This window comes from Myotis daubentonii, chromosome 16 (genome assembly GCF_963259705.1).
Source record: "Myotis daubentonii chromosome 16, mMyoDau2.1, whole genome shotgun sequence".
In the NCBI taxonomy this organism is placed as follows: Eukaryota; Metazoa; Chordata; class Mammalia; order Chiroptera; family Vespertilionidae; genus Myotis; species Myotis daubentonii.
Window position 1 is genome coordinate 19,500,617 of NC_081855.1, and position 70,138 is coordinate 19,570,754.

A 70,138-nucleotide genomic window follows, 5' to 3' on the forward strand; every position below is an offset into this window, starting at 1 on the left:
CACACAAAATTTGTTCCTTTGTGTCTGACTTACTTCACCTAGTGTGTTTTCAAGATCCATCCATGTTGTAGCATGTACTTGTCTATCCTCACACAAGTTCAATAACTAACTTAATTGCTCTAACATTAAAATAAGTCTTGGTATTTGGTTGGACAAGTCAGTTTTCTTTATCTGAAGGGCCCTGGCTATTCTAGGCTCTTTGCTCCTACATACAAATTTAGAGTCATTTTGGAAAGTGTCATTGATATTTTAGCACTTTGGGATTTTGATTTGAGTTTTACTGTATCTGGGCATCTTTATGATATTAAGACTTCTTATCCATGAATGTTGTATATTTCTAACCATATCTTTGGACTTAAAAGATTATTAAAATTTATCCAAGGAAATAGTGAAGGTGGATCAGGAGAACAAACCAACAGAGCAAACGACATGTGCAAAGGCCCTGGGGCCTGAGAGGGTGGGACATGTTGGAGACACAGAAGATGGTCAACATCATTGGGGCACTGGGTGAGAAATGGGGGAGAGGTGAGTTTGTAGATAAAGACAGGGCTGTAGGGAGCTGAAGGAGCCTAACAAGGGGATTGGTATGACCAGACTTTCCCTAAATAAGGACTGTTCTGACTCACAGAATGGACATGGGGATGAGTAAGAGTAGAGAAGCAAGAAAGCAAGTAGGGAAGATATTACTATTGCCTAGGAGAGAGAAGGCATAGACCAATGTGTCAGCAGCAGCAATGGAGAGAAGGGGACAGGATTGAAATTTATTGAGAAAGTAATATTGAATCAATAGGACTTGATGACTATTTGTATGCGGGTAGTAAAAAACTGGCAGGACAAAAGAACAATGCTGTAGTTTCCGGTTTAGGTGACTGAGTGAACAGAGTTGCTATTTGTTAGAAGGGACCTCCCTCCCCCCCTTTTCTTCTCTCCTGATTTCCAGGAGGAAGACCTTTCCCTGAGCACAGGTGGTCTTTCTCTACCTTCTCACTCACTGACCCTTCTGACTGGTGAACTTGGGAAGCATATCTCTGCGATATGTTAGGCTTTGTCCTTCCTTTTGGGGTCAAATCTAACTTCAAAGAGCAAACGTTCTTCACTGATTAGAATGGCCAAAATATGACGCCATTAGAACACATATGACGCCAAATACCGGCGAGGATGTGGAGTAACAGGAACTCTCATTCATTGTGGGTGGGAGTTCAAAATGGGCAACCAGTTTGGAAGACAGTGTAGTGATTTCTTATACCACTAAACATGTTCCTGACATACAGTCCAGCAATCATGTTTCTTGGTATTTACCCAAAGGAGTTGAAAACTTATGTACACAAAAATACCTGTACCCGGATGTTTATAGCAGCTTTATTTGTAATTGCCAAAACCTGAAAGTAGCCAAAATGTCCTTCAGTGGGTGAACGGATAAATGAATTGTGGTGCATCCAGACAATTGAATATTATTCAGTGCTAAAAATAATTGCACTATCACGCCATGAGAAGACACAGAACCACCTTAAATGCATTTCACTAAGTGAAAGAAGCCAATCTGAAAAGGCTGCATACTGTATGACTTCACGTTTATGACATTCCAGAAAAGGCAAAACTACAGAGATAATAAAAAGACCAGTGGCTCCTCGCACTTGGGGGTGGTGGGATGACTAGGTAGAGCACAGGATTGTTAGGACAGTGAGACTCTTCTGTATGATAATGCAATGGTGGGTACATGTCATTGTACATTGTCCAAACCCATAGAACGTGAAACACCAAGAGTGAACCCTAATATAAACAATAGACATGGCAATATAGGTTCATTGGCTGTGACAAATGTTCCACTCGGATAGGGGATGTTGACAGTGGCTCTCAGACTATGAATACAGATGGGTGCTGGGAGTATATATGGGTACCCTATACCTTTTGCTTAATTTTGCTGTGACCCTAAAACTGCTCTTGAAAAATAAAGTCTATTGTTGTTGTTAATCTTTACCCCAGGATATTTTTCCATTGATTTTTTTTTAGGAGAGTGGAAGGGAGGGGGTGAGACTGAGCGAGAGAAAAACATCAATGCATCGATGTAAGAGAGACACATCGATTGGCTGCCTCCTGCATGTGTCCTGACTAGGGCCAGAGCCGCAACTGAGGGATCTGCCCTTGACTGGAATCGAACCTGAGACCCTTCAGTCCTCAGGCCAACGCTCTATCCACTGAGCCAAACTGGCTAGGGCAAGTCTATTTTTTAAAAAGTCCTCTGCTCCTCCAAGACATAGTACTAGCAAGCCACTTGCCTCATAGGCCCAAAGCCGCACTTCCCACCTGATCTCCAGCAGTAAAAAACCTGATATTTTGGCCTGTAGCTTTACTTTTTATTTTATTTCACAACTTTATTCAAAACCCAGGGAGAGTACTATTAGGGGTTTCCTCAAAAATCCTTGATATTTGGTGCATTGGGGAATAAAAAAACAAAAAGACTGGGATTCAGGAAGCCAAATATACAGCCAGCCAGAGGCTGTGGCTGTGCCCCGGCTCCTGTGTTTTGATCCTGGTGGTTTCTAGAAGTGGGTGAGGCTGCATGGTGTTTTCTGTTTGTTGACCGTTGTGTGGTTGTCTGTTAACAGTCCTGGTGTGGCAGGAAGGTTGTGCCCTAGGCCAAATGGGGTATTGGCTTTAGTGGGCACATTTTAAAAAATATTTGTATTGATTTTTAGAGCGAGAGGAAGGAAGAGGGAGACAGAGAGAAACATTCAGATGAGAGCAAAACATCTATCAGCTGCCTCCCACACGCCTCCTACCAGAGATGGAGCCCGAAACCTGGGCATGTGCCCTGACCAGGAATCAAACAGGCAATCCTTCCCATGCATGGGAGGATGTGCTGCCCAATCAGGTAAGTCACACTGGCCAGGGCTGCTGGGTGACTTCGGATGCATGTAGCTAAATCTGAGTGCCCTCCAGTAAGAAGCCCACCTGGGTTTTGAACAAGTTGAGCAAACCAAAAGTAAGGACGGGGCCCACAGGTCTTTCACCAATGCATCCAGCCAGGCTGACGGGCACGACTCTAGGTCTGCTGGCTGGACCAAGGCGGGTCACCTCCCTGCAGGGATAGAGCAGCACAGTCCAGCTCCCTGTGGCCAGCTCACCCCCAGGAGGATGAAGAGACAAAGACAGACGGAAGGGAGTTTTGGAAAAGACTTCCTCCTGGAAGCCAGGCGAGGGGAGAAGTCACCCCCTCTGACACCATTCAAGATGGGGACTTAGGAAGCAGAGTGTTGAGCTGGCTTCGTTGAGGGAGCCCGCTGATAGCGAGTTTGTGACTTCCAGTCGGTATGTGGGGTCTGCTCAGCCAGGGGAACCCTGACCAGCCATACCCTTTCTTCCCTGCACATCTCACCTGCAGGGTCAGCGGGGGCCAGTTCTGCAAACACAGACTGAGACCCCCTGGCCACCCCCAGCCCTGAGCTCCCAGGGTCACCGGCCAAGGAGCAGATTCTCTGTTATTTGCTTTGATAGTAGGACCCAAGTCAATTATTCAGCAGCATTCCCACCCCTGCAGCATGTTCGACTGCGGCAATTAGCTCCGCTTCTGCTGAGATTGCCTCGATCCCAGTGTTCCCTCACCTCTGACCCCAGCGAATTTAATTCAGCTCCTTTAATAATTTCTGGGAGTGGAGATTATGTCGGGTGAGCAGGTTCGCTCCTGCAGAAATCAACTTAAATCCTGAAGCTGCACACTGCATATTCAGGAAGGCTGAGCGCTGAGTTGCTTTGGGTGCAAGCAGGATGGGTAAGCAGGAGTGGCTCCACAGGGAGGCTGGGGGAGCAGGCCACGCCCTGCTGGGTGCATGGGGATCTGGGGCGGGCTGTCCAGCACCCCTCAGGTGAGTGACTTCCTGGGAGGGCTATGGTGCTAGAAACAGCTCCTTCACTGGGTCCCGCAGGGAGCAGCATAGCTGTAAGATTTCATGATGCTCCAAGTTAGACATGCAAGCCCCTCCTTCATCGTTCATGCCTCCCTTTACTCAACAACAATGCATGTTCTAGGCATGGACTGGAAACTGGACGAGGCAAAGGTGGGAAACGTGTGGTCCTTGAGGGGCCCTTTATGGACCTTTAGGGGAAGAGAGACATGCATGGTAGACAGGTACAAAGGATGAAGCCACTCTGGAGCGTAAGGTCATCCCATAATTTGGGGTCTGGTGCACCTGACCCTGGAGAGCCAATCAGGCCTCTGTCTGCAGAACTTGGAACATGAATCAGAAACTGCTCAACATTCCAGTGGCTAGAGCCATCGGGAGAAGTTACTGAGAGGCCATGCGTTTAACCTTGTGCCTGAGTTGAGGAGATGCTGGTCTGCAGAGAGGGTGGAGGGGGTGGGAGACAGAGGGACGGAGGGACAGAGAGGGACAGACAGAAAGATGGAGAAGCAGAAAGGGAGAGGAGAGATAGGGGCACAAGGCCAATACTCAGACAAAAGCAGAAGTAGAAGGGGAAACGTGGCTATTCCCTGTGTTCCCAGAGGTTTTCCAGGTTTCTGTTCCAGGCCTTGCTGAGGCTCAGCGACTATCTTGGCCTTGGGGTTCTGTGGGACCGATACCTTCATATTCTTATAAACAGCCCCTCTGTTGACCTAACCTGGCTTGAGTGAGTTCCTGACACTTGCCAACGAAAGCATTCATAAGTGTGACAGACAGCTGCAACGCACTGGCCTAGCCGGCACACGGGCAAGAGAGGAGGCTGCGGAGCGCGGGCGAGGGCCGTCTCACTCCAGGTGCAAGAGTCAGGCCAGCTGGGGAAGGCTTCCTAAATCACAATCACAAAGAAACCATAGCAGGGAAGAGGGTCATTAAACAGTCACTTGTCCCAGACACTTATCTATGTACTCCACGCTTATCTCTAACTTACTCTTTGCAGCAAACTAGGAAGCAGGGATGAGGGTGACCCTGTTGTTCATATGGGAAAACTAAGGTTTGGAGAGGCTAAGTCTCTTGCCCCAGAACATGTAACTCGGAGCTGAGATTTGCCCCCTGTCCCCCGCTCTGTTCCGCCATTGGGCCGCACTGCTCCCCTCCCCAGGGCTGCTCACATGGACAAGAGCAAGCAGGGCCGAAGGCTGATGCCTTGTGTAGAGGAAACAGTGCGCACAATGAAAAGTAGAGAGTTATAGGAGGGCGTGGTGATCAGCTCCATAATTTGCAGGGCCCGGAGCAAAATGAGAATGTGTGCAGCGCTATGTACAGAGCTAAGATCTGAAAACAGCCTGAGTGCCCATCAGTAGGTGAGTGGATACAAAGGCTGTGGTACATAAACACAACAGAATACTATGCAGCTTACCCTTTGAGACAGCAGAGAGGGACCTGGAGGGTATTATGCTAAGCGAAATAAGTCAGTCAGAGAAAGACAAGTACCGTATGATCTCATCTATATGTGGAATCTAATGAACAAAATAAACTGATGGACAAAATAGGCCCAGAGACATGGAAGCATGGAACAGATTATGGAATCTCAGAAGGAAGAGGGGAGGGGGCGGGCAGAGATTACCAAAGAACTTATATGCATAACCAGTGGCCACAGGCATTAATGCAGTGAAGGCCTGGGGGGGTGGGAACTGGGTGGAGGGGAGCAATGGGGGACATCTGTGATGCCCTCAACAATAAAGATAAATAAATTTAAAAGAAAAAAAAGAAGAAAGAAAGAAAGAAAGAAAGAAAGAAAGAAAGAAAGAAAGAAAGAAAGGAAGGAAGGAAGGAAGGAAGGAAGGAAGGAAGGAAGGAAGAAAGAAAGAAAGAAAGAAAGAAAGAAAGAAAGAAAGAAAGAAAGAAAGAAAGAAAGAAAGAAAATTGGAGCAGCGATGGCAGAGCATTAACCCAGGCCCTTCTGGATGCCGAGCCCTGTGGGCCTGTGCAGGTCACTCACACACGAAACCGGCCAGGAGTTTGGGCACCACCGCCACCATTTCCTGCCTGGGTCTCAAGAGGGAGTGGAGTGGGCATTGTGGTCCCAGATGAGGGCAGGCAGGCCTCTTGTGCAAGACTAGAGGTTTGGATTTGACCCTGTAAGGGCTGGGGAGCCAGTGAGGGATTTTGAGAGACCAGCGGTTCCACCCAAGTTTGTGCTTACACACAGCAGGCCGCTGTGGGAGGCAGGGAGGCCACCCTTCCTGTAGGTGACCCCAGCAGGGCCTTTCTTAACTCGGCCCGCGCCGGGTCTCTTGAATTCCTGAGAGAATCCGGCCGAGAAAGGTCAGAGGCCGAGGTGGGAAATGCTCATTTGGGGGACGCTGACTCCACGCACACAGTATTTCCCTTAAAAGTCTCAGCTGGAGGAAAATATTTAAATAGAAGTCATTAGTGAGCATATTTCTGAAGCCAACGGCGCCTAATAAGTCAAAATTGCTTTCCCTAAAAATGAGACCTATTGAAGGTTTCCAACCCCCCTTTCTGAAGTGCTCAATTAGGATGAAAAAAAAAAATCCATAACTCCCCTTGGATTGAACTTGCTGAAAGGCAGGTGAGCTTTCTGGCTAGGTACTGTCCAACCACCGCGGTACAAAGCAGCCCTTTAAGGTAATTTATATCTCAGACAGGAGTTCAGAAATGGGTCCTCTTGGAACTAAAAGCATTGTAAGTAAGCTGGGTAGGGCGGCCAGGCCGGCTGCAGCTGCGAGTCATAGGCTAGCCTCCTCATGTCCCTACCCGGGTATGGGACCGGCTCCAGCCTGGTCCACGTAGGCCCCACATAGGCCCCACTCATCGGCCTTGAGGGAGATTGAGCCCCAGGGAAGGGCAGGGACCGCTCCAGGTCCCACAGAAGGACAGTGGCTGAGCCAGTTCCAGAGCCCAGCCTCCTAACTGCTCAGTGCTATTAATCTCTCACTGGGTGCTGGGACTGCCCTCTGCCTGAGGGCCAGCAGAGGGCAGTGTGGAGGAGGGACAGACCAGTGCAAGACTCATAAATGCTCTAAGAAGAACCAGAGCTATGATGAAAACAAACACATATAAAAAGTATTTGTGTGTGTGCATTCACACATGTATGTCCATCTGTATATGTATGTATGTACAAATGCATGAATTTGTGTGTACATGGGCGTGGTGTGTTGTGGTGCACGTGTATTCAGGTGTATGCACATATTGTACATGTATGTATACATGTTCACAGGTGTGCATATATATGTGCATACATAACACATGTTAGTGCACACACTCAAGTGTGCATGTATGTGTGTCTGTGTTGAGGTTGGGGTGCCTAACCCAGCCTGGGGGAGTCAGATACTGTAATTCAGGAGCTGAGGTCAAGTCTTGGGCAAGGCTGGAAAAACGTGGATGATGAGTTTGGCTGCATCAGACCTTTATTGATGGAGTTTGTACCTAATCTGGGAGGACCTTGAAGGATCACAAGGAGGTGCGACTTGGCCATATCTGCATTTTATTTTTTTAAATATGTTTTTATTGATTTTAGAGAGAGAGAGGGGAGAGGGAGAGGGAAACATCAGTTGGCTGCCTCTTGCACGCCCCCTACTGAGGATCAAACCCACAACCTGGGCATGTGTCCTGACCTGTGACCTCTCGGTGCCCCGGACAACGCTCAACCAACTGAGGCTCAGCAGCCAGGGCAGACCTGCATTTTAGAAACTGCAAATGCCCACATATAGGATGAGATTATTTTTCTCCAATTTTCCCCCCAGAAAAGATTTCTTCCAAAATCTCTCATGTAACCAACAGGACACTGTCTAGATTGTTTTTGAAGAGCAGGGCTGTTTGGGGAGAGACATGGTAGCCTGAACCCCCTTGATCAGTCAGTAGAGATAAAAGGAGATAAAGAAATTGAACATAGGCGAATTAATTAATTATTCCTGGGACTGACCCCAGAACTGTTTGGTGTTACTGTAAGCAAATCTTTGCAAGGTTATCTTTAAAAAGCACTGAAGAAGGTGATTTCTTTTCAGGAGACAGTCATAATGATGGGTAAAGAGGTGCTTGCGGCTGGGTGTGGACGAGCCAGATCTGTCTTTATAAAGGGTGGTTCTGCGAGGCAGGGACCAGGCTGGCAATGCAGGGTTCCAGGAGGCTGACTTGGGAGGAGGGAGGCAGGCTGAAGGAGGCAGAGGTGGCACAGGCTCACGGAGGGGGAACTGCAACTTGGGGCAAGGCCTCAGCGTGTCTCAGTGGCTCCTTCAGGGGCAAGGGTGCCTCTGAAGTGCCACATTCACCGGCAGCCACCTCCATCTGCCTGGAAATGCAGGTGACAGACACCGGATGACTGCTGGCACTGGCTGTCCCTTCCCATTTCCCTGTTCCTGGGAGCTTGGTCCAAACTGGGTGGAGTCTGGTCAGAGAGCCTGACACATACCTGACTTCTGTCATCTCTCAGGTGGGGAGGGGTCGGAGGGGCACTGGGCCCACAAACCAGGCCTTGGCTTTGCTGAGATGGTGCTGAAACTGCCTACTCACCTGGGGACTGACTTCAGGGGAAGAGGTGGCCTCAGCTATTTGTCTTAAACTCAGGCCAACATTCTGAGGGTCAAACTCATACATATAGAAACAAAAAGATCCTGCTCCACTCTCCCTGGTTCTGGTTGCCATGGCAACTGCAGGCCTAGAAAGGGTGGTCAGGATGGTCAGGACCCACCACCCCTCTCCCTTCCCCACATCACTGTTTCCACCTGTCGGTGCAAAACTTCCAGCCGCTCTCCAGCGCCCAGCTCCAGGATGAAGGCCAAATCCCCTAGGTTTCCTAATGCACTTCTAGCCTTGTGCCTCCACCTGCTTGCCAACCATAGAGAATGGCTCACCTTCCCTGGGCATTCAAGTATGTTTGCTGCCTTAGTCTTGACGGACTTGCATCGCCTCCTCTTGGTTCTGGAATATTTTTCTCCTCCACCCACCCACTCGATCAACCCATATCTTTTTTTTGAAGTGTTCTCCTCAACCTCTATTTCTATTCCTCCAAAATGGATTCCTTGCTCTTCTGAGCTGCCCAGACTGGTGAAATCAAGGTCTGGAGGGCCTACCTGAATTATACAGATACCTCCATGCCCCCAGATCCCTTACGCACACCAGCCCTCAGTTTTCCACCCTCCCAGACACCAGGCGCACATCTCTGCCTCACACACAATCTCAGGTGGAGGTGGAGGAAGCATGAGGGAGCTCGAGCACCACCCATTGCACACATCCTTACAGAATCCTGCCCAAGGCAGGCCCTGTCCTCTGTTCTGGGGAAGCAGCGTTCATGAACTTGAGCCTGGCCCTGCCTCATGCACATCCATAGTCACATGATGCCTCTAGCTTCCAAACTTCTCTAGTCTGAGACATCTAGTTGTTTGAAATGAGCCCAGTGGACATTCTGTAGCAGCGGTGGGCAAACTACGGCCCACAGGCCGGATCTGGCCTGTTTGAAATGAATAAAACTAAAAAAAAAAAAAGACCGTACCCTTTTATGTAATGATGTTTACTTTGAATTTATATTAGTTCACACAAACACTCCATCCATGCTTTTGTTCCTGCCCTCCGGTCCAGTTTAAGAACCCATTGTGGCCCTCGAGTCAAAAAGTTTGCCCACCCCTGTTCTATAGGATACCTGACCAGCACCTCTCAGAACTGTCCAAGTCACGAAGGACAAGGAAACGTTGAGAAAGTGCCACAGAGCAAAAGGGACTGGAGAGAAGCGACAACTAAAGGCAGTGTGGTAGCCTGGATTGGATCCTGGAGCAGAAAGGAGACAGTAAAGAAAAGTTGGTGAGATCCAAACAAAAAGTCTGGAGTTTGGTTAATCGCTATGTGCCAATGCGAGTTTCTCAGTTTTGACAAAGGTGCCCTATGATATGAGATGTTCACAATGGGGGAAACTGAGGGAGAGGCCCAGGAGAACTGTGCTGTCTTTGCAACTTTACAGTAAATCCAAAATTATTACAAAGTCCGTGTACAAAAGTGAACCCATCTCCTCTTTTTTTAAAAAAATATATTTTATTGACTTTTTACAGCGAGGAAGGAAGAGGGATAGAGAGCTAGAAACATCGATGAGAGAGAAGCATCGATCAGCTGCCTCCTGCACAGCCCCCACTGGGGATGTGCCCACAACCAAGGTACATGCCCCTGACCGGAATCGAACCTGGAACCCTTCAGTCCCAGGCCGATGCTCTATCCAGTGAGCCAACCCAGCCAGGGCCACCTCCTCTCTTATCAATGTGATGGGCTTGAGTTGCTCTGCAGCTTAACTCAGAAGACAACTTGCAAGTTCAAGGCCTTTGATAAGTGACTTAGAGGGAAGTTCATAAAAATGGGACAAAGATGAGGTGCTTCCTCTGCTACACACATCCTGTGCCCGCTAGTGACCAGGCAGCGGGAGGAACAGAGCAGGGCATCTACTCTGCCCCTCTCTAGCACCAGGCCCACTTGCCACCCCAGCACCCTCACACCTTCTAGCTGACAACTGGTCCCATAAGCTCTGCATCAAACCCAACCAACTGACTTCTGCACTCGGCCCCACCCCATCGCTGTCTTTGCACAGGTAGGATGGGTGATGGGTCAGTCAGTCACAAACCCAATCCATCAGACCTTATTCCAGCACCTGCCAATCAGACCCCAGGCAGGTCTGGTGAAAATTATCATCATAACTCCCACCAGCTGGAAGAATCCTCATATTAAATATACACCTCTGCCAGGAACTATGCCCTAGAAAGAAAACACTTTCCCCATTTTGCAGATTGACAAACTACCGGGAGAAGCCCTAGCCAGTGTTGGTCAGCAGTTAGAGCATCAGCCTGCACACTAAAGGGTCTCAGGTTTGATTCTTGGTCAAGGGCACATACCTGGGTTGGGAATTCACACCCATGCCCTAGTCAGGGTGCATGCAGTACATGCAGGAGGCAACTAATCCATGTGTGTCTCTTTCTCCTCCCTCCCTCCCTTCCACTGTCTCTAAAAATCAATGGAAAAATTATCCTAGAGTGAGGATTGAAACAAACAAATAAATAAAAATTAAAAGCTACTGGGAGAAATTATTTTATTTGCCCAACTAGAGAAGCAGAAGGGATTGATCCCAAAGCACTCTCATTTCATTCCTTGCCTCACTTAAAGAAAGCCCTTCAACATCAGCAAGACAACATGCCCATTTCCCAGAAAGGCAGACTGAGGCCCAGAAAGGCAGACCAGGGCCCAGAAAGGCAGACTGAGGCCCAGAAAGGCAGACCAGGACTCAGAAAGGCAGACCAGGGCCCAGAAAGGCAGACTGAGGCCCAGAAAGGCAGACCAGGGCCCAGAAAGGCAGACTGAGGCCCAGAAAGGCAGACCAGGGCCCAGAAAGGCAGACCAGGGCCCAGAAAGGAAGACTGAGGCCCAGAAAGGCAGACCAGGGCCCAGAAAGGCAGACTGAGGCCCAGAAAGGCAGACTGAGGCCCAGAAAGGCAGACCAGGGCCCAGAAAGGCAGACTGAGGCCCAGAAGGGGAAGTTTTGCTTGAGGCTGCACAGCCTGTCCAGGTGGAACCATAAAGGAGCTCAGGCTTCCTCCTGTTTTCAGCCCAGTGCCCTCTCCACAGCCTCAGAATTCCTGAAACTTCCAGGCACCTCTGGCCCAGGCCTAGGAAACCTGGCTGCACCCAGACCAGACCAGTGCTCAGAGGGACTCCTTTCTTCCCAGGCAGATTCCCGCCCTTGCCGCCCCTCTGGGTGTTGGCAGGCACAGCTCAGCAGGGGGTGCAATTACTATCTGTCGCTGGCTCAGAGGCATATTTAAGTCGCTAGTACTCAAGGAGAGACAAGTAAACAGCAGCCCAGCATGTCATTGAACCCAGCCTTGGGTCTGCCTGCATAGAGAGGGCGGCTCACCTTCCCTGGGCATTCCAAGCATGTCTGCTGCCTTAGTCTTGATGGACTAGCATCATCCCCTCTTGGTCCTGGAATATTGTTCTCCTCCACCCACCCACTCCATCAGCCCATATCTGTTTTGGAAGTGTCTCCTCAACCTCTACTTCTATTCCTCCAAAGTGGGTTCCTTGCTCTTCTGAGCTGCCCAAACGGGTGAAGCAGGTTCGGAGGGCCTACCTGAATGGTACAGACACCTCCACGGGCCCTGATCCCCTCCCCATTCGATCCCAGCCCTCGGTTTTCCACCCTCCCAGACACCAGGCGTACATCTCATCCCCTCCCCCATTGTGAGATGTTGCCTAAGGCTCTCGGTCTCTGAACACTGGGTGCCCCGGTGATGGGGTCCTCCGCGGGAGTGAAGACACGCTGGGAAGGCTACCCCCGAAGGGCCCAGCTCGGCCACCCTGCAGGCCAGGGTGTCCAGGAGCAGCAGCTAAGAGCTATACATGTCCAAGGAGGAGGGTGGTTGGATCCAGGTGCTCCCAGGTGTGGATGGGCACTTCTTCCTTGCCGGGGTCCAACCCCAGCAGGTCCAGGGGTTCCCAAAGGCGTAGACGGAGTCGGCGAAGAAGGAATGTCACGGAGACAGCGTTCAGTTGATCAGCAGCCTAGCCAGGATCTCCAGCCCGGATCTCCAGAGAGGTTCTGCTTCGGATCTCCAGCGAGGTTCTGTAGCCATGTTCCCTCGCTAGGTTCTCCAGCCAGGTTCTGTCCAGGCTCTCCAGTCAGGTTCAGTGTCCAGGTTCCAGTCAGGTTCTCCTGCCAATCTCTGTAGTCAGGTTCAGTCCAGGATCCCTTGCCATGTTCTCCCGCTAGGCTCTGTCTCTAGGCTCCGAGGCCAGTCCCTCTCCAGGATCCTCTGGCATGCTCTGGCCAGCGAAGTTCTTCTGTCTCTAGGCTCCGTGTAGGTTCTGTCTTCTGAATTCTGTCTCCTGAGTTCTGTGTTCTGAGTTCTGAGTGTTTCTGTCTTGTTACAACTGTTTTTATACCAGTTGATTCAATCCTTTCAATCTCTATTACAAAGGTTAGGGCGTTTCTTATCTCCATTCCAGGGAGAAAAGATTATGTAGTTTAAGGATGATTGTTCGTAGTTAAAGGGATTAATTACCCGCCTGGCACTTAGTTGAGGGGTTTTATTCCCTCCCTAACTTCAGGGGAAAATCCCTACCTGGGGATTCAACCTTTCTCGGAGAGGTGACCTTGGTTAAAACACAGAGCCAAGAAGGTGAGCAAACATATCAAGAGCCGTATGCCATACATGCCAGGTCCCTTGAAACAACAAGGATGGACCGGCTCCCGGCAAATTCCCCCTTTTTTATTTTTTAAAAGCAAGCATTAAAAAGAAAAACCTCAAATGCTCTCTTATATCCATTTTAAGAGTAGGATTGGCGCTTTCCGCTATTACCTGAGTCCTGATCTATCATCCCAGGGAGAGCTTGCCAATCCTGCACTTTCCCAGGGTGGAAAGGCTGCAGTGGGGTTAAAGATAAGGCTCCTTGGGCCTACCTTCTCCCATGCCATTACATTTACCTTTCCTTCCTCAGAAAAGCATGGACATACTTCTTGTATAAAACGTTCTGTCTGACTGGGAGTAACCTTAATTCCTCTGCTAGCAAGCATATATGTTAAAAGATCAATACAGAGTCTTTTTTCTTTAGACTCAGTATGGCACATCTTCTTAATCTAAAGATCAATAGAGTCTTCTTTCTTTGGACTCAGTAAGGCACATCTTCTCAATCTAAGTTCTGTACTATCCACCTTCTTACCCTACTTATCCTCTATAGGGGGGTCTGTAGCACCCTGGTGGAGTCCTATCCGTCCCGAGTATGGGGGTTCTCAATGGGGGGGGCTTACCTAGGGGAATCCTTTTCCAGGGGTTCCCAAAGGTGTGGACGGAGTCGGCGAAGACTATCCACCCTTTTCCTATGGTGGAGTCCTATCCGTCCCGAGTGCGGGGCGCTTACCTAGGGGTCCCTGTTCGGGCGCCATATGCCGGGGTCCAGCCCCAGCGGGTCCAGGGGTCCCCAAAGGTGTGGACGGAGTCGGCGAAGAAGGAATGTCACGGAGACAGCGTTCAGTTGATCAGCAGCCTAGCCAGGATCTCTAGCCCGGATCTCCAGAGAGGTTCTGCTTCGGATCTCCAGCGAGGTTCTGTAGCCATGTTCCCTCGCTAGGTTCTCCAGCCAGGTTCTGTCCAGGCTCTCCAGTCAGGTTCAGTGTCCAGGTTCCAGTCAGGTTCTCCTGCCAATCTCTGTAGTCAGGTTCAGTCCAGGATCCCTTGCCATGTTCTCCCGCTAGGCTCTGTCTCTAGGCTCCGAGGCCAGTCCCTCTCCAGGATCCTCCGGCATGCTCTCTCCAGCGAAGTTCTTCTGTCTCTAGGCTCCGTGTAGGCTCTGTCTTCTTGATTCTGTTCTAAGTTCTGAGTTCTGTCTCTTTCTGTCTTGTTACATCTGTATTTATACCAGTTGACTAAATCCCATCAATCTCTATGACAAAGGTTAGGGCGTTTCTTATCTCCATTCCAGGGAGAAAAGATTATGTAGTTTAAGGATGATTGTTCGTAGTTAAAGGGATTAATTACCCGCCTGGCACTTAGTTGAGGGGTTTTATTCCCTCCCTAACTTCAGGGGAAAATCCCTACCTGGGGATTCAACCTTTCTCGGAGAGGTGACCTTGGTTAAAACACAGAGCCAAGAAGGTGAGCAAACATATCAAGAGCCGTATGCCATACATGCCAGGTCCCTTGAAACAACAAGGATGGACCGGCTCCCGGCACTTCCTCATGCCCAGGCAGGGGGCATGCAGTGCAGTGAGCTGCACACACACTCCCTCCGGTCTCCCCGGTGGCCCGTAGGATCTGAGGGACGATTATGGTGGCTGGACACAGACAGGGATCAGTCCTCCACCCAAGCAGTCTCTGGATACTTGGGAAGAAACATGGCGACAATGGGAAGCCTGCGTGGGTTCACATTGCATTGAAAAAAACAACCACCCAAATATTTAATAAATATTTAGTGAGCCTGGCTGTACCCAAGAATTAAGCCTGCCTCTAAGGGTATAGTTGTGAATGGCACAGAAAGGTCCGTGGCTGTGTGGGGGCTGAAATTCTAGCTGTGAGGGTCGGGGAGAAAATGACAAACACTAAACAAATAAAGACACAAGGTCATGACAGGTTGACGTGTTTCCTGGACAGGGGAGGGTGTCATTTGGAGGACAAGAAGGCACCACCCTGGTAGATCAAGAGAGCATCGCACCCACGGCATTTCTAAACTGTAGCAAAGCCTTGGGAGAAAGCTCTTCATATAATATTTACTAAAATGTGTTGTGTGCTTAACCTGTGACCGTGTGGTACAAACTCAGAGGCATTTTATTTGAGCCTTTTAGAAACCCAACAGTGGGCGCGTTTTCTCTAATTTGCTGATGAAGACGTTGAGGCCCAGAGAAATGATCGCTTGCTCAAGGTGAGAGAGAGAGATGGAGCTGGGATTTGACACCCTGCCTGGACTTGTCATCCCCACGCCAATGACAACTCAGCTGCCTTTGACAACATGACACGGAAATGTGGGCTTGACAATTACTAACTTGTTAAGTGGCCGTTTTTAAAGATTGATGACCAGGTGAGCCCCCTGTGGAGGGAGATCGCTGTGGTGGAGGCACTGGCTTGATCTGCATCCCTGCCATGTCCACTGGTGTCAATGATCAGAATGAGGGCTCAGGCGGCCAGTAACGGTCCAGCCTCCCCTCCAACCACCCCTGACCTTGCGCCAGCTGTGTCAAGTTACTGGCAATTCCCTTAATACAATGTGTGTTTCATGCCTTCCTACCTTCACACAGGATGCTTACCTGCCCTGGAATGGCCCCTGCTCCCTGTGATGCAGATGATGCCTACTTTTTCTTCGAGGGTCAGGTGAAATGTCACCTCCTCCATGAAGCCTTCCCTGAACTTTTCCAAAATGATGTTGCAGATCTTTTGATTTCCGATGCACCATGCACATATATGGCACACACAGTGAGTAGTCTTCCCATCAGCCCTCACACTCTTCTCTGCGAACAGAGGAACTATTTGAGCAAGTGGTCATGTGCCTGAAGCTGCAAGCATCCTAACAGAAATAGCAGGGCTTCTCCTTTGTGGTATGGTGTCTCTTTGGGTCTGTTTCTTTGCCCTGTTCTCCATGCTGGAAACTCATTGAGGGTTCTGGTTCTTCTTTTCAAAGGGTTTCCAATGTTGAACATAAAATCGATGGGCGCCTTGCCCAGTGAATCAATGAAAGGATGGATAGATGGAAGGATGGATGATGGAGGGAGAAACCACCAGGTAGCATGAGGCTAGGGGGCAATTTAAATACTTGGGATCCAGTCATTGGGAGCCACAAGAGAGGAGTTGGAGTCAAGAGCCAAACACAGGGAGATGGAATTGAAGTGCCAGGCTTGCAGAGGAGATAGGAGAGTGCGTAACTCATCAGGACCTGGACATGTGTCAGCACCGTCATGGGACCTCCATAGCCCTGTGATGTTAACATATCTTCCCACAATGGCTTCTGGGATAGAGACAGGGATGATATGCGAATTCACATCAGACAGTCCCAGCTGCGGAGAGAGAAGAGCTGTGGCAGAGAGTTGTACGGAGGTTGGGAGTGATTCCACTATCAGGTGTAGTCCAGGGCCTCCTGGTACCCTCTTATCTATCTCCATTGACACAGAGGAGGGCTTCATCCCAACTCTGAAACACTCCTGGCCATTTGAATACTGTCAGTGGCCCAAGCAACATGTCCCAGGCCCTTCACAACTACTTCCTGGATGCTTTTATGCACCTCCCTTCTCAACATCTCTCCCCAGAGTCAGCAGGTGGGCCTTCCTACCTCTCTCTCCACTCAGAGGCCCTGCGGTGCGCCCCTAGAGGGCTTTGCAGAGCAGGTGCAGTGTGGCATTGCCCACAGAAATGGCACAGATGCCTGGCAGCCCTTTCTCTTCTTTTCTTGAGACAACTCTCCTCCCTTGTGGCAGCCCCATGACTCCTCTGCTTGACTCCTCTGTCCCAAATGGTAGCTGCAGGGCAATGCCAGGCCTCCCAGGGGAGCTGGGCTTGAGTTCCCCTGGGGCTTGCGGTGAGCCTGAGGCATTCATTCACCTTCAGGCCTCGGCAGCTTCATGTGTAAAGTGGGCCCATGAAGGCACCCACCACCCATTGTGAGTCTGAAGTGAGGCAGTGGGCGTGAGAAAGCCAGGCCCTGCTTCACAGGCATGAGGCAAGTGTAGGGTACAGTCCCCTGCTCAGAAGGGCTCCACACTGGCATTAATGTTCTGCTCTTATCTCTTGAAATTCTTAATAATTTTTGAACAAAGGGCTCACATGTTCATTTTGCATTGGGCCCTGCCAATTACTAGTATGCAGCAGGTCCTGGAGAGGGCCTTGAACCCCGAATGCACTGTAAACCATGCAGTGGTTATTGTTGTTGACAATTACAGCAACACACACATTCACATTCGGTAAGGGATGCCTAAGGGGCTTTTCTGCAAGCCAGGAGTGCTGGGGCCCCACAGGATGTGTCTCTTATGCCCGTGCCCCTGCTAGTTCCGGAGCTCACACGTTCACCTGGAGCGAGCTGACTGCTCTAACCTTGGTGCTTGGTCAGACCAGCAAGTCCCTCTTCTCTCTGGCTGACCCACAGGAAAGCAGGGCTCTGACTGGTCCCCAGGCTAATCCTCTCCCCGCAGCCTAGCACCTGTTGAAAGGCTCCTCTGAGCCTTGGCAAGCAGCTCTGCCCCTAGCGGGAGTCAGAGGCATGAAACTTGCTTTCGGGAAGCCAGGATTAGAGCCGCACCACCTGCTCCCACAGCCTCTGCGGTCCTCAGCCTCCGGGAGCATCTCACAGTCAGCCACAGGTGAGGACAGGGCCCGCTGAGGCACCTGGGAGGGCAGGGGTGGCACTGTGGCTTGGGGATTGCTGAGGAGCAGGGGTGGGGCGTGGAGGGGAAATCCTTAGGATTGGATCTAACCCTTATTTAAAGAAGGGGTGTGTATAGCCTGTGATTGTATACCTGTGTGTCTGTACCAGCACCTGTCCATCTCAGTGTGTGTGTGTGTGTGTGTGTGTGTGTGTGTGTGTGTGTGTGTGTGTATGCCTGCCTGTGGGCCATGCCCAGGATGACTCTCTGTATAAGAGTGTGTGTCAGTGGACTCGTGTGTGGCTCTGCTTCTGTGGAGGTCTATGTCAAGGCCTGGGGCTGTCACTGGGTTGGTCTGGAGCAGTGGAGCAGCTGGTGGCAGAGCCCTAAGTGTGGGCAAGGAGCTAGTGTCGGCGTATTTGTCTGTGGGGCAGTGATCCCCTGTATGACTATTTCCCACAGTGTGTGTATAAGGACGTGGGCGTCAGTGTCCAGCTCTGCACGGGACAGTGATCCAAGTGTGTCTGGCTGTGTGTTGGCATCAGAGTGCTACCAACCGTGTGGCAGTGTGCATGTGTGCCTGTCACAGTGTCCCCGGCTGTTTCTGAGCGTGTGGGACAGTGCTCGGTGTGTGAGAGGTCTGTGGAGCAGTGGTTCGGCGTGTTTGTATCAGGCAGTGTGCATCTGCCCTGTGTGTTTGTATCCGAGTGTGGCCACGCGCTCCCCGGTGCGGCGGTGCCCAGTGTGCTTGTGTGTCAGTGTGTCTGGGTGTGAGCGCCATGCATTCTCCCGGTGTGTGTATCACAGCGAGTGGGGCTGTGTGCGCATGTTGGTATGTGTACGGGACTGGGTGTCAGCGTCCTTGCTGGGTACGGGGCCCGCAGTGGTTCGGTCTGGCGGGCCAGGGCAGGTGTGGGTCTCCAGCCCCCGCAAGCCGAGACCCCTCCCACGGGCGGCCAGAGGGCGGCGGCGCGGGCGCCTCTAGGACCCGGCGGCGGCCGGCCGCTGTCCCCCGGCCGCGCGAGTGAGCATGTGCAGAGCCGGTGCCCGCTAGCCCGCCGCCCGCCCGCCGCCCGCTCGGCGCCCGCTGGCTCTGCCGCCGGGCTCCGCGCAGAGGTCCGTCCGCAGCCCGGGCGAGCCCGGCAGCGGCGCCCAGTGCCCGGCCGCGTCAGGCCGCTCGCCGCGGACCCCGGACAGCCCGGGGGCGTGCGGGCGCCGGGGCGCTGGGCTCGGGCACTGCGGGGCTGCGGGCTCGCCGCCCCAGGGAGGCGCGCGCGTGGCCGCCGGAGCGGGCGCCCCAGCCGGCCGCGATCGCGGGTGAGTCCTGTCCCCCGGGTGCCCGGCCAGGACACCCGCGCGGGCTGCGGGCAGGGTTCTCCTGGTCCGGCCGGCGAACAAGTTTGTGTAGACGCGGCTGGGGACGCGGTGGGACTGCACCTGCCCCGGCTTCCGGGCGCGCTGGCGGGGCGCCTTTGCGGGGCAGCGAGTGTGAGTGTGCGCATGGCGGGGAGCGCCCCGGAATGAGGGGCTGGGGCGGGGGCGGGGGCGCAAGGCAGTTGCTCAAGCTCATCCCCCTCTTGGTTTACTGAGACACTCCGTTTCCCCGATGAGCCGCGGATCTGGTACCGGGAGGGGAGCGAGGACACGCTTTGGGGTGCGCACCGCCTCTCCTAGGAGGAGACAGTTCACCCAGCGGCAGCTCCCTCTGGTTCTGCTACCAAGCCAGGCTTCCGGTCAGCAGAGGGTTTGCTCCAGCTTGGGGAACTTGAGCAGAGGCAGAAGCTAAAGCAAGATGTATATCTATTTTGTCCCGGTATCTACCCCAAGCAGAGCTTTGCGTCTTCACAGGCGTGGACAGAAACTCACGCCTGGTGGCTGCTAATTGCGTTTTTCTTTTGTATCGAGACGCCTCCAGGAGTACCCTGCCTCTGGGTAACCTGGGGGTTGTCTTTTCCTGAGCATCTGCGCCCTCCGATAATGCCTGTTCCCTGCCGGCTCGCCCGAGGAGGCAGCGCAGAGCGGGGACTTCTGCTGCTTTGCTGAGCCTGCTACGTCCTGGGGAGGATGCGTGTAAGGGTTCCAATCACCCCCCACCCCCTTAGTCCTGCCCTGGGATCCAGCTGCTGCCTACACTAGCCGGTCCCCCCGCTGCTCCCAAGATGGACAGGCTCGGAACTCCACTACTTTTCTAACAACATTAGATTCCCTCTTGTCGCTGAAACAGCATGCGGTTTATGGAGGCACATGGGCTGTCCCAGCTTGGGACTCCATGCCATGGTTGTGATGAGGAGATGGGCCTTTTCTCCTCCGCATTGCTAGGCCATAGAGTTCAGAAAGTGAGGGCCAGTGGGGAGTAGAACAGAGGAGGTGGAAAGCTGGCGGGCCCTGCCCTGTCTGTGGCAGCCCTACCTGGTGCTTGTAGGGGCTGGAGAGAGGGCCAGGGGGAGGTGTCTCTCAATTATGCCTCTCACTACCTCATACACACTTAGCTTGGCCCTCGGGAGTCCCGTGGAGGAGGTGCCCTGCTGGGCCACCACAGACCAGGGGTTCTACAAGGAGGAGCAGTGGTGCTGGTTTGTGGGAGGGTATGTTGGTCTCTCCCAAGCCCCCTTGCTAAAGGAGCTTGGTGAGCTGGGCGGCGGGCTGGTGGGCTGAGCTGGCAGCTCACCTTCCCCAGGAGGATGCCGGGGTCCTCACCTGCTGCTGCATCCTCCTGTGCTCAGCGGAACCGTTCCCACAGCTCCTCTGGAAGGAAGAGGGATTATCCCAGTGGTGGTGGGGGGGAGGGTTTAGTGGGCGTTGGAGCCTGTGGGGTGCTGTTCTGTGGCCTGCAGCCTATCTGGCTGGAAGTGAAGAGAAGCCTGGATTAGGCATAAGGCCAGACCCCTGTCCCTTCCCTCCTGTCTGCCTAACCAGGCAGAAGTGGGTATTCCGGGCCACCAGTTGGTCAGCTGCTGAAGCCTGAGCCTCCAGCCGAGTCAGGTAAGGCCCAGCATTTGGGGAGTAAGTGTCAGAGCTGGTTCCCTGTAGAGTCTTCAGGCTGCACCGAGCCTCCAGGCCAGATGGAATCCTGTCCGAGCAGGGCCTCGGGGGAATGGGTGCTTCTCTTTGTAGACACTCCCGGCTTGTGCTCCCATCTGGCTCAGATCCCGGTCACTCTTGGTGAGACCCATTCCCTGACTCTCCCTCGGGACGCTACACTGAGGTCAAGGCCAAGGGCTTTGGGTCAGCTCAGTGTTTAGGCCTTCAGGGTCTTTACCTGTTAGATATGCATGATAATCAAACCCGCCAGCAGGGGCAGAGCTTGGCTAGAGGCAGGCCCGTTCATCTGGGGAGTGAATGCATGAACCTGGCCTTTGACTCCCTTCTCTGTGGGGCTCCATGTCTTGTTTACACACTGTTTCTTCTAATCCCTCCTCGTGGCTCTAATAATCCATGTTGACATATTATCAGATGATAATTATCAGAAATGTGCCACTTTTGGAGAACGTAGTTAGGGAGGAACTCTGCCTCCCAGTGTGGATGTGAGAAGTGGAGGAAAGAATGGATTCGATTAATTTTGTAAGCTTTAAAATGCAGGGCACCGATGGGTGGCTGTTGAGGTCTCTCCCTTCTACTTTGCTTCTCTTCTCTTGCTGCTGGAAACCAGAGGGTGGCTGTCTTGGCAGGAGGGGGGCGAGAGGGAGGGTTCTGATGATAGAAAAGGTGTCTTGAGTCTCCTCCTATAGCCTGGGCCCCTCGTCCCAGTGCCTGTGGGCACAGCAGGCAGAGCGCCAGAGAAGGGCCAGGCTGACTTTGGGTGGATACGTCACTCACTTGCCCAGATTTGTCCTGATCGCTCAATGGGATCTAGGCAACTCGCAGAAGGGCACCACTGAGAAGGAGAAACATATGAACAAATGAACAAAATAGGGTTCTGTGAAAGAGGTGACCCAGAGGTAGCCCAGAAGACATTGTGCTTGGCTGTTTCAGGAGTGGGTTGGACTCCAGATCAATTAACTAAAAAGGGAACACACCAGCCCCCGCAGTGGTATTCTGTCTTTCTTTGCAGCCCTCGCCCCTAGGTGCCTGGAAGAACCTACATCTCTGGTGTTGAACAAGTGAAGGCCATGTGCTATGGTAGATGAAACTACAGATTTAAAATCAGAAAACTTGGAGCAATAGCTACTTATCTTTGCCCACATTAACTGGCTCTCTTTCTGTCTCAAACTCTGCAAGTATAAAATGGGGATGATAATGATTTTGACTTCACAAGTTTATGGAGCGATCACTCATTCGTTTGGTTTGTTGATCTGTTCATTCAACACAATTGATAGTGTGTGAGCCTGACTACCTTGCAGTCTCTAATGTAGCATAGAAAAATTTATTCTTATTTATATGAACTTCAGCACTAGGTTTGATGGAGGATCCCCTCGCTTTTGCATTGACTGGAGTTTCCACCTTACTGTTATGTTTTATAACTTTTTTAGCTACATTTCTTACTTTTCAGCTTTCTTCAAAAGTTCAGAAGTTCAAAGATTTGCCTCTTTGTGCTCACTCTGGCAGCACATATACCAAAGATTTGTCTCTTCAAAGTTAGGAAACCCCCACTCCATTCCCATTTCCCAGACCATATCCCACCCAAGGGCCAGCAGGTTTATATTTAACTAGAGGCTCAGTGCATGGATTTGTGCACCGGTGGGGTCCCTCAGTCTGGCCTGCACCCTCTTGCAATCCAGGACCTCTCGGGGGTTGTCAGACTATTGGTTTTGGTGATCCCCACAGGCCAAGCTGAGGGACTCCATTGGTGCACGAATTTGTGCACTGGTCCTTTAGTATCATATAAGATTTTTGGTTAATCTCTTCCCGCCCTTCCCTCTGAAATTCATCAGTCTGTTCCATGTTTCCATGCCTGTGCATTGAGCGTCTGCCCCCTGGTGGTCAGTGCGCATCATAGCTACCGGTTGAACGGTTGGATGGTGAAATGGTCTCTTAGGCTTTTGTATATATAGACTAGAAGCCCGATGCACAAAATTTGTGCAAGAGTAGGCCTTCCTTCCCCATCTTGCCGGCACCGGCTTCCCTCTGGCACCCGGGGCCCGGGTTTCCCTCCAGCTGCTGGCAGCCACCTGGGGCCCAGGCTTCCCTCCGGCCGCTGGCAGGCACCCAGGACCTGGGCTTCCCTCGCAGCCCCGCTTTGTCCGGAAGGTCGTCCGGAAGGACGTCCAGTCTAACTAGCATATTATGCTTTTATTATTATAGATGGGTCCTTCGCTCTCTTTCTGAGTCTCCAAGACCAGAGGCGTGGAAGCCCAGGGTGAGGGCAGCATGGCCCGGAGCATTGGAGGGTGGCCAGTGGGCACAGGTTTCCTGGGAGCCTGTCCTGTGTTCCACTCAGAGGTGGGCAGAGGCACTGACTATGTCCGCAAGGGACTCACAGGCGGGGAGGAGGAATAGGCATAGTAGCAGAGTCCTGACTCCAGGTAGGACCAGGCACAGTTCACAGAGCATCTATCGTTGCCATCTAGCTCTGCAGGGCCGGGGGTGGGGGTGGGGGGGGCGGCTCTGTTCCAGGGATCAGGAAGGCATCATGGAAGAGGCGGCATTGGAGCTGATGCCACCTTGACTGGTGGCCACAGTGCATTGCAGAGCCATGAGACGGGGCACGGACATCCATGGCCAGTGGAAGAACATGTGTGAGGGGGTGCAGAGCGCCTCCTGCTGGCCAGGGGACACTGGTTGGGAGATTGCATTCCGGAAGCAATAGTGACAGGAAGGGCTGGGAGACTGAGCCAAGAAGGGCCATTGAATGCCAGGCTGAGGAGCTTCAACTTGGCCACCTGGGCCCTGGGGATCCTTCGCAGGCCGTAGCATTAGTTCTTGTTAGAAAGATCGCCTTCTTAGGCTACTGGGAGGGGAGCGTCCAGATGACAGGCACGGAGCCAGCGCAGGGCAGAGGCAGGCTTTGGTGAGGTAAGAGAAGGCAGGGAGGGGAGGATCCCTGGTGTGGCTTTGTTGAGACTCCCCCCCCCCCACACACACACACACACTGGCTGCCAGTCATAGAGGCTGGGGCTCAGAGTGCCCATCTCCCGGTCTGGAGAGCAACATGCTGGGCCCTGTTCCTTTGTCTTTATGGCTCTCCTCTCTTCTCTTCCCTCCCCTCCCCGCTCCTCTCCCTGCTGCTGCCACCCCTCCCCTGCTCAGTTTCTCAAGCCCCAAACCTGGGTGAGAGGCAGGTGCCATCTGCCCAATCCCTCCCCCCCGCCCCCCCGCCCCCCACCTCCTTCATGTTCAGCATCTACCCGGGACCCAGATAACAACAGAGGAACAGAAGAGGGATCAGGTTGCCTGAGTGCCCACCTGAGCCAGGCTCCTGCTCCCTCCCTGAGACCCCAGGAGCCCCTTTGTCCTATCATTTCTCCTCTCATTCCTGAGGGAACTCCAGGTCTCCGTCCCCCAGGCCCTGCCCTTCTCTGGGGTGACAACCGGCCTCTAGAAGGCCACTGGGCATGACAGAGGTGTCCTCAGCCCTGGCGCCCCTCCCAACCAGGCCTGAGCCTCAGGCAGGGTGGAGCCCCCCATCGTCCCCCTGAAGCATTTTGTGTGGTTCTGAGGAGGGAGGTGCCACATGGGAAGCATGGCTTAGGGGAAACGACCCAGACTTCCGGAGGGGAGGGCCCAGCAGGCGGCACACTGACCCACCTGGCAGCGTCCAGGAGGTTTGGCTCGGGGACGCCGTGCGCAGGACTTCCTCCAGGAGCTCTGCCTGGCATGCTTTCAGAAAGGTGCTGAGGGAGGCACACCTCACTCTTTCCGGAATAAATCTTGCCCTGTGTGAAGCCGGAGCTGGTGTGGGGAGAGCAGGACGCTTAGTGGGCACGGGGCGGGCTCTGAAGCTGGTGGCCTGGGTCTGAGCGCCAGCCCCGGTGTGTCTGACCTTGGGCAGTGGACTTCACCTGGCTGAGCTTTAGCGACGTTGGCTCTCAATGGGGGCAACCAGGGCATCTGCCGCGGTGGGAGGTATCGAGTGAAGGAGACGGCGCAGGTGAAGTATCCAATGCAGCCTAGCCTGTGTATTAACACGCGCGCGCGTGCTTCATAAATGGTGGCGTGGGAAAATAAGGCGATGCTAACAGCCATCTTAGCTGGGACCAGCGTCAGGTGGGAATGGGATAGGAGGCCCACCCCAGGGGTGAGGGGCTAAGAAGAGGCGAAGGTACTGATTTCACCCATGGCACAGCCTCCGCAGGCCTCCCCTCCGGCGTTTCCTTGTTTGCCTCTTTGTATTCATAACCAGTGTTGGCCATGGTTGGTGGGAAGCAGCAACCTGATTGAGCCCACAACAATGCTGATTTACGCCCATTTAACAGGTGAGGAGCCTGAGGCTCTGCCCTGGCAATGATTTTCCCAAGCTGGGTTCCTTTATTGGAGAGCCCCCCCACCCCTGCCCCCGGCTTTGGGGGGCAGTGGGCACAGCTGAGGGGCTCCCGGGCCAGTGCCTCAGGCAGTGGCTGGATGTCCCCAGGGGTCAGCGAGTGCTGCTGTATGACTGACCTCCTGGCTGGCTGTGAGTGCCTGCACAGATGTATCCCACCCCCCAGCCCACTCCCAGGCCTCTTTCAGGTTCAGCCACTCAACAAACAGTGGCCAACCCTGGCTTGCTGGCTGTGCCCTGGGACCTGGGGATGTGGTGATAAATCCCATGTGATCTGTGCCCTAGAGGGGCTGCCAGCCGGAAGGAGAGGTGGGCATGGCAGAGAGGGGGTGATTGGCAAATATAATATTGGTGGGGAAGTGTGGCAGAAGTCTAGGGCAGAGGGGCAAGTTCCTAATGCTTTGGGCATGCAGGCCCCCAACACAGGTGTTCTGGGCTGGGAATTGCTTTGTGATTTTAGAAGTTTGGACTGGCATCCTGCTTTATAGCAGGCCTGGGTCATTGAGCTCCTGCCCGACCCTGCCTTCACGCCCAGTGTCCCCCTCCTCAGACCAGGGACAGCCCCTCGGGGAAGGGGGAACTCCAGAGAGGACATTGGAAGGCCTTGGGGAACTTGGGTGTGATCAGTAGAATCCTGATTGTAGCGTTGACAATGCCCACTCACTGTACACCACCCGGCTTGTAGCTCGTGTCCACAGCCTGTATGTGAAGTGTGTGTGGGAGCCACACCACATCTTCCAGGTTCTGAACTGTTAACCCTCTGCCCACATTTCTGCTCTGTCTTATCAGGACCTTTCTTTCCCTAGCGGGAGTCCTTCCTTCTCCCCTTTTAGTTTCACCTTACAGGATTATTTTTGCTGATAGAATCCTGGTCTTGTAACCAGCAGTCCTTTGTGAGCAGAGCTGGAAACACGTCTTCATGGACTTACAGCAGGGAAAGGATAGCATAAACCTCAGGCACCTCGTCGGCCTCCGTGGTCTGGAAGCCCTCCCTGTGCTAAGCTGCCTTCGGGCGCTGTGCTCACGCACCGTGTCCTCTGCTCTTCAGGCTGACCTCCCACAGCCCCGGATAAGTGGAACTCGAGATGTCATTGCCCAGAGACCCCACAGGGGCAGGTTTCTGATACCGGGATCCGCCTGTCAGTTTATCCCATCATTCATTTAAAAAAAAATGTATCCAGAACCAAAGATCGCCGAGCATCTGCACTGCCGGGCCTCACGCTGGGGGCCCGAGTTACCAAAATGAAAAGGGTAGGACCTCTAGCCTTGCGGCGATCACAGTCCTGCCAGGATGATTGACAAGTAGCTGGACAATTAAAATCGTCCCAGGATGTGAGTGCTGGGGTAGGGGCCAGCTGTGGGCTGTGGGAGACTGAGGAATCTCCCAGTGGGTGGGCGGTGGGTGGGGAAAGCTGCTCGGAGGAAGTAGCACCTGGGCTGAGCCTTGGAGGGAGCACCGGGCCAGGGGTGGGGGACGTCCGGCCTGTGGGCCGTATAAGGCCCAAGAAATCATTTGGTCCGGCCCTGCCAAGGCATGAGGGGTGGGTTAATTAAATGTTTGACCAAATATAGGAGGCTATTTTTAAGTTGATCATTTTGTGTGGCCCGAAAATAATATTATAAATATCCAAATGGCCTTTGGCTGAAAAACGGTTCCCCACCCCTGCATTAGGCAAAGGGGGGGAAAGGACATAAGAGGCACTGTGTACAGAGGCATCAAGACAGATGTGCTGGGTAGTTGTGCTGGAGCGTGGTAGGCGTGTGTGTATGTGCATGCGTGCGTGTGTGCGTGCACATGTGCATGAATGCGTGATGGCGAAGCCAATGGAAAGGGCCTGGCAAGAGATGAGCTATGGGCCAGATCATGAAAGGGCCTTGTATGTTGTGCTAAGGAGCTTGGAGTTTATCCCAAAAGCCATGGAGAGCTATTGAAAGGGGTTTTAGGCGGGGGAGTGCAGTGATCAGATTTGCGCGTGAAGAGGATCACCCCGGCAGCCCTGTGGAGGTGGGTCGGAAGGGCCGAAGCTGGAGCCGGGGAGATCAGTCAGGATTTCTCCGGATTTTCTCTGTGGTTTTACAAATCTGACGAGGCTGGCTGGGGCGGGCCTGGCACACACCAGCTTAGAGGGAAAATAAAGGTTTGAAATGGCTTCCCGACTCAGAGTTTAATTCCACCTTCATTGGCTGGTTACCCAGCCTGTCACCCCCACTCAGCCTAAAGGGCCCGCCGCCTGGACTCCCAGAGCCCTGCCCTCCCCAGAGGCCTCAGAACTGGCAGCTATCAGCGTTCAGTCAGAAAGGGTCATGCAGGTCCCGGCTCCCCCGGATCTTCGCCCCTGGAATGCCAGGCCACAGAGCCCAAACATTGTCTTTCCTCTCACACCCGGCCGCCTGTTCCCAGCGCACAGAGCAGCCATTGAGGGGCCGCTAGTCTGGCGGGAGTCCCGGCCCATGTTAGTTACGGGCAGCGGCTTAGTCACGCTCCTCGGAGCCTTTCTTCTTGGGACAAGCCTGTCCTTGTGTGAGGGCCTTCCTCCCGCAGCAGCCCAGCTCCAGGCAGCTGCAGAACCCGCCGCCCGCCCCCCGCAGCACACTTCAGAGGCCCGCCAGTGGGAACCACCACTCAGCAGGAGAGCTGATGCTGGGGAGCGGAGGGGTCCCTGGGAGGCTGCCCTGGGAGCCCTTGCCTTCTCCACATCAGGTGCCCCAGCCCCCGATCGCAGGTGCGGGGCCCTGGGCTGTCCTGTTCCTTTGGCCCGTAGCCTTCAGGAAGCCTGGGAAGAGTGCAAGTTCTCTCCACCCTCGCCCCCACCCCCATCCCCGGTGCCTGTTCCCATGTTAAAGCTGACCAGCCTCTGCCAAGCAATTTCCATAGCACTGCCTGCCGTCCTCGTGTGCCCCTGGGAGTGTTGCATGCTTGTGTTGAGCACCTGCTGTATACTCGTGCCTTGGGCTGGGTGCGCTTGGATGTGGCTGGGCTATCTGTGGAGTTCAGAGCACAGGCTCTGAGTACAGACCAGCTGTACCTCCTAACCTTGGCTCCCCCGTTGACCAGCTGTGCAACGTTGGGAAAGTTTCTTTGCCCCCTTTGGCCACGGTTCCTTCATCTGTAATTGGGGCTATTACAGGATCCACCTCACTGGATTGGTGGGGAGATGAAATGAGAGAATACGTAAGGCGTTGAGCCGAGTGCCTGATGCTCAGTAGGACTCAGTGCAGAGCTGCTGCTCTCCCTCTTCCCTGTCGCTGTCGTTACTGGATCCTCACTGCCGCTCAGGGGACAGTGTTGTCCCATTTTACAGGTGAGGAAGCTGAGGCCTGGGAGGTGAAGTAACTCGCTCGATGGCGCCCAGCTGGCCGGTGGCAGAGCTGAGACTTGAACCCTGCTCTCTTTCCAGTGCCTGCAGCACAGCCAGCCCCTTTGGTAAACAGAGCCAGCAGCGAGGGGCTCCTGGCCTGGAGCAGTGGGAGTGGTGGCCCCTCCTATTTCACCTACGTGGTTTCCTCTGCTTTTCCAGGTTTCTGAGCCAGGAGGTGAAGGTTGGCAGAGCTCAGGGATGGCGAAGGTCGTGACACTCGGCCAGAAGCTGCAGCCCCAGGGCCCAGTGGCCGGAGATGAGTGATGGTGCCAGCTGAGCACCTGCCGGAAGCGGGGCAGGAGGAGCAGTAGCCCCCGGAGAGCACCCGCTGCTCCAGGATGCGGCGATGATGCCTCCGGAGGCCCCGGCCTCCCTCCCGCCCGGGCGCTAGGAGCCGTGCCCAGGCTCCAGCCAGGAGCCCTGCCACCCAGGGGCATGGCCAAACCTTTCTTCCGACTCCAGAAGTTTCTCCGCAGAACACAGTTCCTGCTGTTCTTCCTCACGGCCGCCTACCTGATGACCGGCAGCCTGCTGCTGCTGCAGCGGGCCCGAGTGGCCCTGCCGCAGGGGCCCCGGGCTCCTGGCTCCCTGCAGGCCTTGCCCGTGGCCGCCATGGCGCTGGGCGTGGGCCTGCTGGACAGCAGAGCCCTGCAGGACCCCCATGTCAGCCCGGAGCTGCTGCTCGGCATGGACGTGCTGCAGAGCCCCCTGGCCCGGCCCCGACCTGGGCCCCGCTGGCTCCGGAGCCGCAACTCGGAGCTGCGCCAGCTGCGGCGCCGCTGGTTCCACCACTTCATGGCTGACCCCCAGGCGCTGCCCGCCCTGGGCCCCATGGCCCCCAGGCCAGCCGCCAGCAGCCGAGGTAGGTGCTCAGCCCTGGTTCCTCTGGCATATTTGGATCAGAGGCCTCTTTCTCTGGTCCCTGGGGCGGCCTGAGGAGTAGGCACTGCAGACCCCTGGCCTTCACCTGTTGTCCCTCCCCTCCTGCTCGCACGGCGCGGGGAGGGCCTGTGATGGGAAGCCCCTTGGAGTTTCGCTCCCTCACCAGCTGGGCTTCCACGTGGCTCAGGCAGGATGTGTGAGCAGGTCACCTTGAGCTCAGGCTTTGGGTTCAGACCATCCTTGTCTTGAATCTTGGCTTAGCCACAAACTTGTTGGGTAGCCTTGAACATGGCCCTTACCTTCTCCGGGTCCCTCTGAGATGGAGATAGAGATGCCTGCCCCAGGGTTGTTGTGGGGATTAAATGTGATCGGGTAGAGCAGTGGCTCACAAGGTGGGGTCCCAGAACAGCAGCTTCAGCATCACCGGGGAGCCTGTTGCAAGTGCAGATTCTCCAGTTCTCCCAGACTTGGGGATCCTGAGCTCTGGGGCAGGGGCCGCAGTCCATGTAGCCACCCGCCCCGGTAATTCTAATGTACATTAAACACCTAAGCCGAGGACGCCTGGGCTGGAGGACCTACAGGGGGGCCTTGACTTACGAGTGTCCAGGCTAACGATTTTTTGCATTGAGTTGACAGAGTAATTTGAGTTAACGAGCTCCTTAATGAGCTTGGTCTCGGATCGAATTAAACTCGTAAGTCAAGGCCCCCCTGTAGTACCTTATTCGGCATTCAGTAACTGGCAGCTGTTATCACTTAATAAAAACAGCTAACTCACATGTCATTCACTATGTTCCTGTAAATGTGCTGTGTATGGGTTCTATGTTATATTCCAGTATTATAGATGAAGAAACGGAGGCATAAAGAAGTTAAGTCAGCTCCCAAGGTCATTCTCTTAGTTTGGGTTCCAAGAAGCAAACCCTGAAACCAGGATTCCAATGCGTGTGGTAGAGTAGGGCTGTGATCCTGGGAACACTGTTAGGGAGTGAGACGTGAGCCAGGGAAGGGAAGACAGCCAATAAAGGGTGTGTTATGGAGCGGAGCAGGTGGGGGCTCAGAACAAGGGTGGGACATGCATCTCAAGGTGCAGCCTGGGGGACACAGGTGGGTCCGCCACAGTCACACTGCTGAGATCCTAACATGGGAACAGCCTGGCTTCGGGTCGGGGCTCTGTGCACTGAGTTATACAGGCCCTGTGTGGGCCCAGGAACGGAGCCTGCATGTGATGAGCACCCAGAAAGTGTCATGGCTGTTGTTGGGTGTTGACGGCTCCGACAGCATCTCAGCATCTCTGTCACCCCCCATTTGGTCTTGCACCCTAAGTCACAGGGGGAATTGCTGTCTTACCTGTAAAAAGTGTGGTTGGAGAATGAAGCCTCCATAGCAGGATACAGAAAGATGTGAGGCGATTGGAGTGTGGGCTTTGAGTTCAGGTCTGGCGCCTGAGTCAGGGAGGGCTGTGAGGGTCAGGCCTAGGAATCTGGCTTTATTCTAAGGATAATGAGAAGGTGCCAGGGAAGAGAAAGGAGCCCAGGCTTCCCTCACCTTAGGAGGATGACCCTAGTGGCTCAGTAAAATGTAGACTGGAAGACTGCATTGCCGTCTGCATGGAAGGAAATTTCTTCTAAAACCATCTGGGTCAAAGCCGTCACCATGGGGTTCCTCAGCAAGGCTTTCATGGGAGAAACGAGGAACTGATTCTGCTGCTCGTTTTATGCAGGTATGATTTCTATAAACTCTCCTCAACTCACCCAGAGACTGGGTCCCTATGCAGGTGGCACCAGTATAACTCATTTAGACTAAAGTGTCGATGACTGACAAGGTCAACATGGATTTCTTGAGACGAAGCCACAGAAAGAGTACAAGTTTTGAAAGCAGAGCCGAGTGCCTCTCTTGGTATTGCCAGTTCTGGGCTCTGTGACCTTGGGCAAATTAGCTGCAATTCCTCTCTTTATTGCTCTCAATCTGCACTTATTGAGGATTCGTGTCTGGGTCTCCATGTATGCTATTCATAGTGCACTTCAGGATCTGGGTCTGCTGACAGAGTCAGACATGCACCCACATGTTTACTGCATAGCACGACTAGGGCATGAGGGAGGCAGGTGCAAAGGGCTTTGGGCTTATTAGACTGAAGTGACTAGTTCTTTATAACCTGACTTCAACGTGTCTGGCCAGCAGAGGGGAGGGCTCAGGGTGACCTAGTTATAGCCCTGGGTGTCGCGTGCATGTGTCCAGGAGAACCAGTGGGTACCCCCTTTAAGTCATCTTCAGTGACTTAAAAAAGTGACAGAATGGGGCTCCAGTGAAGGCTGAAGGACTGTGGTTAGGTCAGCCGCTATACACCAGTATGGCCTTATCAATTCTTAAAATATTGGAATGGTGACTATCCTAAGTGTCTGGGGTGCCCTGTGCACTCTGCTGCCCTTCCCAGTGACCCCTAAAACCTTCCCATGGCCCAACAGCAAGTGAAGAGTTAATACCTGGTACAGCAGGAACTCTAGTGTTGAATGGTCAGTAACTCCATCGGTTATTAAAGATTTTAATATCCCCCAAGATTTCAGGAGGAATTTGTGCTCTGGGTGAGGCGGTGGTGTCACATGGCTGGAAATCTTCAGAGAAAGAGGGAAGAGGCAGGGCACTGGCCTGAAAACCCTCTGGGAGCCCCCTGCCGCTCTGGGGGCCCTGCACAACCAGGCAGGCCTCATTGGTGGAGAGTAGCCCTCAGTCCAGCCGTTGGGACAGCTGCTGGGACTGCAGACAAAGAGGGCGTCTCTTTGAGGCGCGGGCAGCCTGCCATCCTCCTGAAAAGGGATCCTGCAGGCCGAGGAAGCTGCAGGAGGCTCCATCAATCACTGAGCATTTCATTATACCTTGGACAACATCCATAATGGAATAAAATGTCAGTACGTTTACTAGGGGAAAAATAGTAACTTCTCCATGGCCGGTTTGTTTTTTATTGATAGTAATTTCCAAAGACATTCCAATATCTCCAAAGCCATCATTAATAGCCTCACAGCATGTCCATTTTGATGTGCAAATGAACAGATGTGGAGTCACAGACAATAATGCATTGCCTCCATTTCAGCCGAAAGTAATAAATCCGCCTCGGAATGTGTCCCAGCGTATCCCTCGGAAGCCCTTTCCTTTCCGCACATTCTTGCCTCTGTCAGGGAGTTAGAAAAGCCATTCGTTACTTTTCCGGAAGAAAGAGTTCATCTCCTCCTCATCTGCGTCTCAGGCCCCTGCTACACGCTGAGCGGGACAGCCGGGCGAGGGCAGGACCGTTCCGACGTGGGCAGCTGCTGACTGGTTCGCCCCTCCCTGTTCTCTGAAGAACCCGAGCCTGACTGCTTGAAACCACTTCTTTCTCTCTTTTATGAATGTGGTGATTATTCAGCCGATACTCACTGATCCATCATCATACCAGGTCCCAGGTTAGAGTGAAGGATCAGAATAATAATAGCTGTTATTTATTCGAACGTCTGTTAATGGTCAAGCCTTGTTCTGTGTGGATGTACATCTGTTATCTCATTTAATTTCCAACAGCCTAATATGTGCGTGGTGCTATCACCATTTTAATGATGAAGAACTTGAGTTCCAGGGAAGTATAGTAATTTTTAAAGGTTTATGTTAATAATGATACATTAACAATAAACACAACCACGACAGTGGGTACCGTACCACATGCCATGCCTTGCATTAGACACTTCCCAGGTGCTGTGGAATTTTTATCAGCACCCCATGAATTCTGTGGGCCTGTAGCCCCAGTTCACTGATGGGTAAGCTGAGGCTCCCTGCGGGGAAGCTGCATATGCACGGGTCGCCAGCCAGATAAGGGTGGAGCCTGGACTTGAACCTAAGTCAGCCCATTCCCAAAAGCTGTTCCCTGCTCCCCCAGAAACATGTACCTGCCATTCTCAGCCTTCAGGGGTCTTGAGCCAGGGCGTCTTTACAACCTTTAGGTTAATTCCTCACCAACAGTGGTAAATGTTCAACACCCCCGAGCTTGTGTTTGGGATGTTCAGTTGAAAGCTGTAATAGAATTTCTTTGTCGCTGAGCAACACACGAGGAATTTCTGAAATATTCGTGTTCTTTTACTAAGCAGGCAGGCTAAGGAGAGCAATTTATTCTCGCTGGCCTGGGTGAAATCTTCCTGCAGCGGTCCATTCTGGTCTCAGAAGTCCTGAGACTTTATGGAAAAGGAGAGAGAAGCTTCCATGGCCTGGGGGTCTGGAAGCCCTGCGTGGAGGGTGTAGCATGTGCCTCTGCGTGGACATGGGGTGTGGCCACCTGTGTGCTGATGGAGTCTAAGAGGTTCATTGCCTGGAAAGGAAGAGATACCGCCCTCTCAGGGTGGCAGGGCAGGGCTGTTGCAGACTCCCTGGCATGTGCATGTCTAGGTCAGCACTGCCACCTCTTTGTGGAGCCATGTTCTCCCTCCAGGGATGTGCCGGGGATGCCTGGACTGGCAGGCCCCGCAGTCCGTGGCCCTGCTGAGCCCCGCAGAGGACAGCTCTCTTCCACGCTCAAGGCTTCTTACACCCCTCCGGGGATGGGGGCTTGCTCTCACCAGGGACGGCAGATTTTTTTTTCTTGAAATAGCTCTATCTGCAGGATCTGGTTTATAGTCTCTACAGTCAGAGTTTCCAGAATAAATTTCCTTCTTCTGGATGACAGGGAGGTGACAGAACCTGCCACTCGGGACATCGGTGGAGCTGGGAGGCCTCTCCCAGCCCCGGAAGGGCAGGGATGGGGGTGGTCCAGGGGAGGTACTTGACTTGCTGAGCTGTGATGGAAGAAGGTGGTGTTCAGACTGACTCCAGGGTCCTGGCAGGGTGTCTTGGGGGCCAGTGGGCCATTCACCAAGAAAAGGGGCAGAAGGGAACAGGGTTGAAGTATCCAGAAGCACTGCCGGGGACGTGGGACCCCAGCCTCATGCCCCGGCTTCTCTGAGAGGCACCCTTGCCCGGAAGGGCTGGGGATGACCTTGGCATTCGCTCAGGGTGGGCTGCCATCAGGACCCCTCCCTCCTCAGGGCCTCCGAGTCTCTGCTCTGCTTCTCTGCCTGCAGGCACCTATGTTGGCTGCTTCCGTGACGACGGCCAGGAGAGAACGCTGAAGGGCACTGTGTTTTTTGACTTGAGAAAGATGACCGTCTCCCACTGCCAGGACGCCTGTGCTGAGCGGTAAGTGTGGGGCCCCGGACCCCGGATGCCACCGGAAATAAGGTCAAGAGACATTCCCCAGAGGGAGGGGATACTTCGGCTGCCAGTGGCATCCAGGGTGGAACTAATTCGAGCTTGATTGATCGGGGCCCAGCTGTCCAGAAGAGAGAAAGTTTATTGATGAGGTGGCTGGGGTTGTGCATAGAACCCTGGGCTTGGTGTCCACGGACCAAGTTCTAATGCTGCTGAGCCAGGGACTCGCCATGTGACTTAGCTCTGAGCCCTCTGCCTTTCCTCGGCCTCAGTTTACTTATATGTTTAAAATAGAATCAAGGTCTTTACCCCAGATTTCTCTGAGGACCCCTCCCGCTCTGTAGGAACAGCTACTGTGTTTCAAACAAGATTTACTCTTTCTGCTGCTGCCAACGCACCCAGTCGTTACCAGACACTAGTCATATGCCAGGGAGTGGTCTCTACCATCAAGGCGGTCACAGACCACTCTGCATGCATGTGTGTGCGTGTGCATGTGTGTTTGTGAGCGTACAACAGAATCAGCAGATGGTACCCTTAGTTTATTTCAATCTCATCCGATTCTTTCATATTTGTTGTGTCATAAATCCTTACCACCTTCTGCTAAGTAACAACTTAATCATGCCCATTTTATAGGTGGAGAAACTGAGGCCAGAGAAGGAAAGGACAGGGCCCCTGTCAAGGGCGCTAAAACTGAGATGGACACTATCTCATTCTATTCTCCTAACAGTCAGGAAACTGGGGCTGAGAGGTAGTAAGGGATATTCAGCATCACACAGCCAGCAGGGGCCAAACAAGGGTTAGGAGCTGGTGTTTGGGCTTTCAATTTGGGTTTTTATGCCTAGGTCCGCTGAGGAGGGAGTTTGAAAATGTTAATTCCCGTGTGGTGCTGTATCGGTTCCGTTCTCTCTCTCTTTCTTTACTGACAGCATTGCAGCTGGGTGGAGGCGGGTAAGAGCGGTCTCCGGGGCAGGGAGGCTGTGGCGGGCCTGCTTGTAACATGTGGAGGGCCCTTTGGACCAGTGGTGAGCTGGAGCCAGCTCATGGCTCACGGGGGCAGACAGTTAAATTTCAGAAATGCTCTAAGCCCATTGCGGAACCCTCGCTAGCTTGAAATCACCTACAGAAATTGGCAAATGCCACCAATTAGGCCCCTTCCCTCCCATCCCAAGAGCCAGCTACCAGCTCACCCCTGCTGTAGACCCATCATGACCTGCACCTTAGGGGACAAAGCTCAGGGCTGAGGAGAGGAACCAGTGGGGCTGACTCAGTCAGCTTATCACAAAGGAGAGACTGTTCCCTAAACCCAGGCAGATGACCCCTGAGGCCAGCCACACGCTGATGGCCGTGGCCCCTGCCTTCTCATCCAGACCTAAAAACAGCTTCAAGCCCAGCCCTCATCCTGGCCCCACTAGGACGCCAGGCCTGGCTCTGGGCCAAGGGCAGCTTTATCCCAGGCCCACTTTCCCCGCAGGTCCTACGTCTACGCCGGCTTGGAGGCCGGGACAGAGTGCTACTGCGGGAACCGGCTCCCGGTGCTGAGCGTGGGGCTGGAGGAGTGTAAGCAGGAGTGCAAGGGGGAGAAGGGCTCGGCGTGCGGAGGTGTTGGCCGGCTCTCCGTGTACCGCGTGGAGGAGCTGCAGCCGAGCTCCAGGAAGCGTGAGTGTGCAGCCCCCACTAGGCTGTCTGCCCCTTCTCTCCACTGGCCCCTCCTCCAAATCACTTGGAAAGAAACCCTGCCCCCCCCCCTTTCTCTTCAGCTTCCCCGGACAGCCTCATCTCTGTGGGGTGCGGGGCGAGAGTGTGCCAAAGGTTGCTTAAGTTCATAGCTGAAGCACATCCATCTTTATCACCTGAAGGAGAGAGAAAGTGATCCAGAGGCGTGGGGCCAAGGCCTAGGTAGGTCTCAAACGTGCTGTGTGGCCTCTGGCAGCTCGCTTTCCCTCTCTGGGCTCCACGCTGTTTTGTAAAGTGCAGAGGCAGACCTGGATTTCTAGCACTGGGGTGGACCAGGTCATCTGGAAGTTTCCTAGCTACCCAACCCCTAGGAATGGAGGGTAAAATGGAGCAAATGGTATTTTACATGCATAGCCGAACTAGCAAGCAAGTAAGGAACCCCTTGCTCCAGAAATGCAGAGGGAATCAAAGTCGCAGTGGTGATGTGAGTCGGGAACAGGCTGTGCGGCTCTGGTCTCCGCAGAGGGCAGTCGCTGGTTTTGGTGGCCGCGGGCTGAGGTCCTGGTGTCCACATAGAATAGAGAAGGAGGCTTTGAGCTGGTCAGGATAGGGAACTGGATGGAAACCTCTGCCTCACGTGGGATTCACTTCCACTGAAGTGTAAATCAGTAAAAGTTCGGTTTCTAAAATATAGTCCAGGGAGATGGAAAAAAAACTTGTCTGTTTGACATGAGCTCCGGGGACAAACAAAAAGAAAAATCTCCCTAACGATTTGTAACTGTGACGACCTGCATTCGTACGAGTTTGGGGGTTCAGATTTACATGATCTTCCTGTCCTGAACACTCCAACATAACATCAGCTCTGGACCACGGGGAGGGGCCAGCGGGGGCAAATGCAACACCGCTCAGAGCTGTGCCACCCGCCCAGGTGTAAGCGTTCCCAGAGATAAGCTCTCACTGAAGGCCAGCTTACAGTTTAAGTACAGAACTCGGAAGAGGAATAATCAGCCAGGAGGTGGAGGCAGCTTCAGACAGGCAGACTGAACCCCCAAGAATGTCAATGGAAAGTGCTTTTAAATACAGGGGGCCCCGCTAGATGTGTCTGAAGCTCAGGTTTGTCCTGATTACAAGATGCTGAGTCCCAGATCCACTTCACCTAATGATAAAAGGCTCCTTTATCAAATAAAGATGGCTGAGAACATGGCCAGGGATGTCTTTTTCATAATCGGGAGGGGCCGGGCTGGGAAGAAGTCAGGGCACGGGAGGCCATCCCCACCGCAGGCCAGGGTGAGACCGTGGATGATGGGGGCACACAGACTCGCCAACACAGCGCCTCTGGCTGTGCACCTGGTAACGGCTCCAGGGCAGCTAATGCATGAGTCCAGGCACGGGCAGAGCTCAGGGAAAGAGGGCTGAGGTCAGGCGCTAGGACTGCAGAGGGGTGTCCTGAGAGCTCTCCTAGCAATGAGTGTTAGCCACGCAGTACAGACACCCGGCTGTGAGAACCATGGTGACTGCTATGGGGCCAGCGTGACAGGGAGAGTGGCTGATGCTCAGGCCCAGCCCACCGAGGCTGCGTAAGTGCTTATAGTCAGAGAGGATATATCTGGGCACAAGGGCTCCAGGTGGGGGGACAGGGACAGGGTTGTAACCCTGGCAACACCTTCTTTGTGGATTCACTAATGAGACCATTAACTCAACAAATCGTGATTGATGCCTACTCTGGGCCAGGACAGGGCCTGGCACAGAGGTTGCCGTGGTGCATGGATCTGTCAACTTTTGCTCTGTCACCTGGGCATCCAAATGGGCTTCCTGAGGACCAGAATGTTCCAGACTGGCTTCTTGGACTGTGGATTTCCCTGGGTTCAAAGCCACCACCATCCCCCAGCAGGACCAGGTCCAATGTGGGCTCCGGCCGCCCTGCCAGCTCCTCCCGCCTGCTCAGCCCCTGGCTTTTAGGGATCATTGATTTGCTTCAGGCTGCCCGTTGGTTAAGGGTGAGGTGGCCCAGTTATTCAGCCTCAGATCTTGAGTGGGCTAGCCTTGATGTCATGGCTCATGTTGAAAACAGTGTGATAGCTGCCCCTTTGGGCAGCCTGTGGGGCCCATGCAGTTGAACTTTGCCCGCTCCCTTCTCAAGGGGATGAGTCAACAGGATCTCTGTCAAGAGGCAACCAGGTGGCCACCCGTGTTAAATTTCAGTTCCCCAGGTTGGGATCAGAGGTAGGAACAGAGCAGTTCATCGAGGACTTCATCTCAGAGGTGTCCTGCCTGAAGTGGCCCTGGGGCTGTCACCTGGGAAGCAAGGGAGGCAGGTGTGGATAGACTGCACTAGACAACAGCCTCTTCCCTGAAAGACAGTCACTCGGTGATGCCCAGAGGCAGCTGATGCTGCCATCCCAGCAGCGCTGGCATCGCAGTGTATGCTGCGCCCTCACGTGCCCTGTTGTTCAGTTCATTCATCCACTCAGTGCTCACTGGGCACCTGCTGTGTCAGTCAGGGCTGGGTGTGGTTGAGCACAGGGTGACCCCCGTGCAGCTGCCCCTGGGACTCTGGTTTGTGCCTCCCTGCAGCCTGGGACTGGCTGGGATGCCCATCACCCCACTGGCCCTGTGCCCTGCCTGTGCTGTTCACCCTCCTAGTCACGTGCGCCGGAGCCTGTCTCCCTGGTGTCTGTCCCACCCCAGAGCAGCTGGCTGAGGACCACAGCCCAGTCCATCTAGCTGTTTTGTCCTTTGGGGACTCGTTCATGCCACAGGACAAGAAGGAGTTCTGTGAGCTCGGCACAAGCCATCACCCCAAGTCCTTACACCAAGGCCAGGGCAGCCACATCAGGGCCTGGCTTGTGGGTGCACGTTGCCCCTCAAAACAACTCTAGCTGCCGGGCATTATGTCGGTGAGGAAACAGAGGGTCTTGAGTCCACGACACACTCAAGTTTCAGAGCGGGTCGTCAGCAGTGCCAGGACTTGCCCTCAGGCCAGTCAGATGCTCGTCCTGGAGGGTTCTCCCCGGCACCAGCTGCCTCCCTTCATTTGTGCCCAACTAGGCTGGTGTTCTGACATGCAGACACTGGAGACGTGGTTGACCAGATGGGCTTCCAGACCAGGGCTCCATCCTGCTTTGCAGTCCTGCGTGGAGAGCCCTCTGGCCGCGGGGCTGGCTGGGGAGAGGGTTTCTGCTGCTGGCCAGGCGCTGAGCAGGCGGGGAGCAGAGAGAGATGCTGAGCCCTGGGAGATCTGGGATAGGAATCGCGATGCCATCTAGAGAAACTCTGATAAGTCTGGAAGAAACTGATCAGTTGGTGCTGGAACATTCCAGAAGGCTTGTTCAGCACCAAGGACGCCAACTAGGGAGCTGCAGTTTTCCACCAGAAGGTCTGAGGAACACCGTGGCCTGAGGCTTCCTGGGACGGGGCATAAGGCGTAGTCCTCGAGCTTGGTGGGAGCTCATGGTTGAGGGGGAAGCACGCAGTGTGTCACTGGGTGGCGCAGTGACGGGAACCTGGCAGGATGTCGATTTCCAGGCCTGATTTTCTTTCCGCACATGCACGGGGATGTCATGCGCTTTTCCAGCACATGCGCCTCGCAGGTTCCCTAGTGCCGAATCTGGCTCACGACGGACACACAGTCCGGATTTGTGGAGGGACGGGGGGAAGGAAGGGAGGAAGAAAGGAAGGAAAGGTGAGTGGACACTGTCCCCCGAGAGCTGGTGGGAATAGTGAGACCTGAAGTCAGACAAGCGGCCCCTTGTCGGTGATCCCAGGTGACCAAGGCCCTGGTGCCTGGCTTCCCGCAGGGCCTTGGCTGGGCCACACCCCGTCTAGGGCAGTTTGCCTTCTCAGATGGGAAACCCGCCCTCCTGAGGACGCCCCTTCACATGCTGAAACGCAGAAGCCACCAGTTTCCCTCGTGACAGGCGCCAACGAGCAGGAGCACCGTTTCTCACCGAAATCCTGTTTTTCCCCCAGGGAGGTCGGTCACGTATCGTGGGTGCTTCAGGCTGCCGGAGAACATCACACACGCTTTCCCCGACTCCCTGATGCAGGCCAACGTGACAGTGGAGACGTGTTCGGGATTTTGTTCCAAGAAAGTAAGACCAATTATAATTCTACCACATCAGCATGTGCGGTGGCCCCGGAGAGGGGGCAGGTGCGGTGCTGGGCTGCAGACATCCGTCCGCCCGGAGCAGCAGGCCACGCAGCAGACCTCCCTGAGGGTGCCCGCGGGGAGTCTGTTGCTAGGGCTGGTGATTCCAGGCCGGGCGGGGAATTGTCAGCGAAGGTTGTAGAAGCTGAAATGATCATGCCTTTCCCGTCATGAGCTCTTGGCACAAGTGTCAGATGGTAGACTGACTTGGCTTGGAAGCACGAAGATGCTGGGTCTGGACCTGGAGAGAACAGACGGATTTTCTGTTGTGTGTGCTGATGGTGTTGGCCATGAACCTGACTTCAGGGGCTGGAGTCTCAGGGGCACCTTTGGTTCAGCCTGGGCTGAGGAGTGCGGTGTGACTGTGCGGGGGCTGGGCTGGGCACAGAGGCTAGCTCTGGGGTGGGGGGATTGGCCGAGGCCAGGTAGGATTTGCAGAAAGCAGGACTGGGCGGGGGGGGGGGGGGGGGTGGCGCGCGTTGTGAAGCGAGGCTGGTGGAACCAGCAAACTGTCCAAAGAGCACTGAGATCTGGGGCTGGAGTCCAGCAACCTCCAAATGGGTCTGGATGCTGCAGCCCTGGATATGCACTCAGTGGCAGCAGGCTGGGGTTTGGGGCTGCTCCTCTGTGTGGGGGTTCAGTAGCCTTGATGAGACCATGATACCTGGCAGTGTAACACCATGGGGCTAAGAGAGGGGCCTTGGCAACGATGATGATGATGATGATGATGATGACGACGACGACGATGACAGTAATTATCAACAGTAGCTAACATGTATTGCTTGTTTATTTCATGCCACCTACTTACTGTTCCAAGCCCAAATGTGTTAGCCAATTTAATCCTGTAGCAACCCTATGGGATAGTGTTACGATTATCTGCATTTTGCAGGTGAGGAAACTGAGGCAGGGAGAGCTTGAGCATTCTTTCCGAGGTCGCATAGCCAGTAAGCGGGGAGCCAGGACTTGAGCTGTGTAGCTCCATGGCCTGCTGGTGGTTTGAGGGTGCAGGAAGTGGGCCTCTGCGAAGGCAGGTGTGGTTGGACACGGAGGAGCCTGCCCTCCGGGGGTGCCCCACCCTCCTTGGGAGCTGCCCTCCCCCTGCTGCGTGCCCTCCCCGCTCTTGCGATGCTCCCCTTGGAGGCGGGTGGAGACAAAGCCTCGCATGTGCGCCTTCCTCTTGCGCGCGCACAGCCTTTGAAGAGGCTCCTGCCCGTCCAGCATTTTCGAAAGCTCCCCCCGAGGAAGCTTTCAGGGCATCAGGGAATCACGAGACACGTGCAGCAAGCCAGGAGCAGCTTGTTGATTTGCACACCTCTGGCCTGGGCATCTCTACTTCCCCTCTCCCCCTCGTGCGAGCAGGGACTGGGGCAGAGGCAGCAGGGACACCTGCTTGTGTGCTCACAAGCAAACAAGCTGCTCTCCAGGGCGGCCTGCACACCTGCAGGTCCCAGCAGGTCCCCGAGGAGCCTCTACTGGAATCAGAGGAGCTCAGCTGGGCCAGATCGGGCTGAGGGCAGCCTCCTAGGGTCCCCCGCCTGCCCGCCCGGGGCAGTGTCCTGTGTCCTGTGTGCTGGGTGCTGTGCGGGGGACCTCCCCACCCGTGATCTGTCTGGCCCTCCCAGCGCTCCCTGAGGGAGGTGCTCTGATCCCGGCTGCTGCGACAGAGCCAGAGCAGATCTGCACACAGGCAGGGAGCCACTGGCGTTACAGCCCACCCTGCCGCCCCCCTCACCACACCCCCCGTGCTTCTCCCTTTATGTGACATTGGGGAGAGGGGCCCCAGTGGGTGAGCGCAGAAAGGAGGCAACAGGAGAGAAGAAACAGGGGGACGTGACAGGAAACAGACATCACCGCTGTGTGTCCTTAGTGTTTTGAATTATTTTTAGTAGGTAATGTGCTCACACAATAAAGAGACACCAAAGTGCTCAGACGGGAGCGTCTTCCTCTCGCCCGGTGTCTCACCACCCAGCGTCTCTCCTTCCTCGGAGGCAGCCATGGTCCTGACTTCCTGTGTCCACAGTCAAAGAGCATGTGTCTATTCCAGCCATCGGTTCTTTCAAAGGCATGATTCCTTTACAAACCCACAGGCGGTAACGAGCTACTCACCGCCGCCCTGCGTGGGACGGGGAGCGATGGCTTCCTATTGGCAAGGAGCGTGCTTTCCCCGTCCCTCATTCCCTTACAGGATGTCCTATCATTTATTTAACCGGCCTCCTGCTGCTACACATTTAGCTTGTTTCCAGTCCTTTGCTTCCACAAATAAGGCTGCCGTGACGCCCCTTGTGGGTGGGGCGTTTTGTTGCGGTGGATCTGGGAGACGGAATTCCAAGGAGGTGCTGGGTTCCAGGCCCTGTGTCCCTCTCACGTTGGCAGGCTTTGCCACGTTGCCCTTGGCTGAGGTTATATTAACCGCACACCCCCGCCAGCGCTGTGTGAGCGGGAAATGAGGCAGCCTGTGGCTCCTCTTTTAGGGACGATGACTTCAGCGCAGCATCCTAGGGCAGTGATGGCGAACCTATGACACGCGTGTCAGAGGTGACAGGCGAGCTCATTTTTTTGGTTGATATTTCTTTGTTAAATGGCATTTAAATATATCAAATAAATATCAAAAATATAAGTCTTTGTTTTACTATGGTTGCAAGTATCAAAAAATGTCTATATGTGACACGGCAGCAGAGTTAAGTTAGGGTTTTTCAAAATGCTGACACGCCGAGCTCAAAAGGTTCGCCATCACTGCCCTAGGGAGACAACCCAGTAGTCTGGGGGCACCTCCTCTTGGGTGGCCCGCGAGGGCCCAGAGATGTCCGCCCTGTGCTTTCAGACACGCACCCTGAAGATGTTACACTCTCCAACTTCTGTTTTCAGCCTTTCTTCGCTTTTGCTGGCACAAATCCATGTTGCTGCAGTTTTGCATTGGAGCTTGTGCCAGCGGCACCTGCAGGCTCCCGACCTCTTCCCCGTTTTTCGCTTTAGCACCTTGTGCGTCTCCCCTCATGACGTGTTTCAAGGACAAGTCACAGGCTCAGCTCTGGCCAGTGCCGGTGGGAACTGTTCGGGTCAGATCAGGGAGGAGAGGGCATCCCGGGTCCTCGAGGTGCCTCTGCTTGTTTCTTTTCCTGGCCTCCCTGCGTTGTCGGATGGGCTGGGGCGGGTGGGGGTTTCCTCCAGGGCCATTGTTTAGGTGCTCTGAAGTTTGCAGCTGGGAGGAAGTCCTCATTTCCAGCGTTCATGTTGAAAACAGATCTTGGCAGGAGGCATTTAGTGAGATGTGGCCAAACTTGGGAGGAGGGGGGGCAGCAGAGCTCAGGGGTGGGGGAAACCTGGCCCCCTCTCATGAGGTACAGCTCACCCCTGGGGAGGGGCTGAGATAGGACACGATAGAGTGAAGTCAGTACCTGAGGGGGGCGAGGGAGACTCGGAGGCCAGTAGCACCAAGGCTGCAGGACTGGCCCAGTGGCAGCTCATCTGCGCGTGTGTGGAAGGGTGGGAGCCAGAGGATGTGGGCAGTGTCAGCGGGCAGATGAGGGATGTGAGGGGTGCATTGTAAGACCAGGCAACTGTTGAGCAGGCGGGGGCTGGTGGGAAGCAGCCCAGCTTGCCGGAGTGGAGGGCTCCATGGCGTGGCGTGGAAGGTGGGTGGAGACACATTGCAATGGGCCTTGCATGCCTGCCTCAAAGCCCAGATGCTTTTGGTGCATAAGAGGGAGCCACTGGTGGCGTAGCCGGGAGAGGATGCTGTGCCCAGCGTGGCACCTCACAGCTGTAGGTGAGGCTCTGGAGGTGGGTGGAGGCGTCTCTGTGGATCCCTTTTGGGGGCAGCCCTCCTCAATGACATCTTGGGAGATGCCTTGGCAAAGCTGAGATAGAAGGTGGCCTGTGGCCTGGCTCTGGAGTTAGGGATTCTAGGGAGGGCGAGGGCGAGACCCAGATGTTACTCATCCAAGGAAAACCACCTTCTACCCAACTGAGTGAGCCTTTGGTTCCCAAGCCGTCCATCCCTCCTCCCTCATGGGTGTTGGTGGAACTTGGACTCAAGACTTGGGGAGCAGACCCCCGCCCCGCCCGCTCATTGGGCAGCTCTGAGCTCTGCAGTTTCCTGGCCAGGGTTTTATGGGGAATCTGTCTTCACTCTACAGCCGGGTTTCTCGGCCTTGCAACTACCGACACTTCAGGTCAGGTCACCTTCGTTTTAGCATCTGTCTGTGCATTGCAGGGTATTTAGCAGCATTGCTAGCCTTTACCCATAACATACCAACAGCCCCTCCCTGCTCAGTTGTGACAACCCAAACCGTCCCCAAACAAGGCCACATGCCCCCTGAAGGACAAAATTGTCTCTTCGTGCCCCGCCCCGTCAAGAGCCACTGCCCTCCAGGGCCAGCTTGAACGTGTTGGCTCAGCAAGGCCCAGGCACGGCCCACGTTCCCCATGAGTCTGAATCCTGGAGAACAGTTGTCTGATCCGACTCTTTGGTGAGGATGAGGAAGCAAATTCTACCTCTGCTGTTGATGTCTGGGGGTTGTGAGGTCAGTTGGAGGGGGGGGGGGTCAGCTGACCCAGGCCTGAGGGACCAGCGACCTGTGCAGGAATGGTTTCTCCTCACCGGTCCTGGATGCTGAGGGGCGGAGAGAGGTGAACTTGGGGTGTCTGGCTGTACTTCCCTGTCTGGAGTGCCAAGCACTTTCTCTCCAGCAAGGCCAGTAGCACCGAGGCTGCAGGGCTGACCCAGTGGCAGCTCCATCTCATCCTAATTTGGCTGAAAGACAAGCTCAGATGTTCTATGATGTGGGAATGGCTACATTAAGCCACAGCCATACAGTGGACTATAATGCAGCCATTGAAAATGGTTTCAAAGACTTTTATGATGGAAAATGCTCACAGCAGAATGTGCAATGAGACAGAGCTAAATCTGGGGGAGGGGACTAGGGGCTTAATTAGGACTGTGGGGCCCAGCAGCAGATGTGAGAGTTGGGGCTTGGGAATAGGAAAAGAGGGGAGACCTCCTTGCAGCACCCCAATTTTGAGCACCATCTGGGGTCTATTTGTAGCCCCAGATCGAAATCTCTATTGTTTTTTGCTAGTTAGTTACAATGAATTTGGGGAGCTCCAAGAGTGTAGTTTGACGGGGAGGAGAACATTTGGGGGAATAGCAGCATCTTAATGATCTGACTGTCTGCCAGCAAGAGAGACTGGACCGATGTAATGTGTTTCTAAACACAGTACAATGATCTTGTCTAATTTTCTGCGGTCGTTTTGGAGATGGGAGGAAGCCTGCTCATTCTCAGTACTCGGCTCCTTCCTTTGGACAGAGGTGAGGATGAGGGGGGCGGGGGAGCTTAGATCTTTGCGTTGCTACCAGTTCAGATCTGGGGGTGATTAATTTCGAAGCCCACTATTTGTGTGCAAACAGATAGACCATGTGTGGGAGCGTGGGTTCCCACAGTGGGCTGGTGAGCGAAATCTGACACCATCTGTAAACAGGTTACTAACGTGTGAAGCTTCCCCAGCATTATGCCCGTGATCTGAGGTTTTATCTGCAGGCCACTGCTGCTGGTTCTACTGAGAATGCAACCAGAGGGACAGGATGGAGGGGAGAGCGGGGAGTGGGGAGGTGCTCCCCTTCCTTCTTGTCCTCTTCTAGCCTCTTTTGGGTGCATGCGTCCTTCATAGAGAATATTAACCCCCTGGGTGTTTTCCTATTGACATGCTTCCAGGGGTTTTTTATTTGGCTGTTTAATAGCAGCGCTTACCCATCCGCCTGTGAAATGGAAAAGCACGTGTTACTGTGGAGGCTGCTGGGCCGCGCTGGCTCGTCCACTTGGACCCAGTAGACACGGCCTCTGCTGGTGGACTCGCTGCCTCCGTGGGGCACGCAATGTCACGCTCTGCCAAGGGTGGGCCTGTAAGAGTCTGGGCATTGTGACTTCCTACCTGGAGAGTAAGAATTTTTTTCCCCAAAATGCTGTATAGTCATTCCAGTAGGTGACTGGTAGAGTGTGGCTTTGGATTTCCTATAAAAATTCTGTCGTAAACCTGTTGATGTTATGTTGTAAGTCTCTAAAGCACACGTGCTGTTTTCTTTGAAGGGGAGGTTACACAGGCTTTTTAAAAGGAAATTTTAGAAATTTTTGGAAATGCAGAAATGAAATTAAAACTCACGTGTAATTTTCTCGCACCGGAGAAAACAACCAATAACACTTTGCACACTTTTGTATGTATATATATCCTTCTAAAGTGTGTGTATATATCGTTGTGATATATATATATATCTTTCTAAAAATGAAAGGAGGAGGCTTTATAGGCATCGGGACCTGGGTGCACAGCCCTGCTCGGCCCTTTCTCGCTTTGTGGTCCTGGCCAGTCACGTAGCCCTGAGCCTTAGTGTCCTCCTGTGCTGCCCGGGGTTGGCGGCGGCGGCAATGCCTCGCCAGACTGCGAGGAGGACTCGCTGGCTTTGCTGTGGTCTGGGCGTCTCTTGCGTAGCGAGTGCTGCAGACAGCGGGATGATGATCGTTACTATGCGGCTTCCCTGGTTCCTTTGCTGTGCGTGGGATGCTTGAGAAACTGCCTACGACGAGCGGCTGGTCCTCCCCATGTCTATGGAAACCCGGGCCCCTGGGGCCCCGCGGGTGTGGTGGTTCTGAGCCACCCAGGGTTGAATGGGCCTTCTTTCTGGCGCGTGTTTGGCTTTGACGGGAGGGTGTCGCATCGAGCGGGGGAGTGGGTCTACTGTCTGGGGACCCAGTGTCTGCAGAGAGCCCCTGCCCCAGGAAACATCCAGAGGCCCCTGGAGACGCTGACATTTGCCCCAAACAATCCCGAAGCAGCACTTCTGAGGCTGGACACAGGCAGGGGGCTGTGAGTCAGCTCTTCGCATGGAGAAGCCCTGCCCCATCCCACACCTTCAGCCTCCCCTGGACTCAGGCCATGCAAGTTGCTGGGTGTCTCCTCTCTGACAGGCACCTCACGAGTATTTCATTCCATCCTCAACGCCCCCGTACAGGTGCGGAAATCAAGACTCAGTCCATCTTAACCTAATCTCACGCCTGCTGGCTCCCAAGCCTGTAATCATCAAGCTATGCCCCTTTCATAAAGGTGGTCAAACCCAGGCTCAGAGATGCTCACTAGCTTGTCGACACTGTGCTCCTGACACCAAGCCTTGGTCTGGCTCCACCTCCCCGCAGCTGCCTCTCCAAACCACACAAACCGCCCCCAGCCCACCCCTGCGGTCAGACCCCACAGGCATCGGGTTGGAGCAAACAAGCTCTCAATCACAGCACCAGCTGACGGGTTTGCATGCAACTTGACATTTGCCCGAAAGCACCAAAAGCAAAAGTTGGCCTCATCCCCCATATTCGCAGCCATCTTTGTGGCTGTCTTCATTCCCTGTTTGTGTCCAGACCTGCCTCTGGAGGGAAGGAAACGGCCCAGGAAGTAAAAACTGGTCAGAGCTCTGTGCTAGTTTGCAGATTTCATAAAAAATCCATGCATTCATGTGTTTGCCTCCAAGGAGTTGAGTGTGGGTGTGGCAAAGCCCTGGACTGGACTCCAGGAAGCTGGCTTCTCTTCCACTCACCCTGATGGTCTGAGGTCTCGGGCTGCTTGCCACCTGCCTTCAAGCCTCAATTCTCCCTTCGGAAACTTGAAGCACCGATCTGTGAGATTTCTGTAATTCTGTATAACCAGGGAGATCCCAAGCAAGGTGTTCAAGAAGGAAAGAAGATGAAGGAGATGAGAGCCAGCTGGGCCAGTTTGTTAGAGGTGTTCTTCTTGCCTGTTGGAATGTCCACTCCTTGACCCCTTGGCCATGACCAAGCCTTTGCATGTGGATCCCCACGACCCAGAGAGCCAGGCCCTGGCTGAGTCTTGACCTGGCTCCAGGCTGACACCCTGGCTGGGGCTGGTGGTGAGGTGTCTAGAGTAGGATGCATATCCACCCGCCCTCCAGCCGGGCTCCGTGGCTCCCTTTTCAACCCCTCGGCTAGTTTATTGAAACGGTTCCATATCTGGTTTGTGCTTCCTTTTTCTGCCTTGCTTTCTCTAATCATCTTCTCCTTTGTCTCTGCGCGTTCTCTCTCTCTCTCGCTCTCGCTCTCTCTCTTTCTCTCTCTCCCTCTCTCTCTGTCTCAAGCTTGGGGTAGGGGTGGGAGGACTGGGGAAGTTGGCAGAGAGATAAGATTCTCCAATATTTAATTTTTATGGAAATCATGTCCTAGAAATCCCCAAGGGGCTAAAAATTGTTCTGTGTTTTCAGAATCCAGTGATGTCGCCGAAGTGGTTATGTTGTAAATAAAACCACATTACTGTCTGCAGCTCGCCCATGCTCTGCACACACCCCGAAACTTGACAGTTTAATCCACTCAAGGAAGCAAAGAGGTTCGGGTCACTGGTGGGGGCAGCCTGTCCCCAGCCCTGGGAGACAGGACTAGGAGGCATCACCGTGGGCAGCAGCACAGCCAGGGAGGGAGACAGAGCCAGCCGCGCTGAGCAGAGCTACCACGTTGCTGAAATTTCCTCTGAACAGGAATCCCAGGAGATCCAAGCCCCCTGGGGTCCCTGGTGTTGGGGGTGGCGGGGGGTGTTGCTTAGATGCGGCAGCTTTCTTCTCCCCCTCTTGCCCAGGGCGAAATGACCAACAAAAAGCTCACACCCAAGTCCATTGCCAGTAATTGGGGAGGGGCGGGGGTTGGGAGTGTAAAGGACATTCATTCATTCATTTGTTCATTGGTTTGTCCATCAAACGGTCATTAAGCATCCACCATGTTCTACAGAATGCAGCAAAGCTCACAGACACACAGAAATCCCTGCTCACACCCTCGGGGAAGGAAGCAAGCCATAAGCAGGTCAGTAAGTAAGACAGAGCGGATGTTGAGTGCCGACAAGTTACGTGGAAGAAAATGAAGCAGGAACCTTCAGTATTAACCCATGAGAAAGGGAAATACTTATTGACTGAAAGTCTTGTACACAAATGTTCACAGCAGCTTTATCTGTAATAGGTAGAGACCAGAAACAGCCCATGTGTTCCTCAAGTGAAGGAATCAACAGATTGGTACATTCACACACCAAATAACAGGGATAAAAAAGAAATGATCTATTAACAGATAAAACAACATGGGTGGGCCTAACAAATACATTTCTGAATGAAAGAAAGCAGACACCCAAAAATAGACATTGGATGACTCCATTTATATTCTAGACAAAATGAATCTGTGTCGGTGGAAATCAGAAGAGGTTGCTGTGAGGGAGGGTGGGCTGACTGGAAAGGGGTGGAGGAAACTGGTGTGAGGGAACTGCTGGTCTTGCTACACACGCATCAGGACTGCTGAGGGTACACTTAGGGTCAGAGGGTTTCATCGCTGTGACACCCCAGTGAAACCAAATTAGAAGGCCCAGCAGCCGGGGAATAGGGTGTGTCGGTGGTGGTGGGAGGATGTTGTGACTTGAAGTGGGGAAGCCGGAGAAGGCCTCCGGGGAGAAGGCAAGTTGAAGGAAGTAGGGGAGAAAGCCATGGGGGTGTCTGGGGGAGAAACATTCTGGGCAGAGAGAGCAGCAAGTGCAAAGGCCCTGAGGTGGGTCTGTGACTGACCGGGCCAAGGACCGGTAGGAAAGCTGGTGTGTTAGCTTCCCAGGGCCGCTGTAGCAAGTGCCGCAGACGGATGCGGCTTCAGCAACAGAGATTGTTTCCTTGCAGCTCTGGAGGCCGGAGGTCTGAGATCCAGGTGTTGGTTTCTGCTGTCCCCAGACTGCACCTGACCTTGGCCCTTTGTCTTCACGGGGCCCTCCCTTGGTCTGCGCCTGTGTTTGTGTTCTAGTCACTTCTAATAACCACACCAGTCAGATTGGATTGGGGCCCACCCTCATGGCCCCATTTAAACGTAATTACCTCTTTAAAGACCCAAAAGCAGTCACATTCTGAGGTAGGGGGGTTAGCATTTCAACATGTGAAATTTAGGGGACACCGTTCCGCCCATGACAGCCAGTGTGAACTGACAGGGACGCAGCCAGGTGGCCGCGTGCTCTGCCCATCGCTGCCGTGGGCACCCAGGCTGCTGTGGTGAAGGTGCTGATCTGGGAGGAGGCGGGGGGGGGGGCCGGGTGGGAGGGGATGGGTGCTGATGGTGGGGGCTGGAGGTCACGGTTCCTGTGACGGCTTTTCACCAACTCACGGCAGCAGAGCTTGCCTCCAGAAAGCCAGTGGTGTTCTGATGGAGGGGCCGGACGGACACAGATTTCACTTTCCCTGCAGTAGTGGCCTGGGGGTCCCGGCGGAGGGGGGTGTCGGGGGATGGTGTCTGGCTGGACATGCTGATGGGTTTGTCAGCCTTTGTCCGCTCACTCCCACGTCCCTCCCCCTTGGCCCTGCACCGGGACAGTGGCCCTAGCGGCCGGTGCTGGATTGCCACTCAGATGGCATTGGGGGCAGCTGTGGTTCGGGGCATGGCTGGTTCCCAAGTGGGGGCCTCACTGTGGCCGCTGAGCCTTCAGTGCATCCTCTTGTGCATGTGCCTGATCCAGACTGAAGGGGGCAGGGGCTCTGGCCTTCCCTTGGTGCTGAGCTGTCCAGGCCTCGGAGGGGGAGCCAAGGTGAGGAACTTGAGGAAACAATCTCCTGGTACGCTGAGAGGCAGTGGTCTGGGGCCCACCTCGAGTACAATTAAAGGCCTGAAGAGAGAAAAATAGGGGAGCACGTACCATGTGCTGGGCGCTGGGCTGGGTCCTTCTCATGCACGGTCCTGCCTTTATTCTCTCCCACTCTGTGAGCTGGGTGTCGTTGCCCCCATGTTACAGATGAGAAAATCAAGGCTGAGAAAGGGCAGGCACTTGCCCAAGGTCACACAGGTACGGAATTGTGACTCTGGAACTTGGGTCCAGGTCTTTCAGATGATAAACATGGTCCTTTCTCTACTATGTGGTGCTTCCTCCCTCCGACATAAAAGTTCCTGGATACCCATCCCCATCCTCCATCCCCATGTCAAGCCTCTCCCAGGAAAGACTTGGGGGTAGCCGTCCTGGTCTCACTGCCCCTGGGGTGGGCCAGGGGGACTAGTGAGGTGGCCAGAGAGAAACGAGATCCTCCAGCTCTTCCAGGCAGGCCCATTCATGGGACCCGTCCATTTTACAGGTGGAGAAACTAAGGGAAGGTGACTTGCTTATGGTCCCAGAGAATGTTCATGAGTTTTTCCAGTGCAAAAGGGAGCTCTGAGCTCTAGAATCAGAGCATTTAGTGAGATGGTGTGTGTGTGTGTGTGTGTGTGTGTGTGTGTGTGTGTGTGTGTAGGTGTAGGTGGGTAGGGGTACATGCGTAGTGGAAGGACAGTGAAAACTTCCTCCCCCTGTCCTACGTGACAGCTCAGCTCTGAGAGACAGACGTGGGCTTGGGCCCTGGTAAAAGTCCTGGCAGAGACGAAGCTGCCCCTCAGCTTTGAAGAGGATGAGGGAGGCAGGGAGGGGCTATCAGGGAGGCTGGGCATCTAGTGGAGAATTCAGCCTGTGCCTATAACAACAGCCCTGCATGCAGGCAGCTTCAGGCAGCGTCTCCTCCCCTCACCCCTGCACCCTCTCCCCTCCCCCAGGCTCCGCGCCGCCCTCCCTTGGCTGGGACACCACCTCTATGGTCTTCTCTGAGATCCTCGGCTTTGCCAAGCCGTGCTCAGAAGACGCTATTGATTTCCTTTTATTTACTTATTTATGAGATTTCTCCGTGGGCAAAAAAGAAAGAGGTTTGTGCAGCGCTTCTCTCAGCAATGAGAAGTTTTCTCCGCCCACAGCCTCCCTCCTGCTCGCACTCCTAGACTCCTCTCCGGTCTCCACACTCCAGGGGCTCGCATCTCCTGCATGCAAGATGCAGGGACGGGCAGAGATGAAATGGGGTTACGTGGCCTGTGCAGTGCCAGGTACATAGTAGGTGCTCCAAACTACCTGTGAGAGAGGTGGGTGAAGGAAGTTGTGCATGAGCCATGGCTGATGCCGGAGGGTTAGGGGACAGAGGATGGCCCACTCGTCTGAGCACTGAGCCTGGGCCGGGCCCAGTGCTGGGCGGCTAGGACCCTTCTCATCTAGTCCCCAGAATAACCGTGCATGGTGGATTTCATTACTTTGGTTCAATGGGAAATTCAGAGCGGTTCAGCACCTTGCCCCAGGTTACCCAGCCCTGAACCCAAATTCACATCCAGGCCTAATGGGTGCCAGGGCCCAGCTCTTCATCGTCCAGCATAGCCCCTCAGGGAACAAGAATCCATGCAAGAGACTGCCAGGAGCTGAACCCTGGCAGGGCCCTTCCATCCTCAGGAAGCCCTCATGGGGCTCAGCACCTCCGTGGATCCAAGTCTACTTTCGCCCACCCTCCTGTCTTGGAGAGGTGGGCGTGTGGGCATCTGTCCTTGGTCCTGAACCCCCAGCTGTGAACTTCAGGCATAGGATTGGCTTGGGTCTCTCGAGGCAGAGCTAGTGGGGATTCCAGACGCTAGCTCCCGGCAGGGCTCCCGGTTTGTTAGTTAAACCTGTGACACGTTAACCCTAACTGCCCTGTGGGGGCTTATCTGTCCCGTTCTGACCCCCACACACATTTTCTCCCATGGATGCCACTGTCTGGAGGGCCTGTTCCCACCCCGATGCTCCCGACTGCCTCCTGGACGCCTCGGGAGCCCAGATCCAGGCTCCGCTCCCTCCTTGCACACTTGACTCACCTGCCACAGCCCCACTGCGCTGTGCCTGCTGGATTGTCGCCGGCCAGCTGTGAGCTGCTGGAGGGCAGGAGTCACATCTCATTGAGTTGGTCTCCCTGGGCTTGGGCACCAAGCCCGGCACTAGAAGGACGGACAGACATCCCTGTTGCTCCCCTGCAGCCGGCAGTGGGTCCACGTGTTCATCCTGCAGCTGCAGGAGGCGTGGCCTTTGCATTCACCGCGATGCTTCTCTTCCTCTCCTCATCTGGCAGGAGTTCCCGTTGGCCATCCTCAGAGGCTGGGAGTGCTACTGTGCTTACCCCACCTCCCAGTTCAACCTGCGGGATGCTGTGGACAGCTCGCTGTGTGGCCAGGAGTCTGAGGTACAGAAGCTGGCAGAGTACTGCGAGGTCTACCAGACGCCCGTGCAAGGTGAGCCCCGCCCCCCATGTGGGCAGGGCGTGAAGGGTCCTCCTCCCGTGCCTGCCTCTGCTGGTGGCCTGTGGTCTGGAGGTTTGGAAATGCTGGCCATGGTGGAGTGTGCAGTCCTGGGGTAGGAGCGGCATCTGTGTAAGAACCCCGGGATCCTCGTGGATGGTCTCAGCTCGGGATAATGGATGGAGGAGGCCTCCGCCATCTCTGGAGGCCAGGCCAGGATACAGGGCTCAGTTTGAAAAGCACCTGACCTTAACCTGAATCTCTCTGGGGATGAAGGTGGTGTGAGGAAGAAAGGAAGAGCAGAGAGGCAGGGTCCAGGGGGACAGCTAGGGCAAGGTGGCGGCACTGGGTGGCGTGGGAGCTCAGGGCCACAAGGGCCTCAGTGGCTTCCCGAGGCAGCCCAGGACCTGGGACCCAGCAAGGCTCCTGGGCTGTGGTGTGTAGCATCCCGTCTGCCTGGCTGGCCCTAGGAGCTGGTGGAGGAAGAGCAGAGAGGGCAGTATGTTGCCCCTTTATGAACCCTGCTTTGGGGCTTCCCCCTGAAGATTTCAGGCAGCCCCGGGGGGAGGGGGGAGGAAGAGGAGGCTCAGAGAGGTCACTTGCCTGAATTAGTCCAGCAAGTTCGTTGTTGGCTGCACCTCAGGGTGTGGTATTGGTCCACCCAGCTATGGCCCCAGCCACCTCCCCTAGAGTTCCCTGTGCTGTGCCAGTAGCCAAGGCTTGGCTGCGGCCATGGAGACAAAGCAGGGGCTGCGGGTCCACAGGAGCCAATTTGCACCACACTCTTGCGTGGGCTTTGGGGCCTCGTGGTCCCTGGGGCTGTCTCTGGCCAGCCATGTGCAGGCGGCGAACCCCTCCCCCTCAGTTCACACCTGTACTCAGCGGGAGTCTCGGGTCAGCAGTTTCTATCCAGGGGAGTCAGGCCGTGAGTCTGAATCACCACGGGGGTGAGTGACCCTGACATGACGTCTGACTTTCAGACACTCGGTGCACAGACAGGAGGTTCCTGCCCACCAAGTCCAAAGTGTTCGTGGCTTTGTCGAGCTTCCCGGGCGCCGGGAACACCTGGGCGCGGCACCTCATCGAGCACGCCACTGGCTTCTATACCGGGAGCTACTACTTCGACGGAACTCTCTACAACAAAGGTGAGCAAGGGCAGAGAGTGGGGAAGGCGGCTCCCGTGGCCAGACCGTCCCCTGGGAGTGCGGAGCAGTGCTTCTCCCACGCGTGTGTGTCAGAGCCTCCCCGAGGGCTTGGTAAATTCAGCCGATTCCCGGGCGGCGCCTCGAAGTCTGGCCCAGTTGATCTGGTATGAGCCTGGGCTCCCGGTGACGATGGAGGCCGGCCTCGGGCCACACTGAGAGTGACAGCTCATGAGCTCCGCTCTGGACTCAAAGGGAACGCCTAGTGGCATGGATTCCCTCTCTAGAAACCTTTCCTGGATTTTCCTTGCTTTTCAGAACCCTCAATCATTAAGTGAGACAGTATCTGCTAACTTCTTTTTTCTTTTTAGGCAAGGGGTAGCTTATCAAAATGCTTTTTTTTTTTTTAATCCTCATCTGAAGACATACTTAGAGGAAGGGAAAGAGAGTGAGAGAGAAATAACCCTGTGAGAGAGAAGCATCGGTCAGTTGCCCCCCGCACACACCCCCACTGGGGATCCAACCATAACCCAGATGTGTGCCCTGGCCGGGAATCAGCCAGCAACCTTTTCGGTGCACAGGACGAAACTCAACCAACTGAGCCACCCCAGCTAGGCTCACAATGCTATGTTTTAAAAATTGGGTCTTAAAATCTTCAAGAGTTTTATGGTTTAAAATCTTGCAGAAATAAGGGGCCTTAAATGGCTTGAGTCTGCTCTGTTTCAGAACCAAGAATCTCAGGTGAGTCCAGTGGCATCTCCATGTGTGAAATATATTTCTCTGTTGTCATGTCACAACAACTAAGTTTCATCACTAGAGTTTGGTGTAGGAACAGAGGGTGCTATAGTAGCATCCTAGAGGAAACAGAAACTTCTGAGCTTGGCAGTGGGTTCTGGAATCACCCACAGCAACCTCAGTCTGGTTGGGACAAAGCCAAGGTTGTTCATACAACCCTTTGTCCTTGGGAGCCTTGGTCATGGGTACCTACAGGTGAGTGGTCAGGGGAAGCACGTGGTCCTGCCCACTCTGTCCTAGTCCCCTGGGAACCACCTACTGTGTACAGCAAGCATGTCAAACTCAAAGGCTAACACAGGCCAAATAAATGAGGCATGTGGCCCTCGGGCCGAGAGTTTAACATGCTTGTTGTACAGGCTGCAGTAACCCGCCTCATTCATCTAGAAGGCTTTCACCTGTCTCTCACAGCTGGCTATTTTGGTCCACAAATGGCTAAGTGGCCCAGTGGTTTGAACAGCCACATGGAAGCGTTGCGCGGCTGCCTCGGAATGGCTTTAGAGATGCCAGGATATCTTTAAGCCCTACAGGGCCAGGTAGATGCAGCCTCTGCCTCGGAGCACTTACAGAGCAATGACACGTGTGGATGGGACATTCACAAGGCAGCTCCAGAGCCAAAATGCCAACTCTGTCCTGGGTGAATGTGGTTGAGTTATAAGGAAAAGTGACCGCTGTTGGCATAGGCGGAGGCAGTGGGAAAGGCGCCCTGGGTCTCAAGCATCAAAGATTGCATCTCAGATATACACAGCCCAGAGCTGGACTCCTCCTTTCCCGGAAACTCCCAGCTGCTTGGCAGAATGAATCAAAGCAAAGCTTTCAGTGTTTGGCCCATGAAAGAGATGAGTTTGAAACGTGGGGAGCTTCAGCAGGTGAACCCAGAATTCCAGATTCAAAAGAAACTTGCAAATACAGGTGCTTCCCAGCCAGTCAGGAAAGGGGCGAAGGCTTATTTATGTTTCAGAGAGCCCAAGGTAAGCTCATGCACATCTATGGAGAATGTCCCCAGAGCTGGCTGCATAGCTACGCCGGGATGTGGTCAGGAAACAAGATTCAAGGGACATTTTTCTATGACATCCCACTCTACCCTCTAACCAGTCCCTGCTAAACTTTGTTCCGATAGCCTCTATTCTCTGTAGTATACATGGGCTATTTCCCTACTAGGCTGTAAGCTTAAGGACAGTCTTGATCCATGACATAAAATCCGACACAGCATGAGCACACGATAATCAGTGTTGATAAATATGTGACTCTGTGTGGTGGGTAGAGTCTGACATTCTCAGCCAGAAGTGATTTGGGCTCGAACGCCCAGGACTGGCCTAAGGGACCCAGGAAGAAGGCAGGCCCCCAGCCCAGAGAGATTGTTCCAGGGGAGCAGGGTTCTGTTCATAGAAACTGGGCCCTGGGTTCTGCAGGGCCAGGCTCAACCACTGTGGATGAGACCTTGGCCAGACCTGCTCTGGGGTCCCAGGTAGAGAATCTCCACAGGTGCAGGCTGGGGCCCTGTTACAGGACCGTGGCGTGAGGTCAGAGGGAGGGGCAACAGCTGCTCACAGCCCTTGAGTGTAATGATGGGGATCCTGCTCCTACTGTGGGGAGCTGGGTGGAAGTGGGGTGCTTCTCAGGGACACACACAGCCACGTGGAGAGAGGCCTGGCTCTGTTGCCATGGTTCTGTGTGATCCTGGGCAAGTCACACACCCACTCTGAACCTCAGTCACTTCATCCAGTTATGCGTGCAGCTATAGTTGACTCGCAGGGATATTTGTGATGTTCATGTGAAATTGCCAAGAAAATACCCAAATGTATGCATCTCCAGCATTTAGAGACGGGGCATGGTCAAGCCATCTGACGCCTGGGGATCTGCAGGAGGTGCCTTATCTCCTTTGTCTAGCAGACGCCATCTTTCCCAACTCTGAGACATCTCCTGCTGTCTTGGGCAGGGTCAGTCCTGTAGAGGCTGCTCCTGTCAACCATCATTGGCCCTCTCAGTGCCCTCTGCTCAGCCCTATTGCCAGCCTTCCCTCAGGCAGGCAGGTGAGCATTAGGACCTGTCTGCCCCTTGGCCTTGTGGGTCCCACAATGCCTTCCTCCAAAGCGGCCCTCTCCTTCCCCCGGGCAGGGTTTAAGGGCGAAAAGGACCACTGGCGGAGCCGCCGCACCATCTGTGTGAAGACCCACGAGAGTGGCAGGAGGGAGATCGAGATGTTCGACTCAGCCATCCTGCTGATCCGGAACCCGTACAGGTCCCTGGTGGCCGAATTCAACAGGAAGTGTGCCGGGCACCTGGGCTACGCAGCTGACCGCAACTGGAAGAGCAAAGGTAGAGAAGGGGCCTGGGGGCGGGGCCTCACTGCAACGTTATTCATGGAGTCAGCCTGCTGGCACATGCTTACTGTGTGCCGGGCAGTGGGCAAGGCCGGGGGGCCCAGGGAAAGGGATCACGGTCTCTGCCCTCAAGGCGCGCACAGCCAGCTTTAGGCAGTGAATTGCAGAGGTGAGTAATATAAAGCCAAGTGTGTTCCCCCGAAGTAAAGTTGCGTTCAGCAGGGTGGTGGCTTGATGAGATGCAGGGCTGTAGGCCAAGCAGGCCGTGCGTCTGTCCCTGCGTGGCTCTGGGTCAGGTGGGGCTGACCTGTGTCTCCCCCCAACCCCCGCTCCCCGCTCTCCCCATCACCCTTCACCTAGACCAGCCCCCAGCATCCCTACCCCTCTTGCTGACTCCTCTTTAGGATGGAGGCCAGATAAGCTCCAATCCCTCCTGGGCCTCTTACCAGCCCAGTCACCCCAGCAAGCTGCACACCTTCTGGGCCTCAGTTTCCTCCTCTGAAAAACAAGGTGGTCCCCATCTCAGAGGGTCATGTTGAAGATGAGAGGAAACAAATGCTCCCTATAGCCCAGTTATGGAAACTATTTTCCTTGGGGTGATTCTTAACATGTGCATTCCCGCCCCCACCCCCAACAAAACACCTCATCTCAATTTGCTAGAAAAGAAATCTCATGAAGTCGGTCATCTGTGGAAGTTTGCAATCGCCCTGTCCGTGGCTTCATGGTGCGTCCTCCCGCCCCGCTGTGCCCAGGTTCAGCTGGCCTCACACCCACCAGCACAGTGAGCCTGGGTCAGGCTGCACGCCTTAGAGTCACAGGAGGGGCCAGGAGAGGAAGCCTGGCCGGCACAGCGTCTTGCTCTCACCGGGAGGCCCAGCAGCTGCCCCCCACACGCTGCCCCGTCCCTGCACCCCACATCAGGTGTGCATCAGACTAGATCCTGGTGAAAGAGGGTGCCTCGATTTCCGCCTGTCTTTAATGCGGCTGCCATGCACCGTGGTACAGCCCAGCTCTCCCTGGCCGGGTGCAGTGGCTAAGGTCAAGGAATTCATAGCACATGAGAGAGCGAGCCAGTGCTTGGACCGTGCAGTTTACATCTGTTTTAACTCGATGTGTATGCTGGGAGGCAGGCAGACTCAAGATCACGTCTTCCTGGCTTAGGACTCCTCAGAGCGCAGCCTGATATTAACCCTTTTTCACAGTAAGTCACCTTCCTCAGCAGGGGGTTCAGGCAGGTTGGCCCTGGGCAGTGGGTGATGGAAAGTCCTGGCCGCTTCCCTGGGCATCCAGGGAGACCAGCAGCCCTCCCGGGCCGGGCCCTGACACGGCACCCCTCTGTCCTCCCCAGAGTGGCCGGACTTCGTCAACAGCTATGCCTCGTGGTGGTCCTCGCACGTGCTGGACTGGCTCAAGTACGGCAAGCGGCTGCTGGTGGTGCACTACGAGGAGCTGCGGCGCAGCCTGGTGCCCACGCTGCGGGAGATGGTGGCCTTCCTCAACGTGTCCGTGAGCGAGGAGCGGCTGCTCTGCGTGGAGAACAACAAGGAAGGCAGCTTCCGGCGCCACGGCCGGCGCCCGCACGACCCCGAGCCCTTCACCCCGGAGATGAAGGACTTGATCAATGGCTACATCCGGACAGTGGACAAGGCCCTGCGTGACCACAACTGGGCTGGGCTGCCCAGGGAGTACGTGCCCAGATGATAGGCCGCCGCTCTGCGTGCCCTGCTGAGAGCCAGCCGCCCCCGGGGCTGCACCGGCTCACATGCTCAGGTGGTGGCCTCGCTGGGACACGGGCTGCCCGGTGCCGCCTCCCACAGGTGCAGGGAGACCAGCCACAAGCCCTTAGCCCACCCAGGCAGACACGATGCCACAGGACAGACACAAACAGACACACACTCCTAGCTAGACACGCTTAGACACGCCACTCCACGCTACAGTGCCTGTTTTGACAAGCCCAAGTCACCATGTCACGTGTGCCAGACACTCCCAGACTTGCCACGCATAGTCTCCAGGCCACGTGTTCCCAGAGGCTCCATCTGTCTCTTGCAGACACGCGTGCACCCAGGCTCTCAGAGGCCCCAGGTCTCCTGTTTTCAGCCCCAGGCATGGACTTGATGGTCAGGCTTCTTGACTGCGGGGGCTGGGCTGGGCGGGCACCTGCTCTGAGCAGCAAGGACTTGGGCATGGAGGTGGGCTCACGGACTGCTGCTGCTGGGCCACGTGGCCCTGACATCCCATAAATGTGTGTGGTGTGACCACTGGGCACCACGAACTCTGCGGCCCTGCCTCCCGCTCTGTGGATGGGCTGGCGGCACGGTGGGCAGAGTAGAGCACCCCTAAGCCACGCGCCAATCTCAGGACCCACCGCAAGTCCTGTGCACCCCCTGCCACTCCTCCAACATGAGTGCCCCTTGGAGGCGGGCCTCCTCGCCTGGCTTCTTTCTCCACCTGTCCCCAGGGAAGCCGGGCATTCACACCATGCCTCACATACAGGGTGTGAGAGTGAAGGGATGGGGGGATGGGGGGGTGGGGAGGGAGCTGGGCCTCAGGGGAGTCCTGGACCTGAGGGCCCCATATGCCATTAGGATCGGGGTTGTGTGGGCATGGGGAAACCCAGGAAGTATGTCTTGGGGTCACTGTGACTGGTGGCCCTGCCCATCTTGACAGGTCCCTGCTCTCCAGGGGGGTTCTGCCCTTGGGTCATGAGGAGGGGGTGCTGCACAGTCCATCAGCAACACAACCCTGGACCCTTTGGGGAGAGGCCATAGCCACAGCTTCTGTCTGACCCCCAGTGGCCATGGCCGAGCCCTCTCTGTTGCTCTGTGACTCACCCACCACTTCCTGTCACCGGTCTCTGCCACACATCTGTCTCTATTTCTGCTACGCTGCCACCTTTCCCACTTGTTCATTCATTTCCTCAACAAAAGGGGGAAGGCACTCCCAGATGCTGACACCTGCTGTGTGCTGGCCTCCTGGAGAAGACCTGTGTGAAAGGCCCCTTCCCCAGCCCAGCTCCATCTAGCGGGGTCGGGGAGGAGTCAGGAGCGTGTGTGCTGAGCAGCTCACGGTGCTGGGCCCCTGGGCCTAGGGTCTTCAGGGAATGCACCACAGCAACTTTGACCTGGTCTCCAGAAATCTGTAGGGATTATCCCAGCAAAGCAGAGGGGAGGGGTGATTAAGGCAAAGAGAACAGCATGTGCAAAGGCTCAGAGGCTTGGAAAACACTGGTGAATGGGGTGTGGGGCGTGCGTGTCTCCAAGTCTGCAGCAGAAGGAGGGGAGTGGGTGGGTGAGGACAGAGGTGGGGACACAGAAAAGGACTCTGTCCTCATAGCCACTTAGTGTTCAGCCTGAGCCAGGCGAAGGTGCTGATGCTCACTGCCTTCACCTGACATCCCCTCAGCCTGAGCCACGCTGCATCACGGGGAGAAAACGGGGCAAGGGGTTTGGGAAAGCTGGCATGAGGATAGCCTGGCCCTCTGCTTCCTGGCCCATGGCGGGGGGGTGGGGGGTGGGGGGGCGGGGGGTGGGACAGGGTGAGCTAAGAGCACCCCTAGGAAAGGCAGGCAGGGCCAGAGGGCCCAGCGGAGCCACCCTTCCTCAGAGGGAGGCCTCCCCAGCTTTCTGCTTTGCCAATGACTAAGCTTGAGCATCTGTGCTCCTGGTGGCCTCCAAGTTCCTCCTGAGGTTTCCCCAAACCCACCCTGATGCTGAGGCTGTTGTAGACCCTCCCACAGCACCCTCTGGCTCAGCTCAGAGCTGGGAACACCAGGGGTTTTGTAAACATTATTGGCTCTGCCTGGGCTCCACGGTCAAGTCTGTGAATGCCTCTGGTGAGGCTGTCTCCCGAGTTCTAGGAGCAGCTGATACCCACCAATGGAAGGGCCAGGGGACACCTGCATCCCAGAGCAAACCTAGAGTCTCAAAGGAGATAGCAGCACCAACTGACGGAGAAGAGGGAAGCTGGCATCCTCCCACGACTGGCTTCATGGCTGTGGCCCTCACTCCCTGGCCACCCAGACGGTCTTCAGGTAGAAGACTCAGAAGCCGTGGGGGTTGGAGAGGCAGACGTGTGGCTGGAGAGTGGATCAGGACCACAGCTGAGGCACAGCCCCCTGAGCTTCCCCTTTCCCCACCCCAATAGTCAAGAGAGCAACAGCACAGCCCATTCCTCCTGGTGGATGGGTGGGTACATTCCCTGCAACTGGGTACCCAGAGACCTCTCCTTCCAGGTTGGCAAGTCAGCTGCTCAAGTGGCCTTGTAGCTTGCTTGCACCTCAGCCAGGCATGCAGATGAGAATGATGGGGTCAGGGTGCATCCAGGTCAGGACGAGTCACTGCCCATGGAATGGCACCTGACACTTGGCAGGTGCTTCTGGATGTGGGGTGAGCAAGGAGGTGCAAAGGCCCTACCTGCTTCTGGCTCCCAGCAGCCGTAGCTCCGGGCCTGGCTCTGTGGGAGAGCAGAGCACAGGAAGGGGGATCCGTCTGTCCTTTTGAGAAAGTCTATTTATGTCCAAGTTGGGGCTTGTCTATAGCTCGCAGCTTCTCCATAAAGAGGATGCTGTCCCCACCAGCCAGGTTGAGTAAAAGCAGACCTGTATTCAGGGGAAGCATGTGGTAAATGCATCAGGGACCTTTGAAGAGTGACACCCTGACTGTCTACAGATTCCAACTTTAACAGCCAGGCTCTGGGGTTGCACAAACCTGTGCTAACACATATAATTTTCATGGATTTCATCTCCTGTTGTGGATCAATTTGAAAACACCAAAATATATAATTTTAAGAAGCTAAATCACATTCTGATAATCCCAGTGATGTGGAAATGAGAGAAAAGAATAGACAGGCTTCCAAATCCTGGGAAGAAAGCTGCTTAATTATGTGAGCATCTTGTAATGAAGTCTCTTGCAGCTAAAATTAGATTTTGAGTGCATGAATATGCAGTAATGTTTGCACACCAGAATGCATTTTTTTCTCTTAAAAGTAGCAGGCGCTACTTGGTACTTAGGGGGCCCCAAGAGGGGAGATGAAAATGCTGGGCTTGGTCTTTGTGGCTGCATAGGTTTGTGTTCTTCTGACTGGAAACTCATTGGCGGTATTTGAAATGTGATGCCTCCGGTTCATTCAGGTTTAGGGAGAAATTGATTGTTCGGAACCCTCACTGATCACTACCCAGTAGTGGGCAAGTTGGCGTGAGCAAGTAGAGTAGAGTAGAAACAATGCAGGATCTGCAGATTGAAGGATTGGTGTACCCCAAAGCTCTACTCTGCTATGATCTTGGGGAGGCCTCTCTGGTCTCAGTTTTCCATCCATAAAATGAGGGATGTGGTGGATGTTGTTGACTGCATCCCCAGTGTTCATTCCCCCATTTCCTTTCCCAGCAGGCCCTGGTTTCTATTTGGGGGTTTTATGATCTGGCTGGGCTGGCTTGACTATCACTTCCAGGGCTGAACGCATGACCTAAACTAAGCCATCATCACATTCCAGCTCCCTGGCTACAGTGATTGGTTCAGGTATGGCTATGTGAGCAAGCATCCAGAGGGTACCTGGTATTTCAAGACTTTTTCTGGGAATGTTGGGTAGAGGCTCTTTTTATCCACCTGCTGGATGTGCAAGAGGAAGTAGGTAGTCTTCAGTCTTGAGTCTTGATGGTGGCTGTCTCGGGACCATGAAGGAGAACCACTCTCAGCCTGAAGTCGGCACTACTGAAGGGAGAGTCCAGAGGCAGAAGAAGCCAGGTCCTTGGTGACATTGTTGAAAAATAGGGTCAAGCTTGCCTGCAATTGGCCCCACCTCTGGACAGTTTTGTTCCATGAGCCAATAAATTCCCTTTATTGTTTAAATTGGGTTGAGCTGGCTTTGGTTACAGCCCAGGGCAATGTCCGCACGGCTTGGAATAAAAGGTCCTGGCATCCTGACATTCTCTGTTTCTGGCTGATGTAGGTAAAGACCAAAACTCAGACCAGTTTGAGCTGGTAGAATTAGAAAGTTGCTTTTTACAGGAACGGGTCTGGCTGTGAAATGTTCGATAGAAGGCTGTGCTTAGTCAGCCAGGACAAGAAGCATTTGTAAGTCAGTACACAGTGAAGTCACCTATATATCCTGAGAAAAGTATTCCTTGTTCAGCTCAAACCACAAATTAATCCTTAACCAACACTTTGTTATCATCTCTACTTGACAGATGGGAGGACTAGGACACCAACTTTAATGACTGTAAGAGTATGGCCCTGTTGTATTTACCATGACTCTTTTCATGAAGAATGTGATGTGATCTTGGAAGGGATGCTTTGATACACTATTTGGATTGAAGGTGTGACCTCCTTCAAGAGACATCTTTTAGTAATAGCTGATGGGCAGTAAACTGCCTTAAAAGGAGGGAAGGTACGGTTAGTCACAGCTTTGGTTTGCTGAGTGAGACATGCAAGCTTGGGGCAGAGCAGAATCGCTGCCATTGGAGGAGAGGTGAGTGATGAAACTGAGAGTTCCCCTCCTCCATCCTCCCTTCTTTAACTCTACTGTGTGATAAAAATTAGAGGGACAGAGGGAGTTATAGCCCCTATCTTCAAACTCTCCTTGGAATGTCTGACTCTAATACAGTATGCAGGATGAAGGTCTGTATTATAGGTAGTCAAAGCCAAGAATCCCAGGAAATGGATGTGAGTATATTTTCCTCTGCCATGGGAAATATAAGCAGGTCCATCCTAGTATGAGCTGAATGAATTACCTTTCCAAGGTGTCTTCAGTACCTGAGACATTTCTTTAGATTCAGACATCAGCAGTTACAGATACATGGCTTGATGATGTGGCCAATGATGATTCATAACAGTAAACAGTGTTCTTGCAAGTCATGAAGTTCTACAAACATCATTCCACATGTACCGCAATGAGGTAGACATTATAATTTCCATGGAGGGGCCAGGAGAGAAATTCAGTTTCTGAGTATGTTACCCAAAGTTCACATCCTTTATTGTGTAGATAAGAAAAATGAGACTTAGAATGGGAAAGAATTTCCCACGAGGTCACGCTATGAGAATGAATGGTGGAGATAGGGCTGGAAAGCGGGCTCTTCCATGAAACCACCTGACTACCCTCATACTGCATTCCTGGAACTCTTCAAGAAATTTCTGGAAATGAGGCAAATGTGCCATTAAGCTCATTTGGAAGCGACCACATTAATTTCACTGCTAGTACTATTTTGTGGGCACCTGAATTCAATTTTAAGAGTCATTTATCAAGCCTCCTCAGTACTTGAAAACTTGGTTAGATGGTGCAGGTCTTTCACAGGAGTGAGGTTGGAAAGATGGACCATAACTTGCCATAAGGAAGGAATTTGGGGTTTCTATCCTGTGTCACAGACATCCCAGGCACCAGAAAAGCCCTGTTCCCAAAAGATATTGACAGGCAAGCATCTTTGGCAGGCCTGAGCCCCGCAGTGTGCATGTGTTGATGAGTACGCATGCTTGCAGGTGTGAGCTCCAGCTGCTGACGGACAACTGCCCCTTTGAGTGGCAGGCCAGCCTACCTGAGCATTACAAGTGTCAAGAGCTAGGTCACATGACTTTGGCATCAACTCACTTGGATAACTCTTCCTCCCATAAGCAGAGCTACCACATCCAGATGACACAGGGAAGCCAGGGCGCACACAGTGTGTCTGGGAGAATGCCTGGGAATGCAGAGCAGTGGCATCGGGCACAGATACTTGCCTCTCTACCCACCCTTCAGTCATCTACATTGTACCATCAGACGTTGCCAAGGTTGAGATCACAACTCTCCAGAATCACCTGGATTCGTTTTCTATTGCTACATAAATAACCACAAACTGAGCTGATGAAAACAACACATATTTTACCCCCCAGCTTCTGGAGGTAAGCGGTCTCGGCACAGCTTAGCTGGGTCCTCTGCTTCAGCATCTCACTGGACTACAATCAAGGTGTGATCCAGGCTGTGTTCTCATCTGGGGAAGTGTCCGTGTCTAATTCACGGATTGTTGGCGGGATTAAGTCACTTGCGTTATAGGATTGAGGCTCTCAGTCTCTCCAGCCCACCCACAGTTCACAACAAGTGGGCCTCTCGTAGACAGTTCAGAGCACAGCTGTTGGCTTTTTGGGGCTGGCTGCAGAGTGAGACAGTCTGATATACGTTACATGGGAATGCCACCTCTTCACCTTTGCTGTCTTCTGAATAAGAAGCAAGTCGCAGACCCTACCCACCCTCAAGGCTAGGCGATTACACAGGGACATGAATGCCAGGAATTGGGGACCATTGGGGACCATCTTTAGATCTGTTCATCATAATACCATTATGGAAAAAGTCCAGAAATCAGTGCATTCCTTATATTGTGTAGAGCACTGCTGACCACTGGATTTCATTGAATGCAGTGGATATTTTGAAGAATCATCAAGTTATATCCATGTGATAGTGAGTGTGGGTCTAATGTCCCCAGTCCACTGCCCTGACATTAACAGAGTCATTAGGAATGTCCCCAATTCATATTGGCCACCTCTATACTCTTTATTTCTCTTGCTCAACACATAGTGGACCCTTCAATAATTTCTTTAATTTTAGGACATTATTAACCATTATTGATTTGAATATTGCCACCTCTTTCCTTCTCTAATCCCTCATTCTGGCATTCCTTTACACTGATGCTGGAACACGAAAATCTAGTTTCCACATCTCAGCTCTTTTTATGTATTTTCCATCTCTTAATTCCACTGCTGGGTTCTGGAAGAGGTCTTACCTTTGACAGTAAAGAATTATAATTTACTCTTCACTGTGTACATTATTCTATTCAACCAACCTGTTAATTTCTATAGTTATCTTTTTTATTCCCAATACCTGTAAGTGATTAGAACTTGTTTCACAGATGATGCCCCTTCATAGCTCTCTGAGGATATTAAATATACATATGTAAATGTTCTCTACTGATTGCTCAATTAATTCTGTTTTGGGGGTGTGAGTTTTTTCATTGGTTGATTCTGCTGTCTTTCCCATAGTTTTGGTTTTCATCAAAATGTTGGTGATTGTGTATTCATAAAAGGGGAAGAGAATTGTGCAAGGGTGAGCCATCCTGGCTTCCCCAGGTTTGATACTAATGGCTCTGTTAATTACCTCAAACCACCTCCTGCCCTCCAACTCCAACTCTTGATAGGGAGCACTCACCTTTCTGAGTCACAGCTACCAGCAATGTCCTGGGTGCTGATTTCCTCATCTTTCTGTTTTCTGTCTTTCAGAGTTTGTTCAGTTTGGGGTCCACTCTGGTTCTCTTTTTCTTCTCAAGCATAGCTAGGTTATCATATACATTTGATTCAGGGGGGGGGGGGGGGAAACAGAGCAAGCACTTGCTTAATCTACCAAGATCATGAACACCAGTTTCTTCATCATGGACCCCAGCTCCTTCATCATAGGCACCAGCACTATCTTTGATGTCTTCAGGTGACCTAAAATGATTGCAAAAATTCCTGGCTTGGAGTGAGAGTTTTATTCTAGAATCATTGTTTCCTCACTATGTGACTTTGGACAAGTGTCTTCCTCTCTCTGCATTTCAACTTATTCATGAAAACAATGAAACGTTTGACATAAAAATTGTCTTAGGCCTTATCCAGCTTTGGCCTTCTAAAATTGTGTTTGTCTCATCTGCATAATCTGGTGAAAAGGAACAATCTCTGTCCCTGCTCAAAATACAAGCCCTCACCAAAATGTCATAACAGACTGAACTTCACTTGAGAAGCCAATCTTTGTCCAGAATCTCCCCAAATGGAGAGTGCCATGGGAAAAATAAATTGCCTTCGGATAAACTTTGTTTCTTCCCGCCACTCTTCATTTTAACAATTCACCAACATTTCTCATTAACTTGAAAACTGCATTTACAGATGTCTATCACTAGATTTTAAACCATTGGAGGCAGGTTGTGTCTTGTATTTATTTTTGTAACCTCTGCCTTTAGCACAGGACAAGGATGCAGGAGGCACAGGAAGTATTAGTGAACTAGAAGGAGGGATGCACGAAAACCTTAAATCACCTGGCTTTTAGTCTTTCAGGAAAATAATATCTTCCTAAAAATATAATGTCTTGCTTTGCTTATCTGTGAATTGAGAGGATGTTGCTGAATAAACTTGGTTGAATTTTTCCATCACCTGCATATTGGGAACTGAGTTCAGCCATAACTATTTAGTGTTACAGGTTAAAAAAAAAAAAAAAAAAAAGTGAAGAACTGTGGCAGCCACCAAATCCCCCTGAAGAGTTATTTTGAACTACTGTACAGGTCAACCCTCTGTTCCTGGCTCTTGGAAAAGAACAAGAAATAAATCAGCAGGATTGTCCTCCAAAGTCCTGTTCATGGACATTCAGGAAGATAATGGTGTAAGCCCCACCTTTGCTCCCATGTGAGCCTCCACTGCTGGGGGGGGGGGGGGCATTCTTGTTTGCCTTGGGATAGATGAGCTTCTCTAGCTCGGTTCGGCAGCTCATTCCCTAAAGATAATCCTTCCTATAGCAAAACTTTTTTTCTTCTAAATAAAAAACTCCTTTCTATTTTATGCCCCAAAGTATAATATGGAGATATCCACTCCTGAGAGCAAGAGAAGGGAGAGTGTGTTTGGATAAGTGACAAAGAGAGGAAGGTTGGAGAATATCTTCCCGCTCCCAGGCAGGAAAGAATAAAGGTTCCTCCCCCACCCCCACTCCTGAGGTTAGTGTAGGTGGATCTTTTCTCTCCATAGGCCGGGGTAAGGATGAGAAGTGCAGAGACAAAGATGCTAGGTGCATGCAGGCACCTAGAACCTCCCACCCCAGCATCATCATAGAGTCTAACACTCACTGCATTAGCTGTCTATCATTGTGTGAGAAATCACCCCAAAACTTAAGCATGACGTAAAGCCACAACTTAAACCAAATATTCATCAACTCAGAGTTTCTGTGGGTCAGAAGACTCTTAACTGGGTCCTCCAGCTCAAGGACTCTCATGAGGCTACACTCAAGAAGCTGACCAGGCTGCAGTGTCATCTGAAGGTTTAACTGGGAGAGGACTCATGTCCAAGTGCACTCACATTGTCACTGACAGCATTCAGGGCCTCATGGGCTGGTGGACTGAAGACCTCAGTTCTTTGCCTTCTAGGCCTCTCCAAAAGGCATCGCCTGACATGGTAGCTTGTTTCGTCAGCGTGAGAAAGGGAGGCGAGCTAAAGAGAGTGTGAGCAAGATAGAAGTTACAGTTTTTTGTAACCTAATCTTAGAGGTCACATCCCATCCCTCTCAGTGTATTATATTTGTTAGAATCAAGTCACTGGGTGCATCCCTCAGGGGAGGGGATTATAACAGAAGGTGGGATCACTGGGAGCCATTGTTGTAGCTGCCTTCCATCATCCAGCTGAGGACCTCACAGTCCACCCTGCATGGAGCCACCGCACAGCCTTCAGCATCCTCAGCAATGTGCCTCCAGACCGTCCGGCTGGCTGAGCTCCTGCCTACGTTATTGTTGAGGGTAGGGGTTCATTTCCTGCAGCCTTCTCCCTTACAACTACGGCCATCGCTTCTTTCTACCAAGAACTCTCCTGGTCCCACATTCATCCTGGCAGAGAACCAACAAGGCAGGAAAACTCTGACCAGACAGTCATCCTGGGCGATGGCCCACCCTATGGGCTCCCCGTGAAATCTGCTCTTAGCGTAATGTGTCATTCCCTGTTATACCCAGGCTTCCCTTGCTCCATGGGCACATTAACCTCCATCAGATAATTAAAGGCTTGGCTTTCCGTGGGAGACCTTAAATGTCACCTTTCTGCCACCCCATACATCTTTGAATGACACAGACTCTAATGAGATGTTCAAATATAGAGAACTGAACGGCTCCTTACTTTTGTCATGGCATTTATTCAGCTGGAGCGATCTGACGGTACCACTACATTACTTATAATTTCCACCTGACCTTGGGTGGTGGAGTGAAGTCTTTAAGGAAACTATCCATTTACTCTCCCTTGCCTTATTAGCATTTAATTACTATGACAAACTTCTAGATGTACAAAGGTTGTTAGGATTATAATTTAATTTTCCCCTCAAATAGCCCAGTAGCCAAGGGCAGTAGGACCATCTCTGATGCCATCGAGTTCTGATCAAGGACTTGTACTGGACCTGGTTCTGTCTCCTGGCCCCCCCATGGCCCAGAATGCAATCTCTCTCTCTCTCTCTCTCTCTCTCTCTCTCTCTCTCTCTCTCTCTCTCTCTCTCCCGCCCTCTCCCCTGCCCCTCTCTCTCTGTGTCATCAGTGGGCTGAGCTATGTTACACTGTTCAGCGTCAGGCTAGGCCTCTTGGCCAGGAAGAGGATGCTTGATGCCCAGGGTGCCTACAAACTTTCAGATCTCAGAGCTGCACCAGACAGT

At 53.6% G+C, this 70,138-nt stretch overlaps 1 protein-coding gene across 2 annotated transcripts; it reads left to right on the forward strand.

Moving 5' to 3' along the window:
- The first annotated feature begins 18,750 nt into the window (after positions 1-18,750).
- Positions 18,751-60,040, forward strand: WSCD1 (WSC domain containing 1). 2 transcript variants are annotated; one of them, XM_059668998.1, is made up of 9 exons: positions 18,751-19,047; positions 28,666-29,368; positions 34,458-34,572; positions 36,056-36,240; positions 40,228-40,349; positions 53,340-53,499; positions 54,486-54,650; positions 57,558-57,758; positions 59,112-60,040. In XM_059668998.1, the coding sequence occupies exons 2-9, from the start codon at positions 28,942-28,944 to the stop codon at positions 59,462-59,464; spliced, it is 1,728 nt and encodes a 575-aa protein (XP_059524981.1). In that variant the 5' UTR covers positions 18,751-19,047; positions 28,666-28,941; the 3' UTR covers positions 59,465-60,040. The 2 variants fall into 2 exon arrangements, with proteins under 2 accessions (XP_059524981.1, XP_059524982.1); XM_059668999.1 differs by lacking the exon at positions 18,751-19,047 and adding an exon at positions 28,481-28,571.
- Positions 60,041-70,138: the final 10,098 nt, after the last annotated feature.

Bases quoted from the DNA above. Each gene is read 5' to 3' on its own strand.
- WSCD1 (XM_059668998.1), top strand. From the start codon at position 28,942: ATGGCCAAACCTTTCTTCCGACTCCAGAAGTTTCTCCGCAGAACACAG. The intron at 53,500-54,485 runs GTGAGCCCCGCC...TCTGACTTTCAG, and splicing joins CTACCAGACGCCCGTGCAAG to ACACTCGGTGCACAGACAGG. The intron at 54,651-57,557 runs GTGAGCAAGGGC...TCCCCCGGGCAG, and splicing joins CGGAACTCTCTACAACAAAG to GGTTTAAGGGCGAAAAGGAC.